This window comes from Lithobates pipiens, unplaced genomic scaffold (genome assembly GCF_037356315.1).
Source record: "Lithobates pipiens isolate NorthernLeopardFrog02 unplaced genomic scaffold, aLitPip1_a1.2 Scaffold_28, whole genome shotgun sequence".
Lineage (NCBI taxonomy): Eukaryota > Metazoa > Chordata > Amphibia > Anura > Ranidae > Lithobates > Lithobates pipiens.
In genome coordinates this window covers 64,127,443-64,199,531 of record NW_027507789.1, presented here as the reverse complement: position 1 = coordinate 64,199,531, position 72,089 = coordinate 64,127,443, and positions in this window count along the sequence as shown.

Sequence of the window (72,089 nt, the reverse complement as noted above, 5' to 3'; positions counted from 1 at the left end):
GGAGGAGTCAGCCGAGGAGGATGGAGGAGGAGGAGAAGAAGAGCCAGGCCTGCATGCAATCCGTGGCGGTAAAACCAAATCTACACGGGTGCCACGGGTTACATGCTTGACGGCCGTCAGAAGGTTCACCCAGTGGGCAGTAAAAGTGATATACCTTCCCTGCCCGTGTTTGCTAGACCACGTGTCTGTGGTCAGATGTATCTTGGCACTGACACTGTGTGCCAGAGATACATTCACTTGCCGCTGAACATGGCCATATAGCTCTGGGATGCCCTTCTGTGAGAAATACTTCCTTCCTGGGACCTTCCATTGTGGTGTTCCAATGGCCACAAATTTTCGAAAGGCCTCCGAGTCCACCAGTTTATATGGCAGTAGTTGGCGGGCTATCAGTTCTGACAAGCCAGCCGTCAACCGTTGGGCAAGAGGGTTATCCGACGTCATCATTTTTTTACGCTCGAACATTAGGCCCACAGAAGCCTGCCTTTTTGCAGAAAAACGTGAGCTTGGCGTGATGGAAGGTGGAGTGGAGGACAATTGTGAGGAGACAGGAGAAAGAGAAGTAGAAGACGAGGCTGGACGGTGAGAGCCTGGAGTGTGGCTTTGTGTGTTCCGTTGCTCCCACTGGGCTCGGTGATGGCTGCTCATGTGCCTTCTTAAGGCGGTCGTCCCTAGGTGAGTGTTGGGCTTACCGCGACTAATGCGTTGACTGCAAAGATTGCAGATGGCAACACTATTGTCAGCAGCGGACACGTTAAAAAAAGTCCACACTGCGGAGCCATGTGCCGGCGTCCTAGGAGCGCAAGATGTGACCGTACATGGTCGATGACTCGCTCATGATACATTAGCAGTCTGCTTTGTCCCTCCTGTGCAATGTAAGTTATTCCTGCTTCTCCTCCATATCTGCTGGTCCATATCTCCCTCTGAACTCCCCTCCTCTTCCTCTCTTGTGGGCACCCACGTGACATCACTAGACATGTCATCATCGACGTCACCTTCCCCACCGCTATAAGTAGAGATCTCGGAGTAGGCAGCAACACCGGTGACCAACCTCCTCCTTGGGCTGATCTGGGTACTGTCGTCAGACTGCTGAGTGACGGTTGTTGCTACCTCCTCTTCCTGATCCAATGCCAAGAGTGGCTGCGCATCAGAAATGTCTTGATATGGATCGGAAAATAATTCCTGTGACTCAAGCGGAAGGTATGTGGTGGTGGTGGTGTTGTTGGTGGTAGTGTCTTTGGGGGTGCACATAGCAGAGAGTGAAGAAGAGGGTGCAGATTGAGAGGATGAGGAGGATGCAGAAGAGTAAGGCTGAGTGAGCCACTCAACCAATTCTGGTGCTTCCTTTGACGTAATCGCACGCACCTTCTGCAATTTCCCACTTTGGCTCAAGGGCCTCGGCTATGGAATGCTCTACCAATCAACATCCGCCTGGAAGAAAATCACCTGGCTTTTAGGAAAAAACTCAAGACCTTCCTCTTTTAGCAGATGATCAAAGCTCGCCACAGCGCCTAGAGGCGATTCAGTTCGCATTGTGCGCTATACAAGTATTTCATTCATTCATTCATTCAAGCCTGTTGCTCCTGCCCTACCCCTGCCACCCCTGCGGAAGGGCCTGCCTCTTCCTCTGCCTGTCATTTTTTAAATGACCCTGTGACAAAACTCTCTACAGAAGTGCAGTATGTATGTGGAAGAAGGTATATAACACCCCGCTTCAATCTGTTGTTTTTGGGGGCCACTGGTCTATCACAACAGTTACAATACTTATTTTTTTTGGATTGCGTTTGTCACTCTTTGTAGTATCGCTGCAGAACCGCTCAGCAGTCACAATGCTGCACAGTGGAAACGCACTATTCTATGCTTTTTATATGTGCAAGTATTTTATACGTGTATTACACAACTATATACTGCACACCAAATAGTACACCTATACCAGTCCTTAAGGACCTTTGTGGAACTAGTAGGTTGTGATTAGCAGACTGTACCACCTCAGTCCCTATACTGATAAAGGACTGCTGCAGAATAGGGCAGCAGTCAGCAGTAGTGCACCTCAACCCTATATATTGTAGACCTATACCAGTCCTTAAGGATTAGCAGACTGTATCTCACTCAACCCTATATACTGTAGTATGCTATACCTTACCAGTCCTTAGAAGGACCTTTGTGGAACTAGTAGGTTGTGATTAGCAGACTTTACCTCTCTCAACCCTATATACTGTAGTACACTATAACTTACCAGTCCTTATAAGGACCTTTGTGGAACTAGTAGGTTGTGATTAGCAGACTATACCTCAGTCCCTATACTGATAAAGGACTGCTGCAGAATAGGGCAGCAGTCAGCAGTAGTGCACCTCAACCCTATATATTGTAGACCTATACCAGTCCTTAAGGATTAGCAGACTGTACCTCACTCAACCCTATATACTGTAGTACGCTATACCTTACCAGTCCTTAGAAGGACCTTTGTGGAACTAGTAGGTTGTGATTAACAGACTGTACCTCAGTCCCTATACTCATAAAGGACTACTGCAGCAGAAGGGCAGCAGTCAAGTATAATATTCTTTCTATATTTGGAAGAAAGAATATTATACGTGTACAACCCTATTACCATACCAGTCATGAAAAGGACATTTGTGGACCTAATAGTAACAGCTAATGATTAAATTGACTGTCCCTCACTGCTACACACAGCTTCCTGTCTGTCCCTATTTAAACTGACACAACACAGCCTGCTGCAACAATAACTTGAATAGCACTGCACTCAAAACTATATCCTGTACTACTACACCATACCAGTCCTGAAAAAGACTTTTGTGGACCTAATAGTAACAGCTAATGATTAAACTGACTGTCCCTCTCTGCAGCACACAGAATCCTGTCTGTCCCTATCTGCACTGACAAAAGACAATCTGCTGCAACAATGACTTGAATAGCAGTGCCTCAAACCTATATCCTGAACTACACCTACACCATACCAGTCCTTAAAAGGACTTTTGTGGACCTAATAGCTAGCGATTTGGGTCACTGCAATCTCTCCCTGCTCCACGCAGCAACCTCTCCCTATAGTGACAGTAGAAAGAATGTAAAATGGCCACCAGATCGGGTCTATTTATAAATTAGGGGGAATGTCCAAGTATCCATGTGCTGTAATGTCTCAATTGGCTGTCCTGTACCCCATGATGGATGTGTCATCATAGGTCAAATTTCTTTTACACAGTAAACACGTAAGTCAGCGGCAATAGTCTGCCGATCGGGCGGACCGCGAACAGCCGAAATTCGCCGCGAACCGACCGCTGGGCGAACTGTTCGGCCATCCCTACTCCCTAGTGTTAATACCTTCCCTGCCAGTGTCATTTATACATTGATCACTGCATTTGTATAGCACTGATCAATGTAATAATGTCACTGGTCCCCAAAAAGTGTAATTTGAGGTCAGATTTGTCCACCGCAATGTCGCAGTCCCGCAAAAAGTTTCAGATCGCCTCCATTACTAGTAAAAACAATAAAAAATTTATAAAAGTCCATAAATCTATCCCATAGTTTGTAGACTTTTGCGCCAACCAATCAATATACTCCTATTGCGTTTTATTTTTTTTCACCAAAAATATGTAGAAGAATATATATCGGCCTAAACTTTTTTTTTCAAAATTGTCGCTCTTTGTTTATAGCTCAAAAAATAAAAAACGCAGAGCTGATCAAATAATACCAAAAGAAAGCTCTATTTGTGGGGAAAAAAGGACGTTTATTTTGTTTAAGTACAGCATCGCACGACCACGCAATTGTCATTTAAAGCGGGAGTCCGGCGAAAATATTTTTTTTTAAAAGTCAGCAGCTACAAATGCTGCAGCTGCTGACTTTTAAAATAAGGACACTCACCTGTCCCAGGGTCCAGCAATGTCGGCACCCAAGCCCGAACCGTCCCTCGGTCCTCGGATGCTGCCACTGCCATCTTCGGTATGGGAATGGTCCCTGGTGTCTCTGGAACCCGTGTGTTTTCCAGCAGACAGCGTGTGTGAACCTCCGCTTTAAAGCACCGCAGTGCCGTATCGCAAAAAATGGTCTGGTCATTAAGGGGGCAAATCCTTCCGGGGCTGAAGTGGTTAAATACCACAGCCTACCTGATTATTGTTGCTGACCATGTCCATCCTTTTATGACTACAGTGTACCCATCTTCTAATGGCTCCTTCCAGCAGGATAATGCACCATGTCACAAAGCTCAAATCATCTCACCACTGGTTTCTTGAACATGACAATGAGGTCGCTGTTCTCCAATGGCCTCCACAGTCACCACATCTCAATCCAATAGAGCACCTTTTGGATGTGATGGAATAGGAGATTCGTATCATGGATGTGACAAAAGTGTAGCAACTGTGTGATACTATCATGTCACTATGGACCAAAATCTCTGAGGAATGTTTCCAACACTTTGTTGAATCAATGCCACGAAGAATTAAGGCAGTAAGGAAGTACCCGGTGAGTGTGTGTATACTGTGTATATATATATATATATTTATATATATATATATATATATATATATATATATATATATATATCCACTTGCCGACCACCATATAGCAAAATGACCGCAGCAAAGTGGTTGCGATATCCTGACCGGACGTCATATGACGTTGCCAGGATATCAAGCCGCTGCGCGATTGCGCCGATTGTTGCTACACCAATCTAGGTAAAGAGTCTCTGACGGAGACTCTTTACCACGTGATCAGCCGTGTCCAATCACTGCTGATCACAGTGTAAACAGGAAGAGCCGTTGATCGGCTTTTCCTCAACCGAGTCTGTCAGACAAAAGTTAAGGAGAGCCGATCGGCTGCTCCTCTGACAAGGGGGGGTCTGTGCTGATTGATTATCAGTGCAGCCCCCCCCCCCCCCCCGTGGATGCCCACACTGGACCACCAGGGATACCACCAGGACCAGCAGGGAAACCCACCACTAGTCACCACCAGGTATGCCACCCATGGCCACCAGGGATGCCAATCAGTGCCCACAATACCTGCCAATCAGTGCCCACAATGGATGCCTGCCAATCAGTGATGCCCATCAGTACCATCCATTAGTGTACATCAGTGCCACCTATCAGTACCCCTCCATGCCGCCTATCAGTGCCCATCCATGCTGCACATCAGTGCCACCTTTCAGTGCCCATCAGTGCTGCCTATGTGTACCCATCAGTGCTGCATATCAGTGACACCTATCAGTACCACATATGAGTGCCCATCATCAGTGCCATCTCATCGGTGCCCATCAATGCCGCCTTATCATTGGACGTCAGTGCAGCCCAATCAGTGCCCATCAGTGAAGGAGAAAACTTACTTATTTACAAAGTTTTGTGACAAAAAAAAAATTTTTCCCCAAATTTTCTGCCTTTTTTTAATTTGTTTAGCAGAAAATAAAAATGCCAGAGGTGGTCAGATACCACCAAAAGAAAGCTCTATTTGTGGGAACAAAATGATAAAAATTTAGTTTGGGTACAGTGTTGTATGACCGCGAAATTGTCATTCGAAATCACAGAAAACTGAAAATTGGTCTGGGCAGGAAGGTGAATAAGTGCCCGGTATTGAGGTGGATATATATATATATATACATACACACTACACCAGTCATAACATTATAACCACCCACCATAACCCATCCGGGCATGGACTACAGGTATGCTGTGAAAGCTGGCCCCAAGCCTTACCCCCTTCAGCCCCGGAAAAACGTACCCTCTTCCTGACCAGGCCATTTTTTGAGATACAGCACTGCGTCACCATAACTGACAATTGCGCAGTCATGCGACGCTGTACCCAAACAAAATTTGCGATGCGGGCATGCGCGTTGTAGCTGCTAAAGGGGCCACCTGCCACCATATAAAGACGGTGGCTGGTCGCCAAGTGGTTAAAATAGAAATTAAAGACAAAACATTTGTGTATAGATATACAAAAACATTCTAAATACCTTTTTCTAAGTGATCGCATTGCCTCAGTTCTCAGCTGCATAAGAGCTGGGCGTGGGGAAGAAGCAGCAGCACACTGATCTTCTCAATAAATGGCTGTGCAGCGGGGGCATGTCAACACAAGTTTAATCATTGAAGGAGAACATACTAAGTTCCCATCATAGTTAGAGAACTGACCATGGTGTGCTCTCCTGCTTAGTTTGGTCAGCTTTTAATAGGAAAGCAAAGGGAATAGCAGGATCACCAGGGATTTCACACAAAGGAAGCAATACAAAGAGAACAGGAGTCACATATCAGGCATATGAAGTGTTGGGTAACAAATGCTTTAAAGAGAAACTGCAGCCTGCTCACATAATTTGTAATAAAAACATCTTTGCCATTCTGAAGCTTCCCTCCAAACACTTTGCATATTATTTTATATATACTGTTATTCTGTACTTGCCAAATATGCTGCAGAAACCCCCCTCGCTAAGTCTGGATGCATCCATTTTAACTGTGGGCAGTTGAAGCTTCTGTCTGTTCACTTCCTGCATTTACACAGACACACAGTGGCACACCTCCAGCTCTGCAGGTCTTATTGGCTCTCTTATGACTCCCCCTCCTGGCAAACTCTCACACGAGTGAGAAAGGGCTGTGCATGATGTCATAAGCATACCTCCCAACATTTTGAGATGGGAATGAGGGACACCTACCAGAAAATGTATGTAGGCATGGGACACACCCCCTGCCACACCCCCTTAAAGGAGAATTAACCCAAGAAAAAAGGATAATTAAATCCACAAGGGCTATTTTTTTACCATTACTATTCCTTTATATTGACTTTTGAAATGTACAAATGCAGCAATTTAGAATTTAGATGAACGGTTTAGCACTGGGAAACACTTTTTGAAAGATAAAAAGTGCATTTTATATACAACTATATAGAGCAGACCAAAAAGAGGGACAAATGAGGAGGAAAGAGGGACAGAGGGACATTGCTCCGAATCAGCGACAGTCCCTCCAAATCAAGGACAGTTGGGAGCTATGCCACAAGAACTGCAGATTTGAAGTTGCTCTGAATCAGTTGTGTAGTTATTACACCTTGGTCCTTGTCAAAGTCACTGAAACCCTTACGCTTGCCCAGAGGTATAACTAGAACCTTCATGGTCCCAGTGCAAGAAACGGCAAAGGGCCCCCTTGACCCCCAGCCGAGGCCCTTCCCTCCATGGATGCCAGGACCTAGTCGCAAGTGCAACCCTGGTAGTTCTGCCACTGGTGTCAGTAGTTTTTTTTGTTTGTTTTTTTTAATACTTTTTTCCTTTTTTTTTTTACAATTTTATTTTTTACACTTTTTTTAGGAGCCCTGTTAGGGGACTTTGATGAAATATCAGGGGATTGAACAGTTCTCTGACGTTTCACCTGTGAGAAAGGGAAAGGACAACATAGCCCTCAATCTCCATCTCTGCAGCCACAGCTGCACAGAATAAATGGACAGAAATAGCTCTGTATAGAGCTTCCCATTCATCCACGAACTGAAGCATAGTAAACACAATTGACTATGCTTCAGCAATGAATGGGCAGCATCAGTCATCGGTACCGATCACTGACTCTGTCCATTCAGAAAAGTAAGGGGCCGGTAAATTACATATTTACCAGCCCCTTCCCTTCTCTATATCCTAACACATCCCCCTGCAGCAGGAGAGGAGAGGGGGGAAGCTTGAAGAGCTGTGGGGGTACGAGGAGAGGCCAGGGGGGCACTCAAGGGCCTGGGGGCAAAAAAAGAACAGGAAGCTGGAAAGAAGGGGCGGCATATAGTGGAATCAATCCCCTCTATTTTCCTCCTGCAGCCGCTGAATGACTGCAGGAGGGAGATAAGGAGAAGCAGGTTTTCAGCTGTTGCAGGAGGAAAATGGAGAAGATTGGTTCCTCTATATATTTCCCTTGCCTTCCCTCCTATTCAGGTGTACAGGGGAGCTGCATGGGCCCCCTGAAGCATGGGGCTGGGTCACAATTGTGACCCCTCTAGTTACTCCCATGCACTTGCCATTTTTTTCTGCTTTCAAAACATAAACTTCAGGGATAACATGTTCACTTGCTGTCTAATATATCCCACCCACTTTCAGGTGCCATTGTAACAGATATAAACACGTTTACTAGACATGCAGCATTAACCACTTGCCGACTGCCCACAGTACATTTACATGATTACTTTGCATATAATACCGGGTTATGGCTAGGGTTACCACCTCATCCCTTTAAAATCGAACACATATTCATTACACAGGTTCTGGGGATAATTTATTTCAGAAAAGGCATTAAGTAAGTTGAATCAATCAGCCACTGAACCTGTGTAGTTAATGTGTTCGGTTTTAACCACTTGCCTACTGGATACTTTTACCCCCTTCCTGACCAGGCCAATTTTCAGCTTTCAGCATTGTCACACTTTGAATGACAATTGCGCGGTCAAGCAAGACTGTACCCAAACAACATTTTTAAAAAAAAATCATAAAAACAGAGCTTTCTTTTGGTGGTATTTAAAGCGGAGCTCCACCCTAAAGTGGAGCTTCCGCTCATTGGAACCCTCCCCCCCTCCGGCGCCACAATTGGCACCTTTCAGGGGGGAGGGGGGTGCAGATACCTGTACAGTACAGGTATCTGCACCCACTTCCGGCATAGATATCCGCAGAATCTGCGGATATTTACACCACTTCCCGCGGGTCCCCCGCTGTCTGCTGGGAAACACACGGATCCCAGAGACAGCGGGGACCATCCTTATTGCGCAGCTCGACTCGCGCATGCGCAGTAGGGAACCGGGAAATGAAGCCCAAGGCTCCACTTCCTGATTCTCATACCCAAGATGGCGACGGCAGCACCCGAGAGACGATCGAGAGATTGGCTTTGGGTGCCGAAATCACGGGCGCGCTGGGCAGGTAAGTGTCCTTATTTTAAAAGTCAGCAGCTGCAGTATTTGTAGCTGCTGGCTTTTAAAAAAAAAAACGGTGAAACTCCCCCTTTAATCACCACTGTTTTTTTTTTTTTTTTGCTAATCGAATAAAGACCGAAAATTTTGAAAATAAAAAAAGTTTTCATGCTTTGTTATAAGATTTTGTAAACAGGTAATTTTTCTCCTTCAGCACACTGACGTGTGCTGATGAGGCTGTACTGATGAGCACTAATAGGCCGCACTGATGAGGAGGCACTGATAGGCTGCACTGATGGGCACTGATGAGGCTGCACTAATAGGTGGCATTGCTGGGCACTGATAGGTGACACTGATGAGGAGGCACTGATTAGCAAGCACTATGTGCACTGATTGCTAGCACTGGTGGGCACTTATTAACAGCACTGGTGGGCACAGATTGGCAGCACTGGTGGGCACTGTAGGGACTGCACTGATAATCAAGACTTACTGTGATTGGCATCCCAGAATTAGCTGTCCGCGCTGTAGTTAAAGGGATAAGATGGCAACCCTAGTTATGGCAGCAGCTGGTTGCCATAACCCCAGTATCATTTTGTTCTGCTGGCGATTCGGCAACAGATAAAAGTGATCCCGGCAGCGGATTCGCCACAGGATCACTTTTAGAGGTGGTGGGAGAGGTGTCGCCCCCTCTTTCCAGACGTTTCCAAGTTTAACGGAACGGTTGGTAAACCCAGAAGCGATACAATCCATTGGATGGATAGACAGGAAGTCGAGTGAGGACAAGATGGCCCCCACTTGGCTCCATGCCCTTGGAGGACCTGAGCAACCTTCGATGTCACTTCCAGTTCTTGGGCTTAAAGAGATTTTTTTTTTTTTTTTTTTTTTACTTTTGCTTTTAAAGGTAAATGAGAGATCTGGTGTCTTTTTGACCCTAGATCTCTCAATAAAGAGGATCTGTCATGCTTAGTTCTATTACAAGGGACATTTACATCGAACTGTAGATATAACAATTATTCTTAGAAATAGCATTAAACAATAGAATAAATATTAAAACTTACCTCCTTAATGTGAAACTTGTGCTTGCTCTTTTGCACAGATGCTCAATTCTGGGTCAAACTTGAGATGAGCTGTGTGCAGGGGGTCAACAGGGCAGAGCACAGGGGATCCAGGAGGGAACAGTATAGGGGGTCAAGAGAGCACAGCACAGGGGAGTCAAGAGAGAACAGCACAGGGGGCCAGGAGGGAACAGTATAGGGGGCCAAAAGAGCACAGCGCAGTACAGGGGAGCCAGGAGAGAACAGTACGGGGGGGCCAGGAGGGAATATTTTACGGGAGCCAGGAGGAAATAGCACAGTATGGGGGGGGGGCACAGCACAGTATGAGGGGCCAGAAGAGCACAGTTCGGGAGGGCCAGGAGGGAACAGTGTAGGGGGGCCAGGAGAGAACAGCATAGTATATAGAGGGGGGCCAGGAGAGAACAGAATAGGAAGGCAGGAGGGACCAGTATAGTGGGGCCAGAAGAAGAGAACAGTACAGGGAGACAGGAGGAGCAGTATGGGGGGCCAGGAGAGAACAGCACAGTACAGTGGACCAGAAGAGAACAACACAGTACAGGGGGCCAGGAGAGAATAGCACAGTACAGGGGGCCACGAGGGGAGGGAACAGCACAGGGGGCCAGGAGGGAACAGCATAGCACAAGGGGCTCAGAAGAGAAAAACACAGTACAGGGGGCCAGGAGGGAACAACACAGAACAGGGGGCCAGGAGGGAACAGCACAGTTCAGGGGGCCTGGAGAGAACAGCACAGTGCACGGGGTTAGGAGAAAACAGCACAATACAGGGAGCCAGGGGAGAACAACACAGTGGTAGGGTTGCCACCTGTCCGGGATTGACCTGGACAGTCCGGGTCTTGAATCATGTGTCCTAAAACCTGGACACATAATTCAGATCGGGCTGTGGCTCCCCAGGTAACCAAGATAGATAATAAAGTGATCTTGCGCAGTAATAAATCATAACAAACAATAATATAAAATAAATGTGCAAAATTGGTGTTCTTCATGCTAGAGGTGTCTCTAACATGTATTCATTTTGTGTCTTCACACAACTGTTATGTGTTCTCAGAACTCTTACCTTAAACCAGTGAATATCCAGCCTCAAATTATAAAAGAATATCCAGCCTTCAAATATATAATTCCAGGATCATCTTGCTGGTATATTCATACCTTCCTGAAACCCATAGGGTAAACCAGCATCCGCACTCCAAAACACCAGTTCAAAGGAGAAATCCAAGAGGCAAGGTCGGGAACAGGCAGAGTCAGCAACAGTGATCAGCAAAGTCTATTCCTTTAGACTTCACTGATCACTGTTGCCGACTCTGTTCCTGACCTTGCCTCTTGGACTACTCCTCTGGATTACACTGATCGGGGTTCGCTGACTTCACTCTCTACCAACTGTCCATCGTAACAGAATACATTGAGCATACATGAAAAAGGCACAGTTCATGCTTTAGATAGCTTGCAACTTCAGAAATTTCCCAGCAAGCATCACTTACACCAGCTTATAGAGATTTGGTAGCAGTTTAAAGTCTGGTGTTTTGGAGTCCGGATGCTGGTTTACCCTATGGGTTTCAGAAAGGCGTGAATATACCAATATACCATTTGTGTGAAGACACAAAATGAATACATATTAGAGACACAAAGAACTATATGGATTAGATGTTTTTTGGACTCGATTTAGAACACCAAATTTGCACATTTTTATTACATTCTTGTTTGTGATAATTTATTACTGTGCAAGATCTTTTGTTTATTATTATTTAATTATCTGTGTATTGTGAACACAAATAGGTTTTGCAGCTAGTTTTGAGTTTATGATTATCACAGTTTTGTAAATTCATCCACGTTTTCAGTATTAGTTCACTTGGTATCACGAAGGACCTTCACTTTTAGTTTTAACCAAGCTAGTCACACGCAAATCTGTTGCTGTCCGGGAGCTGTGGGCAGCTGTCTGGGGGCAGGTTCGGCATCACTGGGGGACAGGAAGCTGATGCCAGCAAGAGCAATATGACCACACCCACTGTTCGCTGTGGCACACTATGCGCACCGCATTACTACGCTCCTTAGCTGCTAAAGTGTTCGGGTTTGACTTTAAGAAAAGATGGCAACCCTATACAGGGGGCCAGGAGAGAACAACACAGTACAAGGGGCCGGGAGGGGTGGGAACAGCACAGAGGGCCAGGAGGGAACAGCACAGTACAGGGGGCCTGGAGAGAACAACACAGTACAAGGGGCCAGGAGGGAAAAGCACAGGGGGCCGGGAGGAGTGGGAACAGCACAGGGGGCCAGGAGAGAGCAGCACAGTACAGGGGGCCAGGAGAGAACAACACAGTACAGAGGCCCAGGAGGGAACAGTACAGTACAGGGGGTCAGGAGGGGTGGGAACAGCACAGGGGGCCAGGAGGGAACAGCACAGTACAGGGGGCCGGGAGAAGTGGGAACAGCACAGGGGGCCAGGAGGGAACAGCACAGTACAGGGGGCCGGGAGGAGTGGGAACAGCACAGGGGGCCAGGAGTGGTGGGAACAGCACAGTACAGGGGACCAGGAGTGGTGGGAACAGCACAGGGGGCCAGGAGGGAACAGCTCAGTACAGGGGGCCAGGAGGGAACAGCACAGTATAGGGGGCCAGGAGGGAACAGCACAGCACAGGGGGCCAGGAGAGAACAACACAGTACAGGGGGCCAGGAGGGGTGGGAACAGCACAGTGCGGGGGCCAGGGGAGAACAACACAGTACAGGGGGCCAGGAGAGAACAACACAGTACAGGGGGGGCAGGAGAGAACATCACAGAACAGGGGGCCAGGAGAGAACAACACAGAACAGGGGGCCAGGAGAGAACAACACTGAACAGGGGGCCAGGAGAGAACAACACGGTACAGGGGACCAGGAGAGTAGGGTTGCCTCTTTTTCTTCAAGCCAAAGCCAAACACTTCAGTGGCGCACGGTAATTTTTTTTTGTAGTATATACTATAAGATTGTAACAGTCCCGGGACACCTTTGGAAACTCCTAAGAGAAAAGTAATGCGGCGCACACAGTACACCCTCACCCTCCTCCAGGAGAGAACAGCACAGTACAGGGGGCCAAGAGGGAACAACACAGTACAGGGGGCCAGGAGAGAATAGCACAGTACAGGGGGCCAAGAGTGGAGGGAACAGCACAGGGGGCCAAGAGGGGAGGGAACAGCAAGCACAAGGGGCCAGGAGGGAACAGCACAGTACAGGGGGGCAGGAGAGAATAGCACAGAACAGGGAGCCAAGAGGGGAGGGAACAGCACAGGGGGCCAGGAGGGGACAGCACAGTACAGGGGGCCAGGAGAAAAGAGCACAGTAAAGGGGAGCCAGGAGGAAACAGTATAGGGGGCCAGGTGGGAACAGTAAAGTTCAGGGGGGCCAGGAGGAAACAGTGTAATTCAAGGGGCCAGGAGGAAACAGTATAGGGGGGCAGGAGGGAACAGTATAGGGGGGCCAGAAGGGAATAGTGTAGGGGGGCCAGGAGGAAACAGTGTAGGGGGAGCCAGAAGGAAACTGGTGGGCACAATACTGGCATCTTTGGTAATTGTCCTCATGCAGAGTGGCTCAGAGAAGCTGCTTAAATGCCCGAAATGCTGCTGGAATGCCTGGAATGCTGCTGGAATGCTGCTGGAATGCCTGGAATGCTGCCAGGGGCGTTGCTAGGTCTGCAAAGATCTGGGGCTAGAGCCCATAGCAGCATTCACCAACCTTTTTGTAGGCTGGGGGGGGGGGGGGCAATTTTTTGCGCGCAAAGGCTGGTGTTGGCGTTTCAATCATCATGACACCATGGTTGATATGGTGTGAGGGTGATTGAAGTGCATTGTTTCTATTGTTACGTTCTAATATATAATGAAGTAGTTCAACTCACCATAATGCAGAATCAGTGGGAGCCCTAAGCGTGTCTTTTGCCACATCTCCTGCCACCAGGTGCAGCATGTCACTTTCCACCGTCACCTACCACTAGATGTGGATTGTCACTTGCCACATCATCTGCCACCATTTGCAGAGTGCCACGTTATCTGCCACCATTTGCAGATTGTCACTTGCCACATCACCTGCCACCATTTGCAGATTGCCACTTGCCACGCCACCTGCCACCATTTGTAGATTGTCACTTGCCACGTCACTTGTCACGTCACCTGACACTATTTGTAGATTGTCACTTGTCACATCACTTGCCACCATTTTCAGATTGTTACTTGCCACCATTTGCAGATTTTCACTTGTCACATCACCTGCCACCTGATGCGGATTGTCACTTGCCACATCATCTGGCACCATTTGCAGACTGTCACTTGCCATGTCACTTGTCTCCATTTGCAGATTGACACTTGCCACGTCACCTGCCACCTTTAGCAGAATGTCACTTGCCCCGTCACCTGCCACTAGATGTGGGTTGTCACTTGCCAATTGATGTGGATTTTCACTTGCCATACCAGCCAGTGCCACAAAATGTGCATTGTTGCTGCATTGGTGGCAGGCTGGCAGCACTGGTCCATTTAGTGAGGGCAGGAGAGCAGAGATGCGGGGCGGGCATTGAGAGATGATGTCATCTCTCTGCTTCCCGCCACACATCGCTCCCACATTGAAGTGGCCCGGCTGTGAGGGCAGAAGAGTGGTGACATGGAGCGGGCGGAGAGAGATGATGTCATCTCTGCTCATATGCCCACTCATCTCTCTCCTCCACCTCTAATGCAGCCTGCACACCGCAGCCGTGACCAGCCAGTTAGGCAGGGACCCTGTGACAAGAAACTCGGGGCTATGGGCTCCAGATTCGGGGGGCTACAGCCTCAATAGCCACCCCCTGGCGACACCTATGAATGCTGCTGGAATTCCTGGAATGCTGCTGGAATGCCGATTCCCGTCCAGTTCCGACCCAACTCCCAAAATCCTCCCTTGTAGTGGATCTGCGTCAGCACTACAAGGGTTAACTGCTAATTTATTCTAAGAAAGAGTAATAGTTCCAGTGGTGGACTGTTCCTCTGTGTCATGACTATGGTCTCTGCATTGTCTTGATGACATCAGGACCTTAACCACTTACGGACCGCAGTTTTACAGCAGCTGTTTGAAGGAGGATATCGTTGTTAGGGCAGCAGCTGGCTGCCATAACCCCAGTATGCCCTTCTTCAGCGGGAGGTCCGCTACAAGATAAAATTGGTCTCTGCAGCGCATTCGCAGCAAGATCACTTTTATTGGTGGCGGGGGAGGGGCCCCCGCCGCAATCGCATCCTGTCGATGGCTCAATATGGAGACGAGTGAGGGGAAGATGGCCCCCACCCGTCTCCATACAATTGCTGGGTGGAAGCGACGTCAAAACATCACTTCCGCCCACAACTCTTAAAGCGCCAATTTTTTTTAATGATTTTTGTAAATTCCAATTTTTTTATTGCATTTTAGTCTAAATATGAGATCTGAGGACTTTTTGATCCCAGATCTCATATTTAAGAGGACCTGTCATGTTTTTATCTATTACAAGGGATGTTTACATTTCTTGTAATAGGAATAAAAGTGAATTTTATTTTTTTTTTTTTAAAGTGTAAAAATAAAAAATAAAAGGTTAAATAAATAATAATAATACTTTTTTTTTTTAAACGCGCCACGTCCCACCAAGCTCATGCGCAGAAGCGAACGCATATGTGAGTAGTGCCCGCATATGAAAACAGTGTTCAAACCACACATGTGAGGTGTCGCCATGATCGCTAGAGCGAGAGCAATAATTCTAGTCCTAGACCTCCTCTGTAATGCAAAACATGCAACCTGTTTTAAACCTCGCCTATGGAGATTTTTAAGGGCAAATGTTTGTCGCTATTTCCCGAGTGGGCGCAATTTTGAAGCATGGCATGTTGGGTATCAATTTACTCGCAATAAAATTATCTTGGTTCACAATATAAAAAAAATTTGGCTAATTTTACTACTGTCTTATTTTTTTATTCAAAAAACTTAATTTTTTTAAAAAAAACCTCGCTTGTAAGACCGCTGCGCAAATACGGTGTGAAAAAAAGTATTGCAATGACCGCCATTTTATTCTCTAGGGTGTTAGAAAAAAACAATATATAATGTTTGGGGGTTGTAAGTAATTTTCTAGCAAAAAAATGTTTTTTAAACATGTAAACACCAAAATCTCAAAATGAGGCTGGTCCTTAAGTGGTTAAGCTGGCCATACACTATACCTTTACACTACTGTAGCATGGAGGGAGAAGAGGCTGCTTGGGCCTGTCTTGCAGTGCGGAGGGTCAGGTACAACATGCATCTACTTTTTCATGCCCCTAGACCTAAACAAGCAGTTCATTTTTAATGTACAGGCACTGAAGAGGGACATTTCAGGTACCCTGGAGTTGGGCTTTAATGAAAACTTCACAATAGTGCAACTTGTCATGCCACTTGACAGTTCAAAGTCACTTAACAAGTCGCACCCCATTTGTGGCATTAGAACCGTTCAAATTGCTGCAACTTTGAAAAAGGTTCCTGCACTATTTCTGTGCGATTTTAGTGTGACTTGCATTGACAGCTGTTAAATGGAGTTGCACAGATCAGCAACCTGCACATGAAATTGCACTGCTTTAAAGTCGCGCTGAAGTAGCTTGGTGACCAGCGGGGTATCCACCACTGGCGAATGGAGGCTAACTGGCTGCAGGAAGTGTTTGTTAAGATTGACTTTACACAAGCTATTATTTCTATTGGGTAGAAAATAGGCCAGTGGATCACAATTGCTTCAATGGGAAGCCTTTAAGGCTACCTTGAGAGGGATGTTTATTATTGAGATACGTGGCTTCAAATGGCAGTTGTTCTCTACAGTGATGGAGAGGGAGACGAGTGCTTCTGTTGCTGAGGCAGCATATGTTTGTGAACCTACAATGAGTAGGTCGGCAGAATGGCAGCAGCCCATGGGAATATCTGTCGGTTTTGACTGCCCATACTACTAAGACTGTGCTGGCTCAAAGGCAGCATATCTTTGATTTTGGGGCCAAAAATAGTCACTTGCTGGCATATCTGGTGTGACCCGACTATATGCCTATTCATATAGCCGATATTCGCTTGCCCCATTGAGGGGATGTGAGTGACTCACAGGATATCTTGCAGGCTTTTGTTCATTTTTATATAGATCTGTATTCATCCCATGCTGCTGTGAGTCAGACCGCTCTTTCTACTTATTCATCTGCAATTGATCTCCCCGGTGGTTCTGATGATGATCAGGAACTATTGGACAATGACTTTACACTAGAGGAGGTTGAGTTGGCTACTGCTTCCTTTTCTCCTCATAAAGCTCTGGGATTTGTTGGTAAGCTTCAAAGTGGTCTGGAACGTTTAGGGAATTACTGGCCCCTCGCTTACTTCAGGTATTTAAAGTGGAGGTCCATCCAAAAGGGGAAGCTCCGCTTGTTTGCTTCCTTCCCCACTCCACTGCCACGTTTGGCACCTTTCGGGCGAGGGGGGGTCATGTATTTGACAAGTCCCCTTCCCTACTTCTGGGAAACCTCGCCACAGCGAGATCCCTCAGAAGTTTGGCCCCCCTCCTTCTTCCCCTGGCGAGATCCCTCACAAAGAGCAGCATGCATCGCGCATGTGCAGTAGGGAACCAGCTGTTTCCCTTACAACGAATGGTGGCAGCAGCAACCGAGAGCCAATTGGAAAATTGGCTGGGGTGCTGACATTGCGGGCTCACTGAACAGGTAAATATCCCATTATTCAATCTCATCTACAGTATTTGTAGCTGCTGACCTTTAGTTTTTTGGTGTGGGGGCTGGCGCTCCTTGTTAACTCAGCGAGAGAGGAGGGTTGCTTGCCACTCTCTATGAGAGAGGCTCTAGTGGTCTTGTTACCTAAGGACAATAAAGACTGTTATTCATACTGTCTGATCTCGTTGATGAATGCTGAATGCTGACACTAAAATTCTTTTTAAAATTCTGGCAGGTATACTGCAGGTGGTTATTTTGTAAATTTACAGTCTCTGCATGACAACTCCGGTGCAAGAGTTGTGGCCTCGTTGGACATTAAGAAGGCCTTCAGCTTGGTAGTGTGGCCGTATTTATTTTTTATTTTTTGCTTGAGTACTATGGGTTCAGGCCTAAGTTCCTGTCCTGGGTGCGGTTGCTATATACACATCCGGTGGTGGTACACGTATTAATTACCTTATCTTTGATCCATTTTCCATATTTTGGGGGAACAAGACAGGGGTTCCCTCTATCTCCCATCCTATTTGCCCTGGCTATTGGGTGGATAGTTCCTTCTCTAGTCTGCATCTGGGCCAGCTGGGGAAACGTGTGTTATTATATGCTGATAACATGCTTTTGTATTTACAGGACTCAGGACATTCCCTATCAGCTGCCCTAATTAAAGAGCTTGGGGACTATTCGGATTTCCCTATAAACTGGTCAAAATCATCTTTGTTCCCTATTGATGCTGCTACAGGTGTTCCTGGCAATTGTTCCATCCATTGTCCACATCCTTTTGTTCTCTGGGGGTCCAAATTCAATTGCCAGTATCTAGATTTCTTGATAATAATTTAACACCGGTGGTGCGGGCATTTCGGGCCATAGACTCAATAGTATTAACTTTTTTATGGGGTTCCCATACACCTAGATTATCGTTAGCTACTCTGAAGTTGCCCTTGGCTTTGGAGGGTTTGGCGATGACGGATCTAAGAATTTACTATTTCGCTTTTAAACTGCTCCATTGTCGGTTCTTTCCCTAAACTCTGAATGTGACGGTCGTGGCTGAGGCATGCACAGTTACGCCACGCCACAATGGCTCTGTTTAGGGGCGGCATTGTACAGCTTCAAAATACCAAACTGGAGGCAATTTTCCTAGATCCAGATCCTATTAAACTGGTTTTCAGATACTATGTGGCTATGGATCCTGGGAATTCTGTCAGGGATGAGATCAGCCCTTCCTTCTCTGAGCTGGCTACTCAGCTGTCGGCTACTTGCCAGCTCCTATCTCTTCACAAAGACTCCCCTGTTGATGATAGCCTGATCGTCAGTCCTGCCTACTTAAAGGGGTTGTAAAGGTAAAAGTTTCTTCACCTTACTGCATTCTATGCATTAAGGTGAAAAAACATCTGACAGTGCTGGCCCCCCCAGCCCCCCTGGTTTACTTACCTGACCCCTCGAAAGTCCCATGCTCACCCCCGACGTTCTTTTCGCCGCTCAGCCTGGCCGTTGATTGGCTGGAGTGGATGGATTGAAAGCAACGCAGCTATTGGCTCGCACTGCTGTCAATCACATCCAATGGTGCGGCGCACCAAGGGGTGGGGCTGAGTGATACAGTGAGCCGCTATAGCTGCCGGCTGTATCATGGGAGCTCGCTCGCAAGTGCTTCTCACCATATGAGGGAGCTTGCATGAACGTGAGAAGTACTTATGGGGAGAAGCAGAGACAACCGAGGGACCCCAGAAGAGAAGGTTCGGGGCCACTCTGCAAAACGAGCTGCACAGTGGAGGTAAGTATAACATGTTTGTTATTTTTAAAATGAAAACAATTTCCCTTTACAACCCCTTTAAGCCATCCAGTCCAGATGATCTCTGTCTTAGCCTTGGTCACATCTCTAGAGATGCTCTCCTGTGTTCCTGTTAAAGACTTGCTTGGCTGACATTCCTTCTGGCTCCAGATCCTGCTTGCTGTTCTACTACGCTGTTCTCTGGCTCCCTGATATTTTGGCTTATCTGACTATTCTTTCCGGTTCCTGAACTCTGGCTATGTTTTGACTACGTTTACTCTGTTTAACTTTTTCTATTATTATTAAACAAGTGTGATTTAACTGTACTTCTGTCTCAGTCTGATTCATGGTTTCTGACAGTAGGCGAAGGCCATGAATTCAGAAGATGCAGTCAATCCACTTGTTGGTAATATTTTTTCCAGATTGGATGAGCAGGATCACTGCATAAATCAGTTCAGGCATTACAAAGGCTCCTAAGTCACATGGCTCACCTGGAATCTCCCACTGTGGCCGCTTCCGTACAACCTGTGTTGCAGGCCATCCCTGCTGCTGCTCCAGTCTCTGTGCAGGCACCCACCTCGAGTATTACCTCTATAAGAGGTATGTCTGGTTCCGTTGCGCTCCGCTTCCCCAGCGATTTGGGGGCAATCTAGTCCAATGCAGAGGGTTTCTCACCCAGGTTGAGATATACTTTGAGATGCTGCCCCAGGTGTTTCCCATGGATAGAAGCAAAGTATATTTTGTGATATCTTTGCTTTCTGAGAGCCTTGGCCTGGGAAAACCCTCTATGGGAGACACAAAAACCTTTTGTCTTGAGTTACCCTGAGTTTGTGGCTTCTTTTAAAAGGGTATTTGACGTTCCCACACGCTCCGCTTCTGCTGCCAAGTGCCTCATGTCCATCAAACAGAGTACAAGAACTGTTGGCCGATTATGCCATTGAATTCCGTACTCTGGCAGCAGAGGTTGCGTGAAACAATAAGGCCCTCGTGGCTACTTTTTCTCATGATCTCTCGGATACCATCAATGAGATAGCAGCCCAAGATATACCCACTGAGCTGGAGAAGTTGATCACGTTTGCCATCCTCATTGACTCCAGACTCAGAGAAAGACTCCCTTTTAAGGAGCACTTGTGCAAGCCTCCTGTACATTTGTCTCTGAGCTTTGCAGGCCCACCCTTGCCTTCCTCACCTCCTAATGCCATCTGGTACCAAGTCAGTCTGTGAAGATGAAACCATACACTTGGGCTTCACACATCTCTCTGCGGATGAGAGAACCCTGAGGAGGAGGGAGAGATTGTGCCTTTATTGTGGCCAGGCAGGTCTTGTTCTACCCAACCAGGGAACGTCCGAACCTTGAGGTCCTGTCACGGACAGACCTTGGGCGGCGTTGTTTCATCCCCAGTTATCGTGAAGGATAAGCCCCTGGTTTCAGTTACCCTTTCTTGGGCTGAGTCGTCCGTCAAGATACAGGCTCTAATCGACTCTGGGGTTGCAGGCCTGTTCATTGATGCTACCTTTGTATCGAAGCACTCGATTCCTCTGCAGCTGCGTGACACTCCACTTGCCATTGAGACTCTTGACGGGAGACCTCTACAGCCTGCCCATGTGACTCATGAGACTGTTCCGGCATGATTCTCGCTGCTCAGGTCCATGCTCCTCCTGTGAAACCTTGTGACCACTTCTTTGTCCCAGAGAGTCTCTGTACTGCCATGCTATAGACTTACCATTCTCCCAAGGCTGCCGACCACCCTGGGAAGAATCAACTCTTTTGGGCCATTTCTCAACAATTCAGGATGCCTAGTCTACGTGCTGATGTAACCATATTCGTAGCTGCCTGTTCCATGTGTGCTCAGAGTAAGACTCCACGACACCTTCCAGTGGGCCTCCTACAACTCATACCCAATGGAGAGAGGCCCTGGACCCACCTGTCTATGGATTTCATTGTGGAGTTACCCAACTCCCAGAGCAGCCTTGTGATGCAAGCTAGGGACCAAGCAGGCCAGTAGGGGGAAGCTTGAGGAAGATACTATCGTGAAGATTGGAGGAGCTCAAGGGATTCAGTGGCAGCAAATTCTAGTCTAGTGAGAAACTGGGAGCTCAGTGGGTTGAAGAACTACAAGAGGTGATTGTAGTGGAAGTGAAGGAACTGTTACGCTTTGTGTTAGGAACTGTTAAAGACTGTTGCCATAGGAGACAGCATTCTTGCACATGCAGATGTGTCTTGCTGGATGCCTTTCCCTGCATAGCTGTCCTCCTATTGAAGTCTCAGAGTCTGCCAATTAATCTTGCAACTACTCAAGGGTGTCTTGGCCCTAACCCTCTCTCCTAAAGTTCTATTAGGAGAAATAAAACTGTCTTTTGCATTCAAGAAGTGTCTGGCGACCAATGACTTTAACGACCTTGCACCAACTATGCCTCACAACCTACCATATACAGAAGAATGTCAGCTATCTCTGGCCCTGGAGGTTCTCATTAGACTGAAGGAGGCCTGGGACCTTGCTACAGGTGCTTGATATGTACCTAGTCACAGTTGTTGATTGAATGATCCAAATAAGAAATCTACATCAGATATACTATACCCCTGTAAGCTTATTCTGTATGCATAAGAGAGCTTCCCCCTTATTTCATAAATTGCAGCTGGATGAGGGTACTTTTATTCACGTGACATGGGAGTGCTCCAAGGTAAGGCCCTTGTGGTCTCAGGTGATGGAGTCAATTGCTGACAAAAGACTTCCCAACACGTGTAACCCCTTAGTATGTCTATAGGGAGCAAAAGTGGAAGAGGAGATGGATGCGGCTTAATATGATGATGTACAACGGGACTAGAAAACGGAAGTTCAATAGCCAGTAGCTACCCCTGCGTTGTTGTTGGTCGGTCAGACCTGCATACAGACGAACGGTTTTCTTGATAGGAACTCGTTCCGGCGGAAGGATTTAAAACATGCTCTATTTCTAAAGTCCATCAGAAGTCCAACAGAACAGGTCCGATGAAGCTCACACATGACATGATCGAATTGTCAGACGTATTCATTCCTTTGGAAGTTTGTTGTCATGACATAAGAGACATCTAAACAAGGCACTAAAGAAGAGGGAAACCTTGAAAGGCATTTGCCGATGTGTCTACAAGTGTTGTGGATTTTCTGATTTTCTGATAATGCTGATTTGTAAAAAGTGCTCTGGTCAGGAAGGGTGTAAAATCTTCCGGGGCTGAAGCAGTTAAGGACACGGCAGCCGACTTCCCAGCCCCCTGTTTAGCAACCAGCTATATACAGTGTTAAAATAAAAAAAACGCAAAACACATCAACGGCAGCCCCCTAGCATTTTTCTGCTGCTAAGATGCAGGTGGCTTTTTCCACCTCACATCCTTTTGTTGCTAGCTTGCAGGCAACTTCTGATAGAAGCCTAGTGTTCTTCTGTTGCTAGGATGCATACAACATCTTCCAGCTAGCTTCCTTTTGTTGCTAAGATGCAGACAACTTTAGTAGGAAGCTGCTTACTGTTCCTCTATTGCTAGGATGCAGGCAGTTATTTCCATCAAGCATCCTGTTGTTGCTAGGATGCAGGCGACTTTTGAAGAAAGCCCGAGTGTTCTTCTGTTGCAAGGACACAAGTGTCTCCTATAGAGTGCATTTGTGCTGTATGTTTGTAAACATAATCACATGCATGTATGAGCACTAAACAGCAAGTTTCTATTCATGAAGGGATCTTTTATGTATTTTAGAGCTGGAATGAAAATTATTTTAATGAATGCATTTTAGAACATCTGGCAGTGCACATATAATCATGCCTTATCACAAGTTGCAGGAATGTTTGTTAAAGTGTAGATTAAGGCCTGGTTCACACCTATGCAGGGTGCAATTTGCATATTACATCTACATTTTGCAATACATGTTTTTGATCCATTGAAGTCCTTGGAACCAAAAACCAGAAAAAAACCCATGGCCCTTTCCATAAAATGCACATATATGAACTACATCCATAGGAAACCATGTTTAATGGACTGTAGTGTGTTTCTGCAAAACTAAAAACACACTAAAAAAATGCTAGGTGTGAACCAGGCCTTAAGCATTTACCACAATTGAAAGATGTGCATCCAGCCAAAAGACTGATCTTTCAGGCAATATTATTGTAGCCAGACACCCTGTGCATGTTTTCAAGTTCAGATCAGTTTTATGCTATCAGGCATTGGATAGGATACAAATGTTTGGTGCATATTTTGTTATTTTTTTTCATCGTCTCCTGGCATTCCCTGAATCATGCAGTAAGGTCTGCAGAAAGTGTTTGCAGTATTCAGCTTATGCAGTGCCAAATCCTAAATCTCATTTAGGGAAGAAACACAGCTGTTTCCTGCATTATGATTTAACCAGTCTGGTAACGGCCTTCCTTCTGATCCTAGACTTTCTCTTGCAAACATAAAGTGCTAGCATCTTACCATCTCAAATTATAACAAAATCATTCTGAGCTGTTATACACAAATGTCATTCAGGTCTGCTTAGTCACACCTGCACTGCAGCAAAACCAAACCACAAATCACCAGTGCCATTTTCATTTGTATTTCCCATTTTATGAAATGTGTTCTTCAAAGGGAGAGTGCTGCATCTTCAGAAACTTCTGCTTGTCACTAGCAGGGGCGTAACTATAGGGGGTGCAGCAGTCGCGACCGCAACCGGGCCCTGTAATGCAGAGGGCACATGCAGCCCCCTCTACATATGGCCGGCAGCAGCATAGGCGGCTATGGGTACCAGTGCACCATGCACACGGGTGGCTGGAGGTGGAGGGTGACTAGCAGAGCTCCATGCTCTACTATCACACTGGCTGCTCTTTAGTTGTGCATTCCCCGCATGACCTGTGTCCTCGGTCGGCTCCTCAGAGTACCCCTCTCCTGCTCCATGCATTGCCGCTCAGTCCGATGTCTGTTCTCCCCAACCAGTGGTGGAACTACAGGGCTCACAAAGGTCATACCTGTGACCACGCCCTGGAGTTCCACCGCCGGACTCGGAGGGAAGGGCCCTGGCTGGAGTTCAGGGGGGCCCTTCATGGTTTCTTGCATCGGGGCCCTGAAGGTTCTAGTTACGCCACTGGTCACTAGAGAGGTTTATGTTACGACTTCAAGAGATTGCTGTAAAACACCATAAAGTGCTGTATGTCAAAGAAGCATAGGTGTAAGGCCGGGTTCACACTATTGTGAATTGGAGGGCTAGCTGCATCCAATTCGCAGTAGCAGGAGATTGTGACCGGCTCTCTATGGAGTCGGTTGACATATCTCCGATGCAGCTCCGGTGCGATTTTTCACAGGAGCCCTGTGCGTCTGTTTCAGGTCCGAATTCAGCACATTGAACACACTGAAACAGTGAACCAGGACACACAGGAGCCCTGCTGGGAGCCGCATCACCATTAGGTGTGAACCCAGCCTCAAGGAGAAATGTCAGTACAGATACATTTTAACCACTTCAGCCTCAGAAGTGTAGCGGTGTACATAGCTCCCAACTGTCCCTGATTTGCAGCAATGTCCCTCATTCCTCCTCATTTGTCCCTCATTTTGTTCTGATCCATAGAGTTGTATATAAAATGCACTTTTTATCTGTCAAAAAGTGTTTCCTAGTGCTAAACCTTTCATCTAAATTCTAAATTGTTGCATTGGTAAATTTTAAAAGGAATAGTAGTGGTAAAAAAAAAGCTCTTTTTGGATTTAATTAACCTCTTTTTGGTTAATTCTCCTTTAAGAGGGTTTGGCAGGGGGGCGTGTCCTATGCCTACATATATTTGCTAGTAGGTGTCCCTCATTCCCATCTCAAAATGTTGGGAGGTATGGCGGTGTAGTTGCCACTAGTAACAAACATCCACCATATCACCCTGCTGCAAGACTCCATATATCACTTCAGAGACAATGATCATTTGCTTTGTTTTTGTTTTATTGAGGGGGGGGGGGGGGTACAACTTGGTTGGGGAAAGGGGTATATGGGAGGGATGCCTATAGAACAGATCACTTTGCCATCACATTTGGAGATTGTATAGATTAGCACATAGGTTAAGCCTGAAGGAATGATGCACATGTTTAACAGCTACAGCCCTCTTCCTGCATCACCATGCAGACTATTGCTCTTCCTCTGCATAACTCCGGCAGACTATTGCTCCCAGGAGTTCCTCATCAATTACTGTGTAAAGAATAAGGACTTTACCCAAGACCGTGTAAGGTTGAAGTTCCCAGAAAATCCTCTCCTCCTGCACAAGTGTATGCTGTAGCATATTCATTTTCCTGTAACATCTTCTGTAAGCAAAATAACCCACTTTGAATAGCTCCTCTTGCTGGCTGTGGTTGTAGGCAGCTAGAGGTAGTGGGTTAGCAAGAGTATATTCTTATTTTTAATGCCTATTTGACATGTGTACATATGTTCAGAGCTGTTTGGCCTCTATATTGTCTCCAGCACCATTTTGGAGAAGCCTGTGTCCTGATAGGACAAGCAAATGTCGAGAGATTTGGTCGGCCATTTTTGGGTGGATACTTGATATAAGAAAGCCCAGCCATGTTTAGTTCAGTTCACACATGTACACAGACAGGGAGAGTTAACCTGCCTGTTAGGGAGAGTTAGGATAAAGATAGGGAGAGTGTTCCGGCCTGTGAGGGATAGCTCAGGGTTCTTACGGAGTCCTGTATCAGCAGTCTGGACTGGATTAAAGACTCCCCATTGCAGATAATAAATATGGTGTCCTCGCTGTGAGAGAGGGACAAGTGTATCAGATGCCTATGTCCATCTGCTGAAGGAAAACCGCTGTTACCGGGTAATGTGTTTGCATATCAGACTCTACAGAAACGCATTGTGTGCTTGGGTTTATACCATGTCAGTCAGTGGAAAGTGACTATATTTCTGACGAATACAACTACTGCTTACATCAGAAGTGACTGTGCTGTATATCTATGCCTCCATGCTTGGAGTGAAACTACTTGCATTACTGCTGTAAATACTCATACTACTACCGTCTCTCTGGTAGTAATTGCATGGTTTATAAAGTCAGAACATGTGATTCCCTCTGTGAAACCACTACACCCTACACCCGCTAACATTTTGGCGTAGTCAGCAGGATGTCTGAACCATCTTCCTCAAGCAGGGGAGTGGCTAGAGGGTCAACCATGGCACCATATGGAGCGGCTTTGGCCCTGATTCCAAAATTAAATGGCACAAATATTCCTCTGACAGACTGGGTGGAGAGATTGGACAGTTTGGTCCGCTTGTTCGAAATACCCACAGCACACTTTGCAGATTTGGCGGTTAATTTGCTAGAAGGAGAAGCCCACCGGGCTGTGATGGTTCTGCCCGAGAAGGAAAGGGATAGCAGAACAGCTATTGTGGGACGCCTAGAAAGCCTGTATGGCGAGAGTACCTCCATAGCCGAACTACGGAAGAGTTTCTATTGTCGGGAGCAGCACGACCGTGAGACTATCCCTCAATTTACAGTGGCCTTACAGGAAATCTGGTGCCGGTTGGAGGGGAAAATGGCCCCCACCGGAACTGGGGTCCCTAACTCCGATCAGCTTATCTGGGACCAGTTCATCGCTGGTGTATGGTCCTCTTCATTAAAGAGAGCTTTAAGGGATCGAGTGAGGGCCGATGGTACAGTGAAATACGCTGCTATCCCTCAAGAGGCCATTGAGAGGGAACAGTAAGAGCCGGACCATGAACGGGTTGGTGCCAGGTCACCCTCACTCATGGAGCCAGGTGGCCAGTGGAGCGGGAGGAAGCGACTGCCCCATGCCCTGCTACCGCCTCGAATGTGGGGATGCCCCCGATGGAAAAGGTTGTACGAGACCTAGTTGATATGGTCGCCTCCCTCAGGCAAGTCGGCGGCGATCAATCCCGGGCGGCGATCAACCTCCTCCGGAGGGACCCCGATATTGACCGAAAATGCTGGCAGTCTGGACGGTTAGGCCACATCGCAAGGAATTGTGCGAGATGGGAAGCCCAGGACTTACAACACCATCCTTTAAACTAGAGATTCCTGTAGCGGAGGGGCGACCCACGGGAAATGTTTGTTCACTGCCTCAATGTGATCCTACAATGATTTCTGGGTGCCCAGTGGTGACCGTGATGTTCAATGGACAGCCGGCCAGATGTCTGGTGGACACTGGATCAGAAGTCACCACTATGGCCTATTCATTCTATCAGCAACATTTCGAGCCGACCCCAACTCTATACCCCTCCTGGTTGAGGCTGAAAGCTGCTAACAACCTACCAATTCCAGTAGTAGGGGTCACTTGGATGTCCATTAAAGTTTATGAGCAAACCCTCCTTAGGGTTGGGGTCTTGGTGACCCAAAAGTCCTCCTTCCCAGAAATTCCAGAGGTGTTGGATATGAATGCCCTAAAAGAAATGGACTTAACTCACCTTCTGCGGGAGACGTCAACGCAAGCATCCGGGCAGTCAGAACCACAGCTGCAGAACCTGATCAACGCTTGTCGGACTGTTAAGACGCAGAGTCATAAACACACAGAGAAGGTGGGGGTCATCCGTCTCCCTGCCCGTCATCGGGTTATTATACCCCCACGTCAAGAGTTGGTGTGCCCCCTTCCTGTGGTAGCTCGAAGACACGTAAGAGGGGCCACTGTGATAGTCGAACCACAACACAACCTGGAAACCAAAGGTGAATGGTTGGTAGCCAGAACTCTGTCTGTTGTCTGGCAGGGACAAGTTTTGGTGCAACTGGTTAACTTGGGGTCCACCCCGATACGAGTGCCCACGGATGTGGCCATTGCAGATTTGTATACAGTACCCAAAAGCTGCATTACTGATCCTTGCCCTGGGGTGGAGGCCACCACTTTGCAGACAGCTCTACCTGATTCAGCAGAGACCCAGCTCCTTAAATTGTTAACACAACTGGCACTTCCAGTGCAGGAGATGACCCCGGAACAAAGCAACAAGCTCCAGCAACTAGTTCGCAGACATTTGATGGCATTCTCTCAAGGCCCTGAAGACTATGGCTGTACGAATGCTTTGAATCATTCCATCCACACTGGAGACACAGCTCCTGTTCGGTAAAGGTGTTGTAATATACCCCCAGCTCTTTGCCAAGAGGTCAAAGACTTATTACGCGGCATGCTGCAAGGGGGGGTGATTCGATAGAGTCTTAGCCCCTGGGCTGCGCCCATAGTTCTTGTTGCGGAGAAAGGATGGCAACTTACGTTTTTGTGTGGACTATCGCAGATTGAATGCCTGTACCCATCGGGATGCTTACCTTTTGCCCTGGGTCGAACAATCCCTAATGGCCTTGGGACAGGCCCAGTACTTCTCCATGCTAGATTTGGCCAGCGGATATTGGCAGGTCCCAGTAAAAGAGGAAGATCGTAAAAAAACGTCCTTTATCACCCCTCTGGGATGATACGAGTTTATTCAGATGCCCTTTGGCCTGACTAATGCCCCCAGTACGTTCCAAAGGCTGATGGAAGGTTGCTTGGGAGACTCGAACTTTGAATCTGTCCTAATTTACTTAGATGACATCATTATCTTTTCCAAAACGTTCGAGGACCATTTGCTACATCTGGATCAAGTCCTCCAGCGGCTAGCCCAGTATGGCCTTCAGCTCAGACTGGAAAAATGTAATCTCATTGAAACAAAAATCCAGTATTTTAGGCATGTGGTTGAGGCAAAAGGGGTGTCCCCCGACCCCTCAAAATTCAGGCTATACAGACATGGACAGTCCCTTTCTTGGGGCTTGTGGGTTACTACTGCAAATATATTCCAAACTTTGCTACTATCGCGGCCCCTTTGACCCAGTTGTTGTTCGGGCTACCAGTCCATCGAAAAGGAAAATCTTCCCCCAGCATTACTGACAGTTGGGGGGCAGCACAAAGGCATTGAAGGCCCTCAAGGCGGAGCTGACTTCCGCTCCCATATTGGCTTATGCTGACTATCAGAAACCCTTCCGGGTGTACACCGATGCAAGGATTGGGGGCTGTGCTGGCTCAAGAACAAGATGGGACGCAGCGTGTGATCGCCTATGCAAGTCGGAGTTTACGCCCTACCGAACGTAACCCAACCAACTACAGTTCCTTTAAACTCAAGTTGTTAGCGGTAGTCTGGGCCGTCATCGAAAAGTTTGCTGAGTACTTAGTAAGTGGTCACTTGGATATATATACTGACAACAATCCTCTTGCCCATCTAGAGACTGCTAAACTGAGGGCCTTGGAGCAACGTTGGGTGACCTGACTGGCCCGGTTCTACTATACCATTCACTACAAGCCAGGATGCTCCAATGGTAATGCTGATGCCCTCTCCTGATTTCCTCTCAATGGGCCTCAGGATGATCTAGATCAAAAAGTCGAAGAGGATGAGGTTGTTCCCTCCGGGATCCACCGGCTTGAGCAATTGGTTTCAACGCCTCTTCAAAGCAACCAAGTTACGCCAAAAGGGCCAGAGATTCATACTCCTCAAGAGTGGCTGCAACTCCAGCAGCAAGACCCTGACATTGATCAGCTCATGAGATATTGGGACAGGAATCGGAAACCAGATTCGCGGGAGTGAAGGAGGTTCTCGCCGACGTTGTGTCAGCTTCTAAAACAGTGGGATAGGCTGGAAAGATATAATAGACTCATACCGAAAGGCACGGATTCCAGGGGAGCTGCGAGTTATTCATCAACTGGTTATTCCTCAATCAGAGGCCTTAGAGGTTTGTCAAGTCTTTCACCATATTGGAGGACACTTCTGTGCAGAACGTATGGAGACCTTTGTTCGTAAGTACGTATTTTGTCCAGAGTTTTCCAAGTGGGTGCAGAAGGCATGTCAGGGGTGTAAGAGTTGTGCCATCCACAAAGGTAGAACAGAGAAAACTATCCTTTTGGTGGTGAACACAGGAGATCCATTTGAATTACTGACCATGGACTTTCTGACAGTGGCTGACACCTCTTCAGGGTATCGCTACACCTTGGTGTTTGTGGACCATTTCTCTAAGTTCACCATCGTGGTGCCAACTAAAGATCAGACTGCCGCCACCACGGCTAAACTGTTCTTGACCCATGTAGTCCAGCCCTACGGGTGCTCAAAACGGATTCTGTCCGACCAAGGGCCGAACTTTGAGTCTAGGGTGTTTTCTAAACTGTGCCGTCTTAGTGGTATACGGAAGTCTCATACTACTCCTTACCACCCCCAGGGAAATGGGGCCTGTGAACGCTTTAATCGCACCTTGTTGGGATTGATTCGCACATTAGAGCAAGAGCATTGAGAACGTTGGCCGCAGTATGTAGGAGATGTTGTTTGGGGTTCCAATCAGATTGTATCGAGCCAATGGTTATACTCCCCATTTTCTGATGTTTGGGCATTGTGGCCATTTACCGATGGATTTACTCTTGGAAACTCCAGAGCCTATTATGTCAAGGACCCCAGAGGAATGGGTCCAAGATCACTGGCACCGCCTGGATCAAACCAAACAGATAGTACTGAGAAAGCACCAGGATTTAGCTGAAGAAAGTACTGTTGAATTGCTGCCACAATCCTAAATATCTGAGGGGAAGCAAGCTGGAGCTCAAGTAGGAGCCCTGTCCATATTGAGTCCAGCAACAACCTTTCCCTGGGCGGCCTGTGTATGATCTGGTTTCAGAGAAGCCGGATTGACCTCACAAGAGACTGCATCGTAATCTCATTCGCCCCTGTTTGTTCAGTGCTGATTCACAAACAGATAATAGTATTCCTTTCTTTCCCCTATCTGCTAGATGGGACAACAGCCAGGATGTCCTCAACAATGACTGTGCAACCTGGTACCTGCCCAATCTGCCGGCGGTAGAGACCTTATCCCTAGCTGGGGGAGATACAGAGAACCAGGATGCTGCTACTGAATGGGACTTATCTGTGAAGGACCCAGATGTGCACGGTGCCCCCACTCTGGAGGAGGATGAGCCTCTTGTGGAAGAAATAGCACCTACCGATCCCATTACCCCAGATGGAGATAGATATTTGGAAGACCCGGAGCCTCGCTTGTCCCAGTGTATTACCAGGGGTCTAAAACCTGTCAAGTATTCTGACTATGTGACTTTAACTGTTATATATTACTTGTTATATTATTGCACTGTGTTAATTACCCCACCCTGGATACATGCAAGGGATTGCAATTCTTAAAGGGGGGGGGGATGTAGGCAGCTAGAGGTAATGGATTAGCAAGTGTATATTCTTATTTTTAATGCCTATTTGATATGTTATGTGCAGGCCCGGACTGGCCATAGGGCAGACCGGGCATTTGCCCGGTGGGCCGGGGCCGCCTGTGGCCTGTTGATGATCAGGCCGCACAGTGGGAGGTAAGTGGCGGCCGCGGCCTGATCGTGGGTATCACAGGCCACGGCTGCCGCTCGCCTACCGCCATACGGCCGTGCCTGTGTCATGCGGAACTGGTGGCTGTATGGGCTGTGCTGTGTGTCTCTCTCACACACAGCTCAGCCTCAGCGCCGCGCTGACAGTCCCGCTCTCCTCCTCCAGCCATGGGCGTCCACACGGTGGGGAAAGCTTCAGGCTGCTGTCAGTATTCTCCCCCTCCCCTTCTCACGTCGGCAGCAGGGGAAGAGAAGGCGTTCCTGTATGGTTGTTTTCCCTCCCCATTGGCCAACACAGAGGGCCAATCAGAAGAAACTAGAGGGGCATCATGGGAAATGTAGTCCCAGGGATACATGGCACCATTGGTCTCAGCAGGGAGCAGACTACAGTCCCCAGCATGCACACTGCTGGGGTGAAAGAGAAAACCCAGAAACAAGCTGAGGAGTGCTTGTAGCAGCTACTACAGGAGACATGGCAAATAAAACAGAGGACTGTGCTGGGGGAACTAATAGCCCCAGCACAACCAGAGAGAGAGAGCGACGCTGCACCGCACCACGAGAGAGAGCGACGCTGCACCGCACCACGAGAGAGAGCGACGCTGCACCGCACCACGAGAGAGAGCGACGCTGCACCGCACCCCCAGAGAGAGCGACGCTGCACCGCACCCCCAGAGAGAGCGACGCTGCACCGCACCACCAGAGAGAGCGACGCTGCACCGCACCAACAGAGAGAGCGACGCTGCACCGCACCACCAGAGAGAGCGACGCTGCACCGCACCACCAGAGAGAGCTACCCTGTACCCGCAGCGCCAGAGGGAGCCACCCTGTACCCGCAGCTCCAGAGGGAGCCATCCTGTACCCGCAGCTCCAGAGGGAGCCACCCTGTACCCGCAGCGCCAGAGAGCAGGTCAGTGTCACTGGGCCATGGACACAATAGGAGACAGACAGTACTGGCATGGCCACAATAGGACTGGGACACTATAATATAAATGGGACTTCCCCGTAAAAGGGCACTGTAATCATTGCAGTGCCCCTTTTTAGTACAGTTCCCTTTATATCACAGTGTCCCTGCACATTACAGTGTGGAGGACCAACACCAGCCACCCCCGCTAATGTCTACCGAACCCCCCCCACCCCCCGGACCCTGGAAAGGTTGGCTGCTCAATCTAAAATGCCCGGGCCTATTTTTTGTCTCAGTCCGGGCCTGGTTATGTGTACATATGTTCAGAGCTGTTTGGCCTCTATATTGTCTCCAGCACCATTTTGGAGAAGCCTGTCTCCTGATAGGACAAGCAAATCTTGAGAGATTTGGTCGGCCATTTTTGGGTGGATACTTGATATAAGAAAGCCCAGCCACGTTTAGTTCAGTTCACCCATGTACACAGACAGGGAGAGTTAACCTGCTTGTTAGGGAGAGTTAGGAGAAGATAGGGAGAGTGTTCCGGCCTGTGAGGTATAGCTCAGGGTTCTTATGGAGTCCTGTATCAGCAGTCTGGACTGGATGAAAGACTCCCCATTGTGGATAATAAATCCGGTGTCCTCACTGTGAGAGAGGGACAAGTGTATCAGATGCCTATATTCATCTGCTGAAGGAAAACTGATGTTACCGGGTAACGTGTGTGCATATCAGCCTCTACAGAAACGCATTGGGTGCTTGGGTTTATACCATGTCATTCAGTGGAAAGTGACTATATTGCTGACTAGTGCTTACATCAGAAGTGACTGTGCTGTATATCTATGCCTCCATGCTTGGAGTGAAACTACTTGCATTACTGCTGTAAATACTCTTTCTACTACCGTCTCTCTGGAAAAATAAAGCCGCTACACCCTACACCCGCTAACATTGTTGCTTGCTGCTATTAGACCAGAGGCTTGCAGTACCTCTCCCCAGAGGCCTAGTAGTTTGAAAGCCTGTTCTGAACGGTGGACTACTGTTCCCAGCCAGCCCAGCTTGCAAATACTGTGCCAACAGGCCACATCGATTTGACACTACTCCCCACAGTCTCTCCTCTGATCCAGGACTCCTTATCAATGACCTTTCTCTGCCCCGAATCCTTGATGGAGAACCCAACCAGACCATACATTCTGACAGCTTCACCTGCCCCCTTGCTCCAGGAGTTCCTCATCAATGGCCGTGTAATGATGAGGACATCACTAATGACCATGTAAAAGTGATGTTCCCTCCCAGCTCTCCCCGGACCTCCTCCTGTGATTGGAGTACCCCCCAGATGCCCTCCAGCTGCTGTCTAGTACTCCATTCTCCATTTCACCCGGCCGACAGATCCCCCAGTGGTATGTTACCTCAGCTTATATAGGAGGCCCGCCCCCTGCCAATACCAGTTGGTGATTAGTCAGGGCTCCCATATGAGCTGCCTGCCTTTTTAGGTTCCAGGCCCTGCCCCTCTTCCAGAACATTCTCCCTGGAAGCAGGGGAGGCGCCTCAGAACTAGAGCACAGGTGGTCACACCCACTGCTACACTAACCACTCCCTGCCCCCAGATCAAAATAGACAGGCCTAGTTCCCTGTCGGGAGACTTCTTCCCGGCAGGGTCTGGCGTCTGCCGGACTTTCAGCCGAGAATCCCCTGTGCTCATGCGCCACTGCAGTCAGCGGCACATTGCGAGGGGAATATCTCCTAAACCGTACAGGTTTAGGAAATATTTCTTTTACCTACAGGTAAGCCTTATTATAGGCTTTCCTGTAGGTAAAATTTGTACAAAGGACACTGCAACCATTTTAATGACCAGACCATTTTTTGTGATACGGCACTCCGTTACTTTAACTGACAATTGCGCGGTCATGCGACGCTGTACCCAAATAAAAGTGATGTTCTTTGTTTCCCACAAATATAGCTTTCTTTGGTGGTATTTGATCACCTCTCCCTTTTTTTTTTTTTAAATGCTTTAAACAAAAAAAAATGACATACATGTTACGTGATTTTGTGTAATACAGCCGACTAAGTACATTAGGCGGTCGGCAAGTGGTTAAAAGAACATTCTATATGTCAGTAGAGAGAGTTGCTTGCAATGTTAGACTAACATTGATCAAACATATACTGTATGTATATATACATACTCTATATATAGTATAGCCTTACATTCTTGTCTTGTATAGCCTAAGCCCTTGTACACACGGTCGGACATTCCGACAACCAAATCCATCGGATTTTGTCTGACAGATTTTGTCGAAACTGTTGCATACACACAGTCGGACAAACTTATCAGAAAATCCGATCGTACTTAACGTGATTACGTTATTTCGTTAGAACAGGACTACATTCAGGCTAGTAGCCAATAGCTTTGGTCTAGGAATTTGATCTGAGCATGCGTGGCACTTTGTCCGATCATGTGTAGAGAATTCTGATCGGACAAAGTGCGATCGGATCATGTTGTCGGAAAATTTTATAGCCCAGCTGGAAAACTTGGTCCGTCGAATACTCCGACGGAAACAGTCCGATGGAGCCCACACACTGTTGGATTATCCGACAACACGGTCCTATCGGATATTGACCATCGGAATGTCCGACCGTGTGTACAAAGGCTAACATACAGCCAATGTATGCTTTCCACCTCTTCCAGTGCAGATTTTTAGGCTTTCAATGGAACCAGTTCACACACCTCCAGGGCAGCTGTGGAGTTCAGTGGAAAAGGGTCCTGTGCATCTTTGGCTCCATTTCAGGTCTGAATTCAGACAAAAATTCTGACCTGGTTCACACCTGAAATGGAGAACAAGGACACACCAGACCCCTGCTGTGAGCCGCGGACGCAGCTAGTGTGAACCCAGCCTCAGTTACATTTAATGTGAAGACAAGCACATTGCAAAAAAGTGAAAAATGACTCTGTATACAAAAACCCAAAGCGCATCAGCATACATGAAGATGATGTAAAGAATAATGGTTTTGCTCACACACCTATCATATGTAAATCCTCTTAGTATATTTCTATGTGGCATACTGGTAAGCTGCTGCTGTTATGTTGATCCTATTAAAAGTATATTTAGAATTTGATCTGACCAAGTTAAAGTATATGCAGGGCAAAGCAACAAGTTCACTTTATTGTTGGTTGTTGGCTACTAGACATGTGCACACTGAAATATTTTGTTTTGGAATTTTGGTTTCCTCCAAAAAATTTATTTATTTAGTTACTCCCGAAATTAGTTTTTATTTATTTAGTTTCATTAAAAAAATGCATTCATCTGAAAATCTGAATAAATGAAGATCGAATCTGTCAATTGAAGGCTTATGGTGTCTGTCGGATGTTCTAAGAAGATTTGACGAAGCAGCTAAACTGTAAGTAGCTGTGATCATACATTTCCGGTGGAATGCTCCAGTCACAAGCTATAGTAGAATTCTAATGTTTGACTAGTAATAATTATAATTATTAATTATTATTACCGTATATACTCGAGTATAAGCCGAGATTTTCAGCCCCTTTTTTTAGGCTGAAAGTGCCCCCCTCGGCTTATACTCGAGTCACGGAGATCAGGTAGACAGACGGTGGCCATTCCACTATTCAAAAGCCGCGCCTCCCTGTCTGTGATAGGCGGAACACTAAATTTCCCAGCAGTCAGCATGGAATGGCCACCGTCTGTCAGACGAGGAGGAGAGGTACGGCATGGCACACAGAGGCTGCAGATTGGCACAGGTAGGCAGGGATGGACACAGGGATGGACGGGACACAGGGATGGACGGGACACAGCGATGGACGGGACACAGCGATGGACGGGACACAGGGATGGACGGGACACAGGGATGGACGGGACACAGGGATGGACGGGAGACAGGGATGGACGGGACACAGCGATGGACGGGACACAGCGATGGACGGGACACAGGGATGGACGGGACACAGGGATGGACGGGACACAGGGATGTCTCACCCTCGGCTTATACACGAGTCAATAAGTTTTCCCAGTTTTTTTTGTGGTAAATTAGGGGCCTCGGCTTATATTCGGATCGACCTATACTCGAGTATATACGGTACTAGTCAAACAACATTAGAATTCTTCTATAGCCCATGGACAGAGCATTTGACCGTAAATGTCAGCTCGTGGCGATCAAATGTTTTTCTTCATGTCTCTATCATGTCGGATTTTTTCTCTCGATGTCGATTAATCTTAGACTAATAGAGTTAGGTTAGACACATTCAACCGCAGGTTAGATTGACACAGATCGCTATTGTCCCCGTCATGTCGAATCCTCTATCTACCTATATCTAACTGTTGTCGCAATGATACGAAAATATAATAGATATGAAAATAAAGCATTTTTTATTTTCGGATTCTGTGCGTTCGTTATCGTTTGTTAAAGCTAACATGAAAATCCCCGAAATTCGGACGAAAATGCATTTGGACTAAATCGAATGCACATGTCTTTTGGCTACCAGATCAGCTCCAGCTTGGAGTCTACACAGTTCTAACTCTATTCAGTACCGGTGGATGAAGTGAAGGCAAGGTGAGTATTACCTGCTGTTGGTTGAACTACTGTTACCCTATTTTAAAAAAATCAAATAACAATGCCCTGAAGGTGAAGCGCTCCTATACTCGCTTCTCTGGTGGCTTGTGTCTCCTACCAAAGTTCCAACACTGCAGGCTCTATCAGTCATTGGCATTCAACATTTTTGGCAGTGTTGGATACCCTTGTCCCCTGTCACTGACTGTGGTTCTATCCTTCAACCCCTAATCCCTTCTAAGTACTGTGGTGATGCACGTTTCATGACATGGAACCATGATGCACAAGGGGGGACACAGGCATCTGGCACACCATACTAATGAGACTGATAGAGCCTGCAGTGCTGGAACTTTGGAAGGGAGGTAGGGGGCATGAGCCACCAGAGAGATGAGTATAGGAGCTCTTCAATTGCAGGGACCTTTATTTAAAATTTTTTTACAACTAAAGGGTTGCTTTAAAGTGAACCTGTTTCTTTGCTCTGCGTGCGCCTCCTACATGTTCCTTGTACCTGAGTCCCTGCCTTTTGCTGTCATTAGGGTATATGTCTGTGTGATTCCCATTACTGTTTGTGTCTCTTTACTCCATCATATGTACTTCATTAACCCTGTAATCGGAAATTTCCTGGTTCTGTCTCCTGTGTTTTTTTCTCTATCTTGTAGCTTGTCTGGCTCCTTCTTTCTGGTTGCTCTCAGTCTGCTCAGATCCTACAGATTTCCACCCCTAGACCTGAAAAATTTCCTGACCATACCTTTGTTTGCTCTTTTTGTACTGCATTCCTCATCTAGCTTTGACCTTGTAGTCCACTCCCTCTGACAATGTTTTTTCGAATGTTTACAGACAAGAAAGGGGAAGAAGGATAATCAGACTGTGCAGGCCAGAAAGAAAATTCTGCAGGTTGCATGTTTTGGTTACAGAGGAGGTCTAGGGCTAGAATTATTGCTCTCGCTCTACCGATCACGGCGATACCTCACATGTGTGGTTTGAACGGCGTTTTCTTATGTGGGTGCTACTCACGTATGCGTTCGCTTTTGCGTGCGAGTTCGGCGGGATGGGGCACGTTTAAAAAAAAAATTATTATTATTATTTATTTAACCTTTTATTTTTTATTTTTACACTTTAATAAATAATAATAAATTGTCACTTTTATTCCTATTACAAGGAATGTAAACATCCCTTGTAATAGAAAAAAGCATGACAGGACCTCTTAATATGAGATCTGGCGTCAAAAAGACTGCCACAGAGACCACTTTTATCTTGTAGCCGACCGCCGGCAGAACACGGGGATACTGTGGTTATGGCAGCTAGTTGCTGCCATAACAACGATATCCGTCCCCAAAGTAGGGACGTACATCGGTGTGCGGCGGTCGACAAGTGGTTGAAGACCGAGCCTCGTTAGAAACATTTTTTTTGCTAGAAAATTACTTAGAACCCCCATACATTATACAATTTTTTCTAACACCCTAGAGAAAAAAATGACAGTCGCTGCAATACTTTCCGTCGCACCGTATTTGTTCAGCGGTCTTACAAGCGCACTTTTTTTGGAAAGAATACACTTTTTTGAATTAAAAAATAAGACAACAGTAAAGTTAGCCCAATTTTTTTTTTAATATTGTGAAAGATAATGTTATGCCGAGTAAATTGATATCCAACATGTCACGCTTCAAAATTGCACCCACTCGTGCAATGGCGACAAACTTTTACCCATAAAAATCTCCATAGGCAATGTTTAAAAAATTCTACAGGTTGCATGTTTTAAGTTATAGAGGAGGTCTAGGGCTAGAATTATTGCTCTCGCTCTACTGGTTGTGGCAATACCTCAAATGTGTGATTTGAATACCTTTTTCATATGCGGGCGCTAGTCACGTATGCGTTTGCTTCTGCACGCGAGCTCATCGGGACTGGGCATATTTAAAAATGTTCTTATTTATTTTACCTTTATTTTTACACTGTTTTAAAAAAAAAAAATTGTGTCACTTTTATTCCTATTAAAAGGAATGTAAACATCCCTTGTAATAGAAAAAAGCATGACAGGTCCTCTTAAATAAGAGATCTTGGGTCAAAAAGACCTCAGATCTCACATTTACATTAAAACGCAATAAAAAAAAATGGCCCTTTAAGAGCTATGGGCGGAAGTGACATTTTGACCTTGCTTCCGCCCTGCAGTGATATAATTATTATTATTATATAGGATTTATATAGTGCCAACAGTTTGCGCAGCGCTTTACAACATGAAGGCAGACAGTACACTTTACAATACAAATCAATACAGGAGGGACTAGAGGGCCCTTCTCATCAGAGCTTACAATCTAGAAGGGAGGATATGAAGATGGGTGGGGACCATCTTCCCCTCACTCGTCTCCATACCCAGGCAGGTGATAGACGCGATTGCCTCTCCCTCTCCCACCGCCGATAAAAGTGATTTTGCGGCGAATCCGCCACAGAGACCACTTTTATCTTGCAGCAGACCGCCCACTGAAGAAGAGGATACCGGGTGTTATGGCAGCTAGCTGCTGCCATAACAATGATATCCTCCTTCAAACTCATCACGTAAAGCAACGGTGGGCGGTTCGGAAGTGGCTTTTAAAAAAGTTGATGCCAACGCATCCATCTTTCTCATAAAACAAGAATTGTATGAAGCAGTTTCCTGCATTGTGGTTTGTAGCAAGAGAATGAGCACAAGTGTATTAAGTCCTTACGTGCCAACGCTTTTCGCCAATTATGCTTCATCAGGGCTTATGAGAAGCACACAGTACTCATCTCAGAAAGCAAACCACACCCACACACAAACTGGAACAATAAGGAGACTTCAACAGGAGAGATATCGTCTTTATAACAACTCTCTCGAGACTCAACCTAATCAACCGGGGTCCACAACAGTCCTACCGTGTACAAATCAGCATAAAAGGAAGAGTATTGTGTAGGAAATGGTATATTCCAAATGCACACTTATGCCTTTAAATCTGTATATCTCCCCCCATGTGTAGCAGATTAGAGAATTAACCTTGCATTTATGGTAAAAGGATCCTGGCTTTTCTGGTAGGAGTGTCAAGATGCTTTCAGGTCCCTCAAGGCGGTGATAATGACTAATTAGGTCAGCATTCAAGCCAGCAGATGATGGATAAGTTAATCTTGCATCAATGTTGTCTCTATGCGTGCTCGCCAACCTCTCCGGTTGAATACAAGGGGGGAGATATACAGATTTAAAGTGTGTATTTAAAAGCGCTAATGAAGAAGAATTGGCGAAACGCATTGGTATGTAAGGACCTAATACACTAGTGCTCATTCTCTTGCTACAAAACCACAATGCAGGAAACTGTTTCATACAATTCTTGTGTTTTATGAGAAAGTTGGCATTAATGTTTTTAAATGTTTGATATTTAATTAAAATAAGTAATTTTTTATTAAATAAGTCTATGCTCCTCTTTCTGACCTGCACAATATGATAGTCGTCTTCCCCTCTTTTTTCTTGTTTGTATACATTATGGATAATGGCCATGTATGTCACATTGATTATTAAATTTTTTCTAATGTTGTATTGACTTTTTTCCTGTCTGACTACCCCTTTAGTTCCTAGCTCACCTTCACTGGGAAACTGATGGTAACCAATGACAACACAATACATTTTCCTAAATGGTGGCTGTGGTTGTATGAAAGAAATCAGCTCCATGTATGGCCTGGCTTAGAAATTATTATTGGTGGACCCTTGATTGGCAGGTGTGTGATTGGCAAAAGACCATTGCTCCATAAAATAAACAGACCAGTACGCATCAAAAAAAGGACACCTTTGCCAGTTTACTTTTAACTGCCAATCTGTTCTGCAAAATATACTCTGGTTCAAATTTTCCAAATCACCTACAAAAAGAGTCAATGAGGATTCGCCAATTACTACCTAATATACTCATTAGGGTTGATTTACTAAAGGCAAATCCACTCTGCACTACAACTGCACTTGGAAGTTCAGTTGCTGTAGATCTAAAGGGAAGATCTGAAATGAGGGGAAGCTCTGCTGATTTTATCATCCAATTATGTGCAAGTTAAAATGCTGTTTTTTATTTTCCTTGCATGTCCCCCTCACATCTACAGCAACTGCACTTCCAAGTGCACTTGTAATGCAAAGTGGATTTGCCTTTCGTAAATAACCCCCATTATATACATTTTTTCCATTGTTATTATGTCTCCTTATTTGCAAAAATAATAATTATATATTTTTTTGAAAATTCCATTTATTTAAACATTTGCATATTTGACAAAGAGCATAACAATACAGTTACATCAACAGTAAAGTTGACAATACAACCAAAAGAAAATAATTATTAAAATAATATATATATTTATATACAGTATCTCACAAAAGTGAGTACACCCCTCACATTTTTGTAAATATTTTATTCTATCTTTTCATGTGACAACACTGAAGAAATGACACTTTGTTACAATTTAAAGTAGTGAGTGTACAGCTTGTAGAACAGTGTAAATTTTCTGTCCCCTCAAAATATCTCAACACACAGCCATTAATGTCTAAACTGCTGGCAACAAAAGTGAGTACACCCCTAAGTGAAAATGTCCAAATTAGCCATTTTCCCTCCCTGGTGTCATGTGACTTGTTAATGTTACAAGGTCTCAGGTGTGAATGGGGAGCAGGTGTCGTAAATTTGATGTTATCACTCTCACTTTTTCATACTGGTCGCTGAAAGTTCAACATGGCAACTCATGGCAAAGAACTCTCTGAGGATCTGAAAAAAAAGAATTGTTCCTCTACATAAAGATGGCCTAGGCTAGGATAAGATTGCCAAGACCCTTAAATTGAGCTGCAGCACGGTGACCAAGACCATACAGCGGTTTAACAGGACAGGTTCCACTGAGAACAGGCCTCGCCATGGTCGACCAAAGAAGTTGAGTGCACATGTTCAGCGTCATATCCAGAGGTTGTCTTTGGGAAATAGACGTATAAGTGCTGCCCAGGGCTGCCTTTAGTGCAGGGCAAATAGGACAGTTGCCCAGGGCCCAATCATTATTGGGGGGCCCAAAGCAGCTGCCAATTGAGCCGTGCTGCTGCTCGCCAGGGTTCCACCACTTGTTGGCTGCTCACTACTGTCAGTTGTGAACACAAGTGACATTGCTTCTCTGTCGACGGCAGTGCAGATCCATCTGCTCTACACATAAATCTCAATATGAGAGGCGAGGAGTGAGAGCCAAGGAGGGAGGGGGAGGATGGGGCGTGGAATAAACACAGGCAGAAACTCCTCATGAAGCCAGCAGTCTGCGCGGATGTTCTGTGAGTTTAGCTGCTCTTCTGTAGCTGCTCTCTGTGAGCTTTTCTAGATACTGGGAGAGGATTTGGGGAGGAAGAAAAGCTCTAAACTGGAAGGGGGGATGGGGGGGGAGACGGGGGGGGGGGGTGAGCTCTGGACTGGAATCTGGGGGGAGAGCTTTGTACTTAGAGGGATGGAGAACTTAGATCTGCACAGCCTTCAACCCTGCACTCCATACAAAGTTTACCCCTCAACCCTGCACTTTGCACATAGCGCACCCCTCAAACCCGCATTTGATACATAGCGCACCCTCAGCCTCGCATTCCATACATAGGGTAGCCCTCAACCCTGCATTCCTTACATAACGCACACCTCAACCCTGCATTCCATACGTTGGGCACCCCTCAACCCTGTATTCATTAAATAATGCCATACACATTGCACATCCCTCATCGTTCAACCCTGCATTCCTTACGTAGCGCACCCCTCAGCCTGCATTCCTTATGTAGCACACCCCTCAACCCTGCATTCCTTACGTAGCACACCCCTCAACCCTGCATTCATTACATAACTCATAACTCATATGTATACTTCTACATATTTTTGGTAATAAAAGTTATAGCATCTAAAAAATAGGGGATAGATTTATGCCATTTTTATTATCATTATTTTTTTTTTACTAGTAATGCCGGCGATCTGCGATTTTTTTCGTGACATTATGGCGGACACTTTTGACACATTTTTGAAACCATTGACAATTGTACAGAGATCAGTGCTATAAAAATGCACTGATTACTGTGTAAATGTCACTGCCAGGGAAGGGGTTAACACTAGGGGGCAATCAAGGGGTTAACTGTGTTCCCTAATGTTTGTTCTAACTGTGGGGAAAGTGGACTGACTATAGGAGAGGACAGATTGTGGTTTCTAGCTATTAGGAACTCACGATCTGCCTCTCCTCACAAAACAGGGATTTCTGTGTTTACACACACGTCCATGTTCTGCCTCTCGTGCCCATGATCGCAAACCCCCACAATGCAGCGCGTGTCTGCTATCCCGCTTAAAGGAGCAAGCGCACAGCTAAGACGGTTCGCAGGATCAAACCGACCTACCGCAGTATAATGATGGCAGCTGGTCGGTAAGTGGTTCATTTATATCTCAGAATGGGGGAGGCCCAAGAAAATGTTTGCCCAGGGTCCAATCAATATAAAGACCACCCTGGTACTGCCAGCATTGCTGCAGAGGTTGAAAGGGTGGGGGGTCAGCCTGTCAGTGCTCAGATCATACACCACACACCGCATCAAATTCCCTCTTCTAAAGATGATGCACAAGAAAGCCTGCAAATAGTTTGCTGAAGACAAGCAGACTAAGGACATGGATTACTGAAATCATGTCCTGTGCAGGGCTGGTGAAAGGATTTTTGACACCCTAGACGAAACCTCATTTTGCTGCCCCTCCTTGGCTCCAACCCCTGACTCCACCCTCTTTGCCCTGCCCATGTATACCCCAACGTTTTAATGAAGCACCCATTAAATGCAGCCTACCAGTGCCCATTAATGCAGCCTACCAGCGCCCATCAAAGGCAGCCTCACCAGTGCCCAACAATACAGCCTTCCAGTGCCCATCAATGAATGTTTGCTTACTTCCATTCATTCAGGAGTTGGGACACAGACACAGTTCTCCACTGCTACTGCGCCTCTGACACTATGTGCGAATGGAGAGGCGGCTGCCTGCTGATGCTGAGACTTAGTTGCTTGCTGCAGAGAGAAGAGTGTAGGAACACCAGTGGCCGGGTGCTCTAGGCAGCAGTGCGCCCTAGGCGGCTGAGTAGTTTGCCTAGTGGTAGCACCAGCACTGGTCCTGTGGTCTGATGAGACCAAGATAAACGTGTTTGGTTCAGATGGTGTCAAGCGTGTGTGGCAGCAACCAGGTGAGGAGTACAAAGACAAGTGTGTCTTGCCTACAGTCAAGCATGGTGGCGGGAGTGTCGTGGTCTGGGCTGCATGAGTGCTGCCGGCACTGGGGAGCAACAGTTCATTGAGGGAACCATGAATGCCAACATGCACTGTGACATACTGAAGCAGAGCATGATCCAGTGGCAACCTGTGAAGCTCTAGTGAACCCAAGAGGGTTAAGGCAGTGCTGGAAAATAATGGTGGCTGCACAAAATATTGACACTTTGGGCCCAATTTGGACATTTTCGCTTAGGGGTGTACTAGCTTTTGTTGCCAGCGGTTTGGACATTAATGACTGTGTGTTGAGTTATTTTGAGGGGACAGCAAATTTACACTGTTATACAAGCTGTACACTCACTAATTTACATCGTAGCAAAGTGTCATTTCTTCAGTGTTGTCACATGAAAAGGTATAATAAAATATTTACAAAAATGTGAGGGGTGTACTCACTTTTTTGAGCTACCGTATATATATATATATATATATATATATATATATTTATCTCATTACTTGTTTTTGCTGTCTGAATAAATGAGTATCTATTTTCCTAGAAACTTCAGTATTTCATATTAGGGGAAATACTATGCCTGCAGACCCTATAACCCAGCCATTCTCAACCAGGGTTCTGTGGAACCCTGGGGTTCCTCCAGAGGTTGCTAGGGATTCCTTGAGCTGTGGCTGATGAACTACCTATTTGATGATACCTACAGATTTCAAGGTTCAGCACCACTTAGCAAAGCCAGGAGCATGACACTAAATATCTTTTTAGCTGTCTTTAAAGAGGAGCTGCACCTTTAAAAAAATATTAAAAGCCAGCAGCTACAAATATTGCAGCTACTGACTTTTAATAAATTGACACTTACCTGTCCCAGGGTCCAGCGATGTCGGCGGCAGATGACGAGCAATCGCTCGTCTCTCCGCTGCCCCCGCCGCCATCCTCTGTTAGGAAATCGGGAAGTGAAGCATTGCGGCTTCACTGCCTGGTTCCCTACTGCGCATGCGTGAGTCGCGCTACACGTCTCCACTGGTCCCCTTGTGTCCTGGGAACTGTGTGTTTCCCAGAACACAATAGGGGGGGGGGGGGCGGGGCATCTGCAGCTAGCTTGTCCCGGAAGTGGGTGCAAATACCTGGATTATCCAGGTATCTGCACCCCCCTCCCCCCTGAAAGGTCCCAATTGTGGCACCGGAGGTGGGGAGGGATCAGATGAGCGGAACTTCCACTTTAGGGTGGAGGTCCGCTTTAAGGGTGGCATTCTAAACACCACTTTAAGGGGGGCATTCTTCCTATTGATCACTAATATAAAGAGCATCGTTCCTATTGATTCCTGATGATTTGATTTTAGTAAGGGTTCCTTGAGACATGAAAATTATTCTTGGGGTTCCTCTAGAGTTAAAAGGTTGCAAAAGCCTGCTATAACCTATTCAGATAGTGCCTTACATCTCTGGCCAACTCTCTGGCCAACTTTTTTAAGCAAACAATACACCCAAAAAATTTACATTGGCACATCATATTGAACTGTCAAATAAGGTCACAGACATTATATGAATCTTTATATTTGCTAACTACTGGAACCAGTCTACTGTATGGTAGTAATCTCAACAAAACACTTTCATTATGTCATCTGGCCAAAGAAAATTGTTCCAGTAATGCTGCGAACATTCATCTGTCTTTAGAAAAACTGATGTAGTGCCCTCCTCTAGTTAGGTACCTAGGCTAAATTTAGTTTTGACTTCACATCAGTCAGTGATCTACGGTTTTATCTGGTCAGGGTTTCCTAGCTGAGTATTTGATTTATCCCAATTGCCTCTGGCAGAAGCTTCCAGAATATAGGGCAGGGAGGAGTAAATAGCCAGTATGAATATTCAGACCCCAGCTTTCAGGCGCTTAACACTGGAAATAGCCTCTGCTAAGTGCCTGAAAACTGCCTCCCATTCATTCAAGTGTGACTTTTCCCACTCGGGCGATTAAGGGGTGTTCCCAAAAGTCCTGCAAGCGGTATCTTTGGGGCGGGCTGGGAGCGCTGTATTTAGTGCTCCCAAAATGCCCTGTCCATTGGAATGATGGAATGATTGGAATTCTTTGGGGTTAAAAGCGCCCCCGCTAGCGTCCAAAAAGCACAGTTTAAACAGAGGTAAAGAACCGCTAAAACGAGTGATATATTACCATGAACGAAGCCGCGGCCCCAGTGTGAAAGGCGTCTTATAATGCCCCAGCCAGTCCCTGAAAGGAGGTGTCTCAGAGGTGACTGGGAAGTGATAAATGTTTGGGAGGCCTTTCCAGGGTGTTCTTTCCTCACCAGGGAGGGTTCAAGTTCTCTTGGGTCTGCTGCCCTTGGAGGCAACTATACTGAGTCAAGGATTGCAGTCTGGGGCTCAGCAATCAGACTTAGGGCCTGGAGAAGATTACAAAGAGGATTTTTGCTACAGTCTGGGCCTCCGAAAGAGCTGGGCTTAGGGCCTGTGGATGATTAATAAAGGATCAGTGCAGGAGGCACTGCCAGCAGTCCTTGTCTGGAGAAGGATCTGTTATCTCCCTCACTGAGGATCTCCCAGTTGAAGCCCCATCTGGAACACTGTAAGTAGAACCTAATTTGGGACTTTGAGTGAAGATTGCCCTCCTATTGATTGCTATTATAATTTTAGAGTATCCCGTGAGGCTCCATGCACACTGGGCTTAAAAAAAAGTCTGTTCTTTTGGGAGTAAAAAATGCTCATATACAGCTACATGGAAGCAAAACATGCCTCCGTCAGTGGGATTGTGGTTGCGCAGAGTAGAGGATATTAAACCACTGGAAGACTTAGTACTCACAGCCCAGCACAAACAAGACAAACACTCCAAAACTTGGTCATTATGGAATATGTTCTTTTTCTCTGACGAAGGACAGACTTTACTGAACTCTTGAATTTAAAGTTGATATAGTCCAATGACATGACAACTCCCCTGTCGTGTCCATCGCACTCGCATTGAACAGATACCCACCCCCTACCCATTCCTCCCTTTCCTTCTCTATACTATACCCCTCCCTTTTTTCTTAACTAAGGGTCTTATCTTCAATGGGTCTTCCTATGCCCCCAATGCTATAATGCCACAGAGCAGTTAGTAGCCAGATGGAGTACACCATCAATTACTTATATTAAGAATAAGCAGATCTACACATCTATATAAAGGATACGGTTTGACTTATGATCTAGACGATATATGCATACGAGGACTTACCTCGTCTTTTACTCTTCTACTGAATGTGCATCTCTATTGCAGACCCACATATATGCTGGAAAAACATATTTGACCATTGTTGTACTGTACTTTTCTGTATTTCTTGTCTATACAATTTTCAATAAAATTTATATTTGGAAAAAATAAAATGCTCATATAGTGCATTTTTTGTACAAAGTCTAGACGAGTTTAGAAGAGTTTTATGTTTTTCTGCCAGTGAGCTCCAATCAGAAATGGGAACCAGAAGTTTTTTTTTTTTCTGCTTCTAAATGTTGAGCTCAAAATAAAACGTCCTAATGTGCATGGACACATAAGATAACATTGAGTTGCTTCTACAGACAGAACACAAAACTCCTATAGAAGTAACGTTTTTAAGCCAGTGTGCTTTAAGTTCTTCAGCAATAAAAAATAAGGTGCAGTGCTTTTGTAAGAGAGCTGCAGCTTTCTTTATGGTTACCTTTCATGAAAAAAATATTTCAGGTCTTCTCTAGTGGCCATGTGACTTGCATAAGAATTAATGTGCCTCCATCTTCTAAAGAGACTAATATAGCTCTTTATACTCCATCTTCAAGCATATTTAACATCTATTTGATTATATCAAATGAGTACGGTAATTTATTCCTAGTGAAATGCCATGAATGCAAAACTACAAACATGGACTTTAGCCATTTGACGTTGCCTAACATTCTTGATCTTGGTATCAGGTAGTTTAATTTCTCCTGTGTAATTTCTCCTGTGCATAATGTTTGGGTGACCAATACAACTACTAAACTAACAACATTAGGAGTGTACACCTTTTGCTTCAGGTTTTCATCCTAATGTGCTTTGATCCCTTCAAAAGTGGCTACACAATAGAATTTCTTAAAGTCTTCAATTAGGTAGCTACAAGCAACCCAACCCATCCCACAAGACAATGCTTAGGACTGCTGAGAAAGTGTTCTAACAGAGAGCACGTCATGTATATTTGTGTGGATATCTAAATTAAAAACTTTAAAACAGTGATTTTAATACGATTTGTAGTGTTTCCATTTACATTAACATAGACGTCCAACCTAACATTAAAATCCCTGCACCTACAGACATCCATAATCTAAAGCCGCGTACACACGTAGCCGTCTGTCCGTCGGACTTTTCGAATGGGCTACTTGCCCACACATGGCACTTTTTCAGCGGACTAATACGGCGTACTAAGTTCGCTGTACTATCCGCCCTACTTTTGAAATGAACGGACTCGCCCACACACGCGGAGGAAAGTCCGCTCATTTCGAGCGCGTCTCCAGGTAGGCGGGGCCCGCGAAGGAGACGTCGCTGGCCCCGCCGCCTGGTATGGACTTAAAGGGGAACCACAACGCCGAAAAAAATCGGCGTGGGGGTCCCCCCAAGTCCACAACAGACCCTTGTCCGAGCACGCTACCCGGCCGGCCAGGAAAGGAGGGGCCCCCGGATACCGGCCCCCCACCCTATGTGAATGAGTATGGGGTACAATGTACCCCTACCCATTCACCTGTAAAATAAAGTACAAAAAAAAACACAACACAAGATAAAATAATTTATTGCACAGCTCCGGGGGTCTTCCGTCTTCGGGGGTCTTCTCGCCGGACTCCTCCGCTATCTTCTTGTAGCTCTTTTACTAGCGAAGGAGCCCGGCATTCTTCTTCGTCGCCGCGGCCTCTTCTTCCGACTTCGGGGGTCTTGTCCCCCTCTTCGGTTCTTCTGCCGGGCCACCGCGCCTTCTTCTAGCTCTTTTACAGGCGGTGGCCCGGTCTTCTGTCGCCGCCGCCGCCTTCCGTTCTTCTGTTCTCGTCTTCTTCTTCTTCTTCGTCTTCTTCAGATGTTGCCTCGCCGAGTCCTCCGCTCACAATGACGGGGAGCGGGCACGCGGCGACTTATATAGGGACAAGGGGCGGGGTCTTCGGTGGATGTCACATGGGTGGATGTCACATGGGTTGATGTCACATGGCGACAGTCCCAGCATCCTCCGGGACTGTGACATCGTAAGGGGGCGGGGTCACCATGTGACATCCACCCATGTGACATCCACCGAAGACCCTGCCCCTTGTCCCTATATAAGTCGCCGCGTGCCCGCTCCCCGTCATTGTGAGTGGAGGACTCGGCGAGGCAACATCTGAAGAAGAAGAAGAAGAAGACAAGAACAGAAGAACGGAAGGCGGCGGCGGCGACAGAAGACCGGGCCACCGCCTGTAAAAGAGCTAGAAGAAGTCGCGGTGGCCCGGCAGAAGAACCGAAGAGGGGGACAAGACCCCCGAAGTCGGAAAAAGAGGCCGGCGGCGAGGAAGAAAGCCGGGCTCCTCCGCTAGCAAAAGAGCTACAAGAAGATAGCGGAGGAGTCCGGCGAGAAGACCCCCGAAGACGGAAGACCCCCGGAGCTGTGCAATAAAATATTTTAACCCTGTGTTGTGTTTTTTTGTACTTTTTTTCACAGGTGAATGGGTAGGGGTACATTGTACCCTGTACTCATTCACATAGGGTGGGGGGCCGGTATCCGGGGCCCCCTTATTAAAGGGGGCTCCCGGATTCCGATAAGCCCCCCGCCCGCAGACCCCGACAACCAACGGCCAGGGTTGTCGGGAAGAGGCCCTTGTCCTCATCAACATGGGGACAAGGTGCTTTGGGGTGGGGGGGTCGCGTGGCCCCCCCTTCCCCAAGGCACCCCCCATGTTGAGGGCACGCGGCCTGGTACGGCTCAGGAGGGGGGGGGGGGCGCTCGCTCGCCCCTCCTTTCCTGGCCGGCCGGGTAGCGTGCTCGGACAAGGGTCTGTTGTGGACTTTGGGGGGACCCCCACGCCGATTTTTTTCGGCGTTGGAGTTCCCCTTTAAGTCCATACCAGGTGGCGGGGCCAGCGGCGTCTCCTTCGTGGGCCCCGCCTACCTGCAGACCCGCTCGAAATGAGCGGACTTTTCTCCGGGCGGGAAAAGTCCGCTCATTTCAAAAGTAAGGCGGACTGGCATACACACGGCCAGATTGTCTGCCGAAATGCGAGTCCGGCGGGAAGATTGGAGTGCAAAACTTCATTCTAAGTCCGCCGTACTTTCGGGTCAAAAAATATGCCGGAGGCTACACATGGGGGGATTGTCTGGCGGACTTGAGTTTGCCGGACTTTTCCACCCGCTTGTTTGATCGTGTGTACGCGGCATAACACTAACCTATCTAGCCCTGTAAAGAAGAAATCAGTATACATTTTTTTCTCCAGCGGTGGAAGCTCTGCAGAGGACACGGCCGACAACGGCTGTGAAATAAATGGGGAGTGACATCACTCATAGAGTTACTATGGGGCTTCCGTTATCGGCTGCCTCCTCTGCACCCGCCTCCACCGCAAAGTCGCAGCTGACAGCTCAGCGTGGGATCGGGTTGGATCAGCTGCAGAAAAGGTATTTATACTGATTTCTTCTTTACAGGGTTAGATAGGCTAGTGTTAGATCGTGGATGTCTGCAAATGCATGGATTTTAGTTTTAGGGTGGACTTCTACTTTAAGTGCATCTTCAGATATGATGTGTTTGTAGCTCTTTTATAGATCACAGTATGCATGGACATTGCCTGTAGTTGACATTTCAATGAATAAAAGTAATATAGCCTGGATTATGCTCCGTGAAAAGTTAGGGATCATCCTACGGGCCTAACAAGTGGGATTTTAACCACTTGCTTACTGGGCACTTAAACCCCCCTCAGTCCCAGACCAATTTTCAGCTTTCAGCGCTGATGCACTTTGAATGACAATTGCGCGGTCATACAACACTGTACCCAAATGAAATTTTTATCATTTTTTTCCCACAAATAGAGCTTTCTTTTGGTGGTATTTAGTTACAGCTCGGAGTTTTATTTTTTGCTAAACAAACAAAAAAAGATGCAAAAAAAAAAAAAAAAAAATCATGTTTTAATAGTTTGTTATAAAATTTTGCAAACGGGTCATTTTTCTCCTTCATTGAAGTGCGCTGATTAGGCGGCACTGATAGGCTGCATTGGTGGGCACTGATGGGCTGCATTGGTGGGCACTGATGGGCTGCATTGGTGGGCACTGATAGGCTGCACTGGTGGGCACTGATAGGCATAGTTAAGGCGGCACTAATAGGCACAGATAAGGCGGCACCGATGGGCACAGATAAGGCGGCACTGATGGGCAAAGATGGGCACAGATAAGATGGCACGGATGGGTGGCACGGATAAGTGGCACGGATGGGTGGCACGGATGGGCACTGATAGGTACCACAGATAGATGGGACTGATGGGCACTGATAGGTGGCACTGATAGGTGGCTCTGATAGGTGGCACTGCTGGGCACTGATGGGCGGCACTGCTGGGCACTGATGGGCGGCACTGCTGGGCACTGATGGGCGGCACTGGGGTGCAGCACCTTTGAGGCAGATTTTGGGTGGCACTGTGGGTGGCACTGCTGGGTGGCACTGTGGGCACTGCTGGGTGGCACTGTGGGCACTGCTGGGTGGCACTGTGGGCACTATGGGCACTGCTGGGTGGCACTGACAGGGGGGCACTTACTTTATTTCAGGATGGCACTGCGGGTGGCAGGTGGGCACTGGCAGGGGGCAGGTGTCCGTTTAAATTGCTGGCCGTGATCGGGACTGATGTCCCGAACACGGCCGCCGGCGATCGGCTTTTTTTTTTTCTCCTCGCGCTGTCAGCGCGAGGAGGAATACTAGCCGATTACCGGCTCCGTTTTATCACATGATCAGCTGTCATTGGCTGACAGCTGATCACGTGATAAGGGGTCGGGATCGACCCCTTACACGGATCGGTGATCAGGCGAGTCTCACGGACTCGCCGATCACAGAGCGCGCCGCGCGCGCCCCTCAGGGGGCGCGCAGGCCGCTCGTAACCGGGACTACGTCAATAGACGTAGTCCCGAAAATGTGGGTCCGCGCTATTGCCGTCATTTTGCAATAGCGCGGTACCCAAGTGGTTAAAGGATTTGGAATCAGGGGATACACTATGTACCTGTCCCTGTATGAACTCAAGAATGTGGACGGGAAGGAGGACCAGAATGGGTGGGTTCTTGGCCGGGAGGACAGTTTCCCTACCTCTTTTTTCTTTTCTGAATCTTGCTCTAAATTTTCTTACTAAAACCCATTGCTTCTGTAGCCACACTGAGGGAAACGAAAACTTGAAAGTACAGGGTGGAATGTCGGTTGTATGTTAAACTTAAAGTGGTTCTATAGGCTCAAGGTTTTTTCCCTACTTAATGTATATAATGTAATATTCTATGCCTTCTGGGGCTGTTACGCCCCACCCCTCATTATATTTACCTGAGCCCCATCTTAATCCAGCAATGTGCAAGAGAGCAGCGGCTCTGTCGGGTCTTTCTCTTCATTAGCTCCCGAGTGCAACTCTGGAGCAAGCCTGCTTGAGTGCCCCCAAGGCTTGTTATTGGGGGCATTCGGCAGGTTAGAGGAGCCAGGACCACCGACAGGGGACCCAAAAAGCAAAGGATCCAAAACCATTGCACAGAACAGGTAAGTAAACACGTTTGTTATTTTTTTTTTTAAATATTAGAAAAAAGAGGGTGCACTAACCTAGTGCATTACCAAATTTTATTTTAATCCAAGTATAAAGAGCAATGGTTGTATTCACATACAGACGCAGTATATTGACATATCACGGCAAAAGTAGATGCAAACAGTCCCTAGCTAAGGATGTATGACGTAGGATGCTGACCAGGGCATGGCGGCCATTTTGTTGGTTGGAAATGCAGGTCGTTTCCCCTCGCCTGCCAGATTTCCTAATCATGTGAGTGCAATCGTTTTTTTATCAAATAAATTTAATTACTGGGCAATGAGCGGTCTTCTTTCTTACATTTATGTGCCTGTTGGAGTTTACCAGTGGAATTTCAGTGGAATTCCTGCCTATGGAGGAGATCTTGGAGGTTTTTTTACCCTATTGAATAAGGTGTTTTTGACTTTCTATGGAGGTGATCGATCTGTGGAGGAGGATTGCTGGAATCATAACCTACACATTTAAGGTGTGTACCCTACTCACTGATGGAAAAAGTCAGTAGTATTGGGTGCTGGTGGGGGCTTTCCTATGTGTCCCTATCCAGATTGATCAACTAGAGGACTTTGTTTCCATCGTCTTCAACCAATTTATTTGTGATGAACTTTTTATTTATTTGTTTGTTTTATTTTTTTAGCGTTACACCTTATCTGCACTACTTTGGCCCGACTTTGATCCTACTTCAGCCCATTGAATATCACTGAAGTCGGATCAAAGTCGGATCGCCATCTTGACTGATCTGACTTTGGCATGCGACTTGTGCTCTGATGGTCTTGAAGGAGAACTCCACGCAATTTTTTTTAAAAAGCCGGCATGGGTTCCCCCTCCAAGAGCATATCATGCCCTTTGGTCTGGTATTGATTTTAAGGGGAACCCCCACACCAAAAAAACTGCGCGGGGTCCCCCCAAAATCCATACCAGATCCTTATCCGAGCACACAGCCTGGCAGGTCAGGAAAGGGGTGGGGACGAGTGTTGATGAGGACAATAAATTAGGTGAATGGGTAGGGGTACAATGTATCCCATACTCATTCACATATGGTGGGGGGCCGGGATCTGGAGACTCCCTTGTTAAAGGGGGCTCCCAGGTTCCGATAAGCGCAGACCCCAACAACCAATGGCCAGGGTTGTCAGGAAGAGGCCCTTGTCCTCATCAACGTTGGGACAAGGTGTGTATCATGCCAAAATCACCGGGGTATGTTAACTTTTGATCAGGGTAATTTGGGTAGTTTCTGTTGTCGTTATGATTTTAAAAGAGTAAACACAGTTGATTGATAATAAATGGCTTTAGACAAACACTAACTATGAGTGAAAGAAACGTTTTTGTGTTATCATTCATAAGCCTCGTACACAAGATCAGACATCGGACAATTGTTGGATTTCCTGCGGGCACATGTTGGATTGCAGGCTCTAAAATTTTCTGCAGACAAATGTCTGTTATCGGATTTTCCGAGCATGTGTACACAAGTCCATCGGACAAAAGTACAAACACGCATGCTTGGAAGCAGGGACGAGCCAGAAGTGGTAGGTCTTGTAAACTAGCGTTCATAATGGAGAATTAACATTCGCGACGTGGTAAATGATAAAATCTCGAAATATAGCGCACATTCTCTTCTTCTTTAATGGGATAATAATGAAGCTGCTTTGCTGGTGATACTGATGGAGTTATTGCAAACAAATTTCCAAAGGCTTTTTTTTCTAGTGATATCAAGAATAATATTATTATGCTTGTTATTTATTTATTTTTGGGCAAGTTACCACAACACCATTTATGCCGTAGTTTTTGCGAGCAAAAATCCAACTATCTTGGCGTTCCTACTCCCAAACTGTCATTTGAAGTAAAACACATAGCCAAGTATTATTCTCTATAAAAAAATTTTGTGCATTAAAAAAAGAAAACAAATAAAATTAGACATGCTATCTGTCAATAGAACTTAACCAAAAAGTGCATCCTAAGCATTATAAAATCAAAAAAAAAAAAAAAAAAGCCTCATGCATGTGTCCTGCTTCTTAATATAGGGGGTCAACAATGCCAAGAGTTAGTGAAAGCAGGGGTCCGTCATCCGGGAATTATTTCAAAAATCATCTGGATTATTCTCCTGGAGTTCCCGCATCAAAGGCATATGACATAATTGGTCACAATTAATAAAGCACCCAATTTTTGGTCCAAGAAATTCTCCTCCTCCTGTTCCTGAACTGGACTTGGCTCAAGGCAATAACTCCAAGCCCAATAATAAATAACACGTTATCTCCTCAGATTCTGCAACATAGCTGGTTGACAAACGGCCGTTCAGAAACTAACTGAAAAGCACAAAATAAAAAGAGCAAATCAACACTCACCAGACTTCTGTTAACATAAAATTAGCAGAAGGAGCCCAAAGGGTGGAGCTAAAAAAACACATGGTACATCACTATGTTCGTGTTTGTTGGCCGACAATTGTGTGCCGTTTGTATGCAAGACAAGTTTGGGACCAGTTTGGGGGTTTTTGACTGCGGAAAATCAGATCGTGTGTACAAGGCTATATTCTCTGAAAAATGGTCAAGAAATCATAAATTCTGCCAGGGTATGTAAACTTATAAGCACAACTGTATATATATACATACTGTACACATACACACGCTGTGCCCACCTTTATCGACTCCACCTCCCCTGAAGACTAGGGGGAGGAGAGTGTACACCACTGTCAGGCATCTTAGGTTAACAGATTATACATAAAAGGTACAATAGTATGACCCCACAGCACACTCATAATCGTTAGACCCCTTTCACACTGGGGTGGTTTGCAGGCGCTATAGCTCTAAAAATAGCACCTGCAAAGCGCCCTGAAAGAGCTGCTCCTGTCTCTTCAGTGTGAAAGCACAAGATCTTTCACACTGGAGCGGTGCGTTGGCAGGACGGTAAAAAAAAGTCCTGCTAGCTAGTGATGGCCGAACAGTTCGCCCGGCGGTCGTTTTGCGGGAAAATTTCGGCTGTTCGCGGTCCGCCCGTTCGGCGGACTATTGGCGCCGTTCACCCGGCGGACTTCCGTGTTTACTGTGTAAAAGAACTTTGACCTATGATGACACATCCATCATGGGGTACAGGACAGCCAATTGAGACATTACAGCACATGGACACTTGGACATTCCCCCTAACTTATAAATACACCCGATCCGGCTGCCATTTTACATTCTTTCTTCTGTCACTATAGGGAGAGGTTGCTGTGTGGAGCAGGGAGAGATTGCAGTGACCGAAATCGCTAGCTATTTGGTACACAAAAGTTATTTTCAGGACTGGTATAGGTGTTAGGTGTATATAGGTTTGCTGTGCTACTGATTGTTGCAGCAGCCTGAGTGTCTTTTGTCAGTTTAGAGAAAGGGACAGGACGGTGTGTCTGCTGTAGGGACAGTCAGTTTAGTCATTAGCTGTTACTATCAGGTCCACAAAAGTGCTATTCCAGTTATTGTTCCAGTAGCCTCTGTTTTGTCAGTTTATATAGGGACAGGCAGGAAGCAGTGTGTGAGGCAGTGAGGGTCAGTTTAATCAGTAGCTGTTACTATATTAGGTCCACAAAGGTTCTTTTCAGGACTGGTATCAGTGGTATGGTAATAGGCTTGTACACGTATAATATACTTTCTTCCAAATATAGAAAGAATATTATAATTGACTGCTGCCCTTCTGCTGCAGTCTGCTAATCATTCACAACCTACTTGTTCCACTAAGGTCCTTATAAGGACTGGTAAGGTAATAACCTGGTGTAGGGTGCTATAGTACATAGGGTTGAGTGAGGTACAGTCTGCTATTCTATAAGGACTGGTATAGATCCACAATACATAGGGTTGAGGTGCACTACTGCTGACCGCTGCCCTATACTGCAGCAGTCCTTCATCGGTATAGGGACTGACGTACAGTCTGCTAATCAGTCACAACCTACTTGTTCCACAAAGGTCCTTATAAGGACTGGTAACTTGGTCTGTCTAGGGTGCTACAGTACATAGGGTTGAGTGAGGTACAGTCTGCCATTCTATAAGGACTGGTATAGGTCCACAATACATAGGGTTGAGGTTTACTACTGCTGACTGCTGCCCTATACTGCAGCAGTCCTTCATCGTTATAGGGACTGACGTACAGTATGCTAATCACTCACACACAACCTACTTGTTCCACAAAGGTCCTTATAAGGACTGGTAACTTGGTCTGTCTAGGGTGCTACAGTACATAGGGTTAAGTGAGGTACAGTCTGCAATTCTATAAGGACTGGTATAGGTCCACAATACATAGGGTTGAGGTGCACTACTGCTGACCGCTGCCCTATACTGCAGCAGTCCTTCATCGGTATAGGGACTGACGTACAGTCTGCTAATCACTCACACACAACCTACTTGTTCCACAAAGGTCCTTATAAGGACTGGTAAGGTATAGGGTACTACAGTACATAGGGTTGAGTGAGCTACAGTCTGCTATTCTATAAGGACTGGTATAGATCCACAATACATAGGGTTGAGGTCCACTACTGCTGACCGCTGCCCTATACTGCAGCAGTCCTTCATCGGTATAGGGACTGACGTACAGTCTGCTAATCACTCACACACAACCTACTTGTTCCACAAAGGTCCTTATAAGGACTGGTAACTTGGTCTGTCTAGGGTGCTACAGTACATAGGGTTGAGTGAGGTACAGTCTGCCATTCTATAAGGACTGGTATAGGTCCACAATACATAGGGTTGAGGTGCACTACTGCTGACAGCTGCCCTATACTGCAGCAGTCCTTCATCGGTATAGGGACTGACGTACAGTCTGCTAATCACTCACACACAACCTACTTGTTCCACAAAGGTCCTTATAAGGACTGGTAACTTGGTCTAGGGTGCTACAGTACATAGGGTTGAGTGAGGTACAGTCTGCTATTCTATAAGGACTGGTATAGGTCCACAATACATAGGGTTGAGGTGCACTACTGCTGACCGCTGCCCTATACTGCAGCAGTCCTTCATCGGTATAGGGACTGACGTACAGTCTGCTAATCACTCACACACCACCTACTTGTTCCACTAAGGTCCTTATAAGGACTGGCAACTTGGTCTGTCTAGGGTGCTACAGTACATAGGGTTGAGTGAGGTACAGTCTGCCATTCTATAAGGACTGGTATAGGTCCACAATATATAGGGTTGAGGTGCACTACTGCTGACTGCTGCCCTATACTGCAGCAGTCCTTCATCGGTATAGGGACTGACGTACAGTCTGCTAATCACTCACACACAACCTACTTGTTCCACAAAGGCCCTTATAAGGACTGGTAACTTGGTCTGTCTAGGGTGCTACAGTACATAGGGTTGAGTGAGGTACAGTCTGCCATTCTATAAGGACTGGTATAGGTCCACAATAAATAGGGTTGAGGTACACTACTGCTGACCGCTGCCATATACTGCAGCAGTCCTTCATCGGTATAGGGACTGACGTACAGTCTGCTAATCACGCACACACAACCTACTTGTTCCACAAAGGTCCTTATAAGGACTGGTAAGGTATAGGGTACTACAGTACATAGGGTTGAGTGAGGTACAGTCTGCTATTCTATAAGGACTGGTATAGGTCCACAATACATAGGGTTGAGGTGCACTACTGCTGACCGCTGCCCTATACTGCAGCAGTCCTTCATCGGTATAGGGACTGAGAGTTTTGTCACAGGGTCATTTAAAAAATGACAGGCAGAGGAAGAGGCGGGTCCTTCCGCAGGGGTGGTAGGGGTAGGGCAGGAGCAACAGGCTTGAGCCAAAGTGGGAAGTTGCAGAAGGTGCGTTCAATTACTTTAAAGGACGCACCAGACTTGGTTGAGTGGCTCACTCAGCCTTACTCTTCTGCACCCTCCTCATCCTCTCGATCTGCACCCTCTTCTTCACTCTCTGCTATGTACACCCCCAACAACACTACCACCAACAACACCACCACCCCCACATACCTTCCGCTTGAGTCACAGGAATTATTTTCCGATCCATATCAAGATATTTCTGATGCGCAGCCACTCTTGGTATTGGATCAGGAAGAGGAGTCTGACGACAGTACCCAGATCAGCCCAAGGAGGAGGTTGGTCCCTGGTGTTGCTGCCTACTCCGAGATCTCTACTTATAGCGGTGGGGAAGGTGACGTCGATGATGACGTGTCTAGTGATGTCACGTGGATGCCCACAAGAGAGGAAGAGGAGGGGAGTTCAGAGGGAGATATGGACCAGCAGATAGGAAGGAGAAGCAGGAATAACATACATTGCACAGGAGGGACAAAGGAGGGACAAAGCAGACTGCAAATGTATCAGGAGCGAGTCATCGACCATGTACGGTCACATCTGGCGCTCCCAGGACACCGACACATGGCTCCGCAGTGTGGGCTTTTTTTAACGTGTCCGCTGCTGACAATAGCGTTGCCATCTGCAATCTTTGCAGTCAACGCATTAGTCGTGGTAAGCCCAACACTATCCTAGGGACAACCGCCTTAAGAAGGCACATGAGCAGCCATCACCGAGCCCAGTGGGAGCAACGGAACACACAAAGCCACACTCCAGGCTCTCACCGTCCAGCCTCGTCTTCTACTTCTCCTTCTCCTGTCTCCTCACAATTGTCCTCCACTCCACCTTCCATCACGCCAAGCTCACGTTTTTCTGCAAAAAGGCAGGCTTCTGTGGGCCTAATGTTCGAGCGTAAAAAAATGATGACGCCGGATAACCCTCTTGCCCAACGGTTGATGGCTGGCTTGTCAGAACTGATAGCCCGCCAACTACTGCCATATAAACTGGTGGACTTTCGTAAATTTGTGGCCATTGGAACACCACAATGGAAGGTCCCAGGAAGGAAGTATTTCTCACAGAAGGGCATCCCAGAGCTATATGGCCATGTTCAGCGGCAAGTGAATGTATCTCTGGCACACAGTGTCAGTGCCAAGATACATCTGACCACAGACACGTGGTCTAGCAAACACGGGCAGGGAAGGTATATCACTTTTACTGCCCACTGAGTGAACCTTCTGACGGCCGTCAAGCATGTAACCCGTGGCGCCCGTGTAGATTTGGTTTTACCGCCACGGATTGCATGCAGGCCTGGCTCTTCTTCTCCTCCTCCTCCTCCTACTCCATCCTCCCCCCTCTCCTCCTCGGCAGACTCCTCCTTTTCCGCTGCTAGCGTCTCTTCCGCTGCGCCGCCCAAGCTCCCAGAACCTATTCGACATACCAGGTGAGACATTGGCATGCCGTGCTGCGTCTGTTGTGCCTGGAAGCCAAGAGCCACACTGGCCCGGCACTCCTTTCAGCTTTGCGTTCACAGGCAGATCAGTGGCTAACACCGCTCAATTTGACAGTTGGTAAAGTGGTGTGTGACAACGGTGCCAATCTGCTTAGCGCATTGAAACAGGGCAAAATCACGCACGTGCCATGCATGGCACACGTCTTAAACTTGGTCGTGCAGCGATTCGTTGTCAAATACCCTGGGGTCCAGGACATCTTGCGGCAGGCAAAGAAAATCTTGGCCCATTTCAGAAGATCTTACACGGCCATGGCTCGCCTTGCTGACATTCAGCGGCGACACAATCTGCCGGTCAGACGTCTTATTTGCGATTGCCCGATGCAATGGAACTCAACCTTCTATATGCTTGATAGGCTGCTCCAGCAGAAACGTGCAGTTAATGTCTACCTGTATGAACTCTGCGGCAGAACAGGTTCTGGGGAGCTGGGTTTTTTTTCACCGTGCCAGTGGCTTCTCATGCGCGACGCATGCAGACTTCTGCGCCCATTTGAGGAGATCACCAAACTGGTCAGTCGCAGCCATGGCGCCATCAGTGACATGGTACCTTATGCCTTCTTTATGGAGCGTGCATTGCGTCGTGTCATTGATCAAGCTGTGGAGGAGCAGGAAGATGAGGAAGTCGCAATGCTGGATGAATTCCCAGGGGGGGCTACTCTATCTGAGACAAGTCAACTACAGGAGTCTGAAGAGGAGTCAGAGGAGGATGGTGCCGGGGCGGATGAGGAGGAGCAAGAAGAGCATGCTTTAAACCTTTCTGGGACCCCTGTTGTTGTGCGTGGATGGGGAGAGGAGAATGAAGAGGACGACATTATCCTGGATGATGAGCAGGAGCCAGGCCACCACACTGCTTCCAGTTTAGTGCAAATAGGGGCCTTCATGCTCCAGTGTTTTAATAGGGACCCCCGTATAAAAAGCATAGGGGTCAAGGACCAGTACTGGGTGGCAACGTACTTAGACCCCCGGTACAAACACAAAATGGCGGAAATGCTACCGCCGTCACAGAGGGCTGTCAGAATGCAGCACTTCCAGGCCGTGCTTCGAGAAATGACCTAAATGACCTAAGAATCTGACCTCTGGCCAGAGCTTGCCCAATTTGTAATCGAACTGTTGGCTTGCCCCTCATCCAGTGTCCTGTCTGAAAGGACGTTCAGCGCAGCAGGGGGGATCGTGACCGATAAACGTACTCGCCTAGCTCACGACAGTGTTAACTACCTCACATTTCTAAAAATGAATGAGGCATGGATCTCGGAGGAATTCAACACATGTGACCAGTAGACCATGTATATGTCTATAAACTATTTTTTTAATCGAGCACACAGACCTTCTTTCTTCATTTGGCTCACTTCCTTGTCCAAAAAAAGCACACCGTACTATATGCCTGTACCCTCCTCTTTGAAGAGGGTGAGCGGTGTCATATTTCTACTGGACCTGCTTATTATGAGGGGCTCCCACCATCCCTGTGCTGTGCTGACTTCCTCCTGGGGCTGTACCTCTGCTGTGCATATTTTGAGGTGCTCCCACCATCCCTGTGCTATGCTCATTATGAGGGGCTCCCACCATCCCTGTGCTATGCTGACTTCCTCCTGGGGCTGCTTATTATGAGGGGCTCCCACCATCCCTGTGCTATGCTGACATCCTCCTGGGGCTGCTTATTATGAGGGGCTCCCACCATCCCTGTGCTATGCTGACATCCTCCTGGGGCTGCTTATTATGAGGGGCTCCCACCATCCCTGTGCTGTGCTGACTTCCTCCTGGGGCTGTACCTCTGCTGTGCATATTATGAGGAGCTCCCACCATCCCTGTGCTATGCTCATTATGAGGGGCTCCCACCATCCCTGTGCTATGCTCATTATGAGGGACTCCCACCATCCCTGTGCTATGCTCATTATGAGGGGCTCCCACCATCCCTGTGCTATGCTGACTTCCTCCTGGGGCTGCTTACGGTGCAGGTGTCAGTGCTGTATATCACGGTGCTGATGTCAGTACTCTCTATCACGGTGCTGCTGTCAGTGCTGTATATCACGGTGCTGGTGTTAGTGCTTTATGTCACGCTGCTGATGTCAGTGCTCTCTATCACGGTGCTGGTGTCAGATGACTCTATGACGGTGCAGGTGTCATTGCTGTATGTCACGCTGCTGATGTCAGTGCTCTCTATCACGGTGCTGCTGTTAGTGCTGTATATCACGGTGCTGGTGTTAGTGCTTTATGTCAAGCTGCTGATGTCAGTGCTCTCTATCACGGTGCTGCTGTCAGTGCTGTATATCACGGTGCTGGTGTTAGTGCTTTATGTCACGCTGCTGATGTCAGTGCTCTCTATCATGGTGCTGGTGTCAGATGACTCTATCACGGTGCAGGTGTCATTGCTGTATGTCACGCTGCTGATGTCAGTGCTCTCTATCATGGTGCTGTTGTCAGATGACTCTATCACGGTGCAGGTGTCATTGCTGTATGTCACGCTGCTGATGTCAGTGCTCTCTATCACGGTGCTGGTGTCAGATGACTCTATCACGGTGCAGGTGTCATTGCTGTATGTCACGCTGCTGATGTCAGTGCTCTCTATCACGGTGCTGTTGTCAGATGACTCTATCACGGTGCAGGTGTCATTGCTGTATGTCACGCTGCTGATGTCAGTGCTCTCTATCACGGTGCTGGTTTCAGGTGACTCTATCACGGTGCAGGTGTCATTGCTGTATGTCACGCTGCTGGTGATCATCTCCTGCACCCTCTTCTTTGCCTACCCTGGTCCCTGACCTTCCCTCTCCTCCATTGCCTTCATACGCTCCACAGTCCTGAATTGTCACAACAATTTCCCATATAAAAAAAGAATGCTTGTAGTTGTCGATCCCAGATTCATCTTATACATGTGTTATGTCATTGGCCATGTGGTGGGACTATGTTTGCACAGCTATTAATTATTTTGTGGCTGCAAATTTGACCTGTAGGTTTGCGAAGTTCGCCTCCCATTGAAGTCAATGGGGCCCGCCGCGAACGTTCCGGTTCCCAAACTATCGGCTGCGTTCGCTACTTCACTACTGCTACCAGCATCTTTGAAGCGGTGAAGGAACGGTGTGTATGCCACTCCTCCACCGCTCCTGCCCATTAAAATCAATGGGGCAGCGCAGCTATACTGCCGGCAAAGCACTCCTGCGGCAGTGCTTTGCTGTTGGTTTTAACCCTTTCGGCCGATAGCGGGGGTTAAAAGCTCCCCGCTAGTGGCTGAATACCCCTGCAAATACAACGGTAAAGCACCGCGCTTTACCACCGACGCCGCTGGCACCCCAGTGTGAAAGGGGCCCTATATGGGAATTGAGGGATATACTGGCTATTATTGTTATCAATGAATTCCAGATTCAAAAGTATTAAACATGGAAGTCATATACACATCCGTGCAAATTCAGCAGTCTCAGTGTTCAGGATTCACCAAGAAGTCCTGTGATCCTGATTGTTTTGTCATTTGTCATCAGATGCCTTTCATTAACAGGTGGAGATAGTTCCTTCTAGCAGCTGCCACTTTGTAATGATAGTCAGCAGGGTGAGGGTCGCACCCGGCACAGTGGCATCCAAAGGCATTCAGCAGCTGTGCCCTCCCAAACCATATCCCTATCTACAGGGGAGGCAATCTAAGAACTGAATATACATGCATGTCTACAAGTCAAGTAAGCAGATACATTTCAGGGTCACTTGTGTGTGTCACGACCAGTGTATTTATTTATGAGGAAAGAATGAGAAAAACAGAGTAATATACATAGCGCACACCAGATGACTCCTTCACAAAACAAGTACATGAATGAGCCACGAAAGAATGTGCAAAGTTCATATTGGAAGGCCGGTTGTTATATCTATTAGATACAATCACCAACATACTGTAAAAATACAACACTATCCCAACGCCAGCCAACACCTTCTTTTTGTACAGGGGTGAAGAAGGTTTGAAATATGTCAGGTTTTTATTGCTGTTTATGTGCAACCACTTGCTGACCGTATAACATAGATATATGGTGGTAAGATGGCCCTGCTGCTTACTTCTGCTGTCATTACACACAGCGGAAGCCGATCAGCAGATGCTGGGCACTCGATGTCTGCCAGCACCCACCGATTGTTGGGCAGAGAGACAGAACTGCAATCTGCCTACATAAACAAGGGAGATAGCCGTTCTGACAGGTGGGAAGGGATGGAGTTTGTGTCCCTGCAGAGCAGGGAAAAATTCCATCTCTTCTCCTAGCAAAAGCACTTTACACAGTGTAATAAAACACAGGCACACAGTTAATCCTTTGATCTCCCCTGATGTTAACCCCTTCCCAGCTAGTGTCATTAGTACAGTGACAGTGCATATTTTTAGCACTGATCACTATATTGGTGTCACTGGTTCTCAAAAAGTGTCAGTGTCAGAATGTTTGCCACAAAATCACAGTCCCGCTAAAAGTCTCTGATCGCCTTTGAATAAATAAATAAATAAAAATATCCCATAGTTTGTAGACACTATTTTAACTTGTGCGCAAACCAATCAATATACATTTACAGTCAGGTTCATAAATATTGGGACATTGACACAATTCTAATCTTTTTGGCTCTATACACCACAATGGATTTGAAATTAAATGAACAATATGTGCTTTAACTGCAGTCTTTCAGCTTTAATTTGAGAGTATTTACATCCAAATCAGGTGAACGGTGTAGGAATTACAACAGTTTGTATATGTGCCTCCCACTTTTTAAGGGACGAAAAGTAATGAGAAAGATTAGCAATCATCCATCAAACTTTCACTTTTTAATACTTGGTTGCAAATCCCTTGCAGTCAATTACAGCCTGAAGTCTGGAACGCATAGACATTATTATTATATTATACAGGATTTATATAGCGCCGACAGTTTACGCAGCGTTTTACAACATTAGGGCAGACAGTACAATTACAATACAATTCAATACAGGAGGGAATCAGAGGGCCCTGCTCGATAGAGCGCACAATCTAGACATCACCAGACACTGGGTTTTATCCCTGGTGATGCTCTGCCAGGCCTCTACTGCAACTATCTTCAGTTCCTGATAGTTATTGGGGCATTTTCCCTTCAGTTTTGTCTTCAGCAAGTGAAATGCATGCTCATAATCGGATCCAGGTCAGGTGATTGACTTGGCCATTGCATAACATTCCACTTCTTTGCCTTAAAAAACTCTTTGGTTGCTTTCGCAGTATGCTTCGGGTCATTGTCCATCTGCACTGTGAATTGCCGTCCAATGAGTTCTGAAGCATTTTGCTGAATATGAGCAGATAATATTGGCCAAAACACTTCAGAATTCATCCTGCTTTAGTCAGCAGTCACATCATCAATAAATACAAGAGAACCAGTTCCATTGGCAGCCATACATGCCCAAGCCATGACACTACCACCACCTAGAGGCGATTCAGTTCGCATTGTGCGCTATACAAGTATTTCATTCATTCATTCACCATGCTTCACTGATGAAGTGGTATCCTTTTGATCATGAGCCATGATATTCAAGCCCCCATAGTATTTTTCTGGTGCTTGTAGCCAGCAACATTTTTGCGGTCTGCGGCTCAATTAACATGGCCGCGGTTGTAGTTTATTGTTTAGACGGACCTACAACAAAATGGCGCATATCACGGTTTCAGTTTAATGGCCGCCAACCAGTATATATTCCAGCAGTTGCCACCATCTAAGCAGATACCCCCTGAGGAAGAGGTGATTAGCCCTGTGTTGTCATGCGTAGGGGAGGGGCCAGGATGGTGGAGGAGACAGTTACATGCTTTCTGAGTAAGCTGTTGATACACACAAGTTTGCAAGCCGTTTGGAGAGGATTTTTTATACTGAATGTTATGTATAGTTTGGTGCACTGGAAGCACCTGTGAAATGTAAGTACCCTGATATTTTTTTACCTGCAATAAATTTACACTCAAACGATAATGCATTATCCAGCTTCTATCTTACATCTCTGGATTATACCTGTGGGATCCTGCAAAGCCTGTTTTACTTAGAGCCCTGAGGTGGTTCAGCCACTTGTGTAGACCAAACTTGATTGTGCGGTCACACTACTTGAGGTGAGCACATTCACACACGGAGGGAAGCACGCGTGTGAAGTCACTCTCTATTTTTATTTACCTGGATCATCATCACAAGAGTCACATAATGGGACATTAATATATATATATATATATATATATATATATATATATATATATATATATATATTTTTTTTTTTATTATTATTAAAAAAAAATTTTTTCAATATATACCTTTTTCACTGTGGGCTTGTTGAAAATTGTGAGAAAAAGTTTGATACTTGATGATATTTGGATTTTTTTCACTGTAAATTGGCTTGACACAACTAGTTTTTAATTTATTATTTTTTTTCTCTCATAACTTGGATATAATTGTTCACGGCATCATTTTCTGGTATTCACACTAGTAAGGTTATTATCACATAGAGCTGCATTTTCTTTATTTAAAAAAAAATAAAAGAGAGATAGCTAGGAGATGGAAAAAATAATGGAAGGACAATAAATGAAATACAGAAAAACGAGAACAATGGAAAGGACAGATTGGAAGGGAAGAAAAAAAAAGGAATGCAGGGGTAAAAGAAGGGAAAGGGGATAGAAGTGGTATAAAAAGGAACAGACAGGAACCATAAATCAATACAATCACCATGGTAAAAATATTGTATGTAGGCAGCAATACAGATAAGTAATAAGAATACTCATACTCGGAGTCAATCTGTAGATAGTATAGGAAAGGAACAAAGAGCAACAGAGAACATAGACCTGAAGTGTGGCGGGGGTCACATGGTCAGTATGCCTAAAAGGGGGCAAAAATAAACACAGTAGGATGAAAGCTTAACAACCAGATTTAGTACACACTGAATTAACGTATAACCTGCCAAAATTGACAACTGCTTGTGGTATCTCGAAAAGTGGCTCTGGGACATACCCAGAGAAACAAGACGACCTCCACCTACCCAAAAACCAAATAAGGGCCAAATGAATAGCCAAAGTATGCTTTAGGGTCCAGACCCTAATTGGCCAAAAAAGAGGGTGTCAATGAAGTATGCGTTGAGCTGCAGAGAGGGGAGCTCTGGAAAAGGCAATCAGAGGACCATCCCTGGGTTTGACAGATGTAGCACTGACGAGCTGGTTAAAACCATCACTGGGCACCATGCCTTGCCAGGCTCCAAGAACCTGATGACAGTGCCGCCTCCCGATTGCTGCATCTTGCAAGCATGCAGATGTAAACAGAAAAAACCCAGGGTGCCAAACCAGTTGATTGCCCAAAAGTAAGTGAGACCCTGGGCCAGAAGCGAAACTCCCCTGGCTTCAGGAATCACAAAAGGCCAGCTATAGCGCTGCCTTGAGCACCGAGCTGGTAACCAATGCAAAAGGAGACCTTTAGAGCATGTCAGATATGTCACGAAAAAATATGACTTACGGTGGGACGTCTGCTGAGCACAGCACGAGGGCTACCCTTCTGGATCCCTGAGGATGGCTTAAATAGATTGTGAAAAAAATAAAGAAAAACCTGTCGGGGTCTTCCAACAACATGAAATGCTGAGACTCAGCCAGATACACCCTGAAAGTGCTGTGGGCCGATACGAGTTGGAAGAGGCAAAAAAACTGAAAAGCAAATAGGAACTGGATGTTAACCATCAGGACAAGGAAGCCTTGACCGGAAAGCCTGGAAAACATCCCAAGCAGTGTCATGAGCCTTCCTGGCAAATAAAACCTAATGAAAAAGGTTGCTGCGTCAGCCAAATGGAAACCCAATCCATCATAAATACTGGAAACTGAAGAGAAGGCGTGACGTCGGCATCTGAGACCTGGGCTTACTGGCACTGGTCTAGGCACCAAGAGGGTTCTGGAATCCACTAAACCCCCTGAGCCAGTAGAAGCTGCTGGAGCTGCAATGGCTGACTTATCAATAGTTCCATACTATTACGCTACTCCTGGCTGGACGTAGCTAGGAAACTAAAAGATAGTGTGGATTTGGGACAGGGAAGAAACCACAGTCCGCAGGGTAACCTGCTCCGCACTCGCGCTCCATGTGCAAGGGAACAGTAACCTAAATAGCTGGGCTTTCTGAGCCGAAGCTGGCGCTCAGGGCCCCCTGTGGGGTCCGGTGGTGCCGGGGCAGAACTGATGCTGCTGCTCTGCGTGATTATCGTATACTCATGGTGCAATTCCGGGGCGGAGGGTTTGATCTGTGGACGTTATCAATGATGTACTTACCTTTCCCTTCCTCACAGCTTAGTAAGCACTTTGCTAATGTTTACTTTATGTATGATGGGTTTTGCTGCCACTGGAGGGGGTTGACCTTTGTGTACTGGTCGTCGTTGCCGGTGGATCTTCTTGGGGTCTCCTGGGGATGTACCTTCCACGACACGGGGAATGCCGACCGACAGGTAGAGAAAATGTTGCATGCATAGTATTTAGTGGAAAGTGCTGGCTTGCCTCTTAGTTCATACTGTTGGCTAATAGTTTGGGTCTAGTCAGAATTCCATGGTACCTGACCACTTCCCCCACAAAGGATAGCACCCTTTTGAGGGCCCCTTGCAGGAGCCTTAGGGGTGTAATGAGACTAGTTCTCTCACACGCCAGTGGTGTACTAGCTCTTTGGGATCACTGCTAGCTCAGTGATCCTCTCTCTGGTATTTCCCTTCTTATTTCCCTCACCCCCCTTTTCTCCTTCCCCCCTTTTTTTTCTGCCCCCGCTCTCTACCTACGCCATGAGCTTAGACCCTTAGACTTATGTCTATCAATGTCAAGGGACTCAACACCCCAGAGAAACGGTCCATGGTGCTAAACAAACTGAGACACAGCCCACATATGCTTCCTCCAGGAGACTCATTTCCGAGCTGATAGACCACAAAGACTCCACGATTGCTGTTTCCCAGTTGCCTACCACGGGTGCTCCTCTGGGTCTAAGTCTAAGGGGGTCAGCATACTGATACGCTCCAAGACTCCGTGGACGCTCCGGGACCAGTGGAGTGACAATGAAGGACAGTCCCTATTTGTGAAGAGAACTCTGGGCGGATCCCTCGTAACATTGGTTCTGACAAGGCTACAGGATTTTGCTGAGGGGGCGGTGGTCCTGGGCGGCGATATGAATTTCGCCATGGACCCTTCTATAGACACATCTCGGCAGTCCTTCCAGGTTTCCTACGCGGCACTTAAGCGTCTGAAGAAGAATTTCTATTCTTTCCACCTGGTAGACGTCTGGAGGATCCTCAATCAGAGGGACTACACATTCTACTCCCATCCTCATGACTCTTACACCAGAATTGATCTTTTTATGCTAACCCAATCTCTTCTTTCCAGGGTGAGATCCGCCTCGATAGGCTCTATCACCTTTTCGGATCACGCTCCGGTATTTGTGGACATAGATATCTTACCCCCGGTCCCTATACAATGGCAATGGAAGCTTAATGAATCTCTGATCCAGACCCCTGAGGTCGTGGAAGAGGTCTCCAGGGAGCTCAGGGGGTTTTTCACTTCAAATGCTGACTCCAGCAGCTCCCCCATGATGGTTTTGGAGGCCCACAAGTGTACCACTCGAGGTCTTCTGATAAAGATTGGTACACGGCTCAAGAAGGAGAGATCACAGCAAACCCTTGATCTTCTGGGCAAATTAGGGCCCTGGAAGCCACCCATAAGCAATCCTTAGCCACGCAGGCGCTGGCAGACCTCCCCTCCCTGAGAAACCAACTGAGGACTCTGGCACTGTTCAGGGCTAAAGCCGTCCTTGCAAAATGCAAGCGCACCTTTTATGAACACGGCAACAAAGGTCGTAAGATACTGGCCAGGGCTCTGAGAAATCAGTGTGCGTGGGCCTTTATCCCAGAAATAATGGGAGAAGGGAACTCTAAGGTCCATGCCACGGAGGAAATAGCAGAGCAGTTTTTCAAGTTTTATACCTCACTGTACAACCTGCCGCATCAATCCTCACAGAGAGATAGATCCCTGGAATGAGAGGCCATTCGGGACTACATCCAAATTTGGCTAATTGTCAGACAAGAGGAGTGGTATACCTCTTGTCATGCGAATGTGGGGCATTAAGTATGTAGGTATTAAGTCGGTAAGACGAAACAGGAATTTTACCGTCGGATATCCAAACACATCTACGGTATGCAAATTGGGAATCACTACCTACCATTGGGCAGACAGGTGGTGCACATACATAATTACAAGATGCCCAAGGTATCCTTCACTGCACTCGACTGGATTCATATTCCGGATCGAGGCGGTCATTGGAATAAAACTCTATTGCAACTTGAGCAGAGGTGGATATTTAAATGACAGGCCACCTCCTCCCCAGGCATTAACGAGTCTATTTCTTTTGCCCCCTTTTTGAGGGGCTTTGTATCTGGGAAAACACAATAATACAATTTCTCCCAGAACAATTGACACGAGTAGATGTGTTTGGATATCCTTCTTTTCTCAGATCTTTGGTTTTGATTCCCCCCCCCCCTTGCTGTTGCTTGAATGAGTCATGCAGTTCTATTATGTATAACTGATGATTTTGCGCTTTCTGAGTCTCTATGTTTATACTCACTGTATGCAATGTTCTAATCAAATATTTTTTACCAATACATAGTGACCATTAGTGATGGACGAACTTCCGACGGGACGTTTTGCGAACGCGGACCACGATAGTTTGCGAACCGAAACGTTCGCGGCGGGCCCCATTGACTTCAATGGGAGGCGAACTTTGCAAACCTACAGGTCAAATTTGCAGCCACAAAATAATTAATAGCTGTGCAAACATAGTCCCACCACATGGCCAATGACAAAACACATGTATGAGGTGAATCTGGGATCGACAACTACAAGCATTCTTTTTTTATATGGGAAATTGTTGTGAAAATTCAGGACTGTGGAGCGCATGAAGGCAATGGAGGAGAGGGAAGGTCAGGGACGAGGGTAGGCAAAGAAGAGGGTGCAGGAAATGATCACCAGCAGCGTGACATACAGCAATGACACCTGCACCGTGATAGAGTCATCTGACACCAGCACCGTGATTGAGAGCACTGACATCAGCAGCGTGACATAAAGCACTAACACCAGCACCGTGATATACAGCACTGACAGCAGCACTATGATAGAGAGCACTGATATCAGCAGCGTGACATAAAGCGCTAACACCAGCACCGTGATATACAGCACTAACCGCAGCACCGTGATAGAGAGCACTGACATCAGTAGCGTGACATACAGCAATGACACCTGCACCGTGATAGAGTGATCTGACACCAGCACTGTGATAGAGAGCACTGATATCAGCAGCGTGACATAAAGCACTAACACCAGCACCGTGATATACAGCACTGACAGCAGCACCGTGATAGAGAGTACTGACATCAGCACCTGGATATACAGCACTGACACCTGCACCGTAAGCAGCCCCAGGAGGAAGTCAGCATAGCACAGGGATGGTGGGAGCCCCTCATAATGAGCATAGCACAGGGATGGTGGGAGCCCCTCATAATGAACATAGCACAGGGATGGTGGGAGCCCCTCATAATGAGCATAGCACAGGGATGGTGGGAGCCCCTCATAATATGCACAGCAGAGCTACAGCCCCAGGAGGAAGTCAGTACAGCACAGGGATGGTGGGAGCCCCTCATAATAAGCAGCCCCAGGAGGATGTCAGCATAGCACAGGGATGGTGGGAGCCCCTCATAATAAGCAGCCCCAGGAGGATGTCAGCATAGCACAGGGATGGTGGGAGCCCCTCATAATAAGCAGCCCCAGGAGGAAGTCAGCACAGCACAGGGATGGTGGGAGCC